This window comes from Amblyomma maculatum, chromosome 4 (assembly GCF_055883805.1).
Source record: "Amblyomma maculatum isolate TAMU_Amacu chromosome 4, ASM5588380v1, whole genome shotgun sequence".
In the NCBI taxonomy this organism is placed as follows: Eukaryota; Metazoa; Arthropoda; class Arachnida; order Ixodida; family Ixodidae; genus Amblyomma; species Amblyomma maculatum.
This window is the reverse complement of record NC_139347.1, coordinates 164,882,059-164,954,147: the sequence shown is the minus strand read 5'-3', so window position 1 is coordinate 164,954,147 and position 72,089 is coordinate 164,882,059. Positions and strand designations below refer to the sequence as shown.

The 72,089-nt window shown below is 45.5% G+C and overlaps 2 protein-coding genes and 1 long non-coding RNA gene across 3 annotated transcripts; 1 reads left to right on the top strand and 2 right to left on the bottom strand.

The window, feature by feature from the left end:
• Window positions 1–22,744: 22,744 nt before the first annotated feature.
• On the bottom strand, window positions 22,745–23,135 carry LOC146193408 (uncharacterized). The gene is made up of 3 exons (XR_014706451.1): window positions 23,086–23,135; window positions 22,972–23,013; window positions 22,745–22,874 (listed from the first exon to the last, which is right to left on the bottom strand). It is a non-coding gene; the product is annotated as an uncharacterized LOC146193408 (long non-coding RNA).
• A 4,139-nt stretch (window positions 23,136–27,274) lies between these two features.
• LOC146193407 (uncharacterized) lies at window positions 27,275–28,040 on the bottom strand. The gene is made up of 3 exons (XM_084600542.1): window positions 27,659–28,040; window positions 27,400–27,577; window positions 27,275–27,356 (listed from the first exon to the last, which is right to left on the bottom strand). Exons 1-3 carry the CDS (start codon window positions 27,948–27,950, stop codon window positions 27,275–27,277), a joined length of 552 nt encoding a protein of 183 aa, XP_084456668.1. The 5' UTR covers window positions 27,951–28,040.
• A 6,299-nt stretch (window positions 28,041–34,339) lies between these two features.
• On the top strand, window positions 34,340–71,052 carry LOC146193406 (uncharacterized). Its single transcript, XM_084600541.1, has 10 exons — window positions 34,340–34,358; window positions 39,782–39,880; window positions 44,229–44,345; window positions 48,933–49,158; window positions 49,609–49,774; window positions 54,393–54,505; window positions 55,970–56,108; window positions 57,094–57,297; window positions 59,592–59,717; window positions 70,858–71,052. Exons 1-10 carry the CDS (start codon window positions 34,340–34,342, stop codon window positions 71,050–71,052), a joined length of 1,404 nt encoding a protein of 467 aa, XP_084456667.1.
• Window positions 71,053–72,089: the final 1,037 nt, after the last annotated feature.

The window sequence follows — 72,089 nt, the reverse complement described above, 5'->3', positions numbered from 1 at the left end:
GGGCGTTGCGAAAGCTGTTTTTTCGTTGTCGCCCTCATGCATTGGTATTTGCCAATAACCTGAGCGAAGATCCAAGGTTGAGAAATATTCGGCGCCTTGGAGAGAGTCAAGGGCGTCATCTATTCGCGGCATCGGGTAGACATTTTTCGGGTAATTTTGTTGAGTGCGTGATAATCAACACAAAATCGTACCGATCCGTCCTTTTTTTAACTATCAATCAATCAATCAATCAATCTTTATTTCAGTTTGTACATGCAAACTGGGGATGGTGAGAAAAAAGCAGTGAATTATGCACCGCTTGACGGGCCTCACCACCCCTACAAGTCAGCAGTAGGCACAAGGCAAAAACAACCACTGGTAAAAAAAAAATGAATACAAGTGCATCTACAGAACAAGGTTGACAGAACATATCTCACAACTGGCAGCAATAATAGACGCAGAAGACCGTGAGGCTATAACACAGAGTGGCACAGTACGTTCAAACACAATTGACATCACTGTAGCATAGATTGTTGAATAAAGCTTTTACGAATGGAAGAAAAAGACATAATATTCACTTGGTCACTCAAAGGGGTATTTAGGAACTTTGGCACAATAAATCTCAACATACAAAACCCATAGTTAGTTCTGCACTTTGGTAATGCAAACCTACTCTGCAGTCTGATGTCGTATGATGAGTGGCGACATATAATAGGAACAATTTCAGAAAAAAATGAATCACCCTTTTTTATCGTTGATTTATAGAGACATGCAAATCTGTAGTCAAATAATTTGTTGAAAGGTATAATATTATAATGTAGGTAAATGTGTCTAGTAGGCGAATCATACGTCCCGTTGACAATTGCGCGAAGCATTTTCTTTTGTAATGTTTGCAGTTTAATGACATTAGATACCGTTGTATGGCCCCAGACAAGGAGGCAATAGCTAAGGTGCGAATAAAAAAATGCATAATATAAAGTAATTTTAGTTATGCCTGTTACGTGAAGTAATTCCGACAATTCTAGAAAGCGTTAACACAATATTATTAACATGGGCATCCCATGTCATCGTACTGCTAAACGTTACACCTAATGATTTGAATGTGTCCACGTACTCGATTTCACTGCCATTGAGGCATAACGAGGGGCGGTAAAGTACTTGTTTTCCTTTAGGAAGGAAGAGTACTGCTTTAGTTCTTTCTTCGTTTATTTTTAATGAGTTGGCTGATGACCATGTGGCAAGCGATCAGAGCGTGCGGTTCGCGGTGTCTGCTAAGCTTTGTACGTCATTGGAAGAAAAAAATAGGCTGGTGTCATCTGCATATATAATGTATTTTGCATGGTTACTGATATTAGGGATGTCATTTATATATATATTGAACAGGAGTGGCCCTAAAATGCTGCCTTGAGGGACGCCATTCGAAATTCCTAGAATCTGTGAAGAGGAATGATTAATCACCACATACTGAGACCGTGAATTCAGATAAGATTTGATTAGGCTGAGAGCATGTCCGCGTATGCCATAGTTCTCTAGTTTTGCAAAAAGAATATCGTGATTTAGGCAATCGAAGGCTTTACTGAAATCAACGAAAACACCGAGAGTTAGAAGCTGTGACTCAAAATTTTTTAAAATGTATTCCTTTTGGACGAGTAGCGCATGCTCCGTGGACCTATTTTGTGTAAAGCCATTCTGACAGTCGGTTATTACGGAATGTTTCTGCAGAAAATGTTGCAAACGGATGCGAATCAGTTGTTCTAAACCCTTAGAAAAGTACGGAAGTACAGGCACTGGCCTATAGTTTCCCAACTTGTTCGCATCACCTTTTTTATATATCACGGCTACCCTGGCTAGCTGCATGTCAGTAGGGAAATGAGCTGTAATAAGTGCGGTGTTGTATATATAGGTTAGGCATGGCGTAATTATGTCAAGAATGTACTTAACTGGTCGGCTCTGTATATTATGTGCATCAATACTGCAGGTGTCTTTTAATTTTCGGCATATTGCAAAAACTTCACTTTCGTCCGTCGGTCTTAAGAAGAGAGATGCCTCTATCTTGTCACTCAAGAAATTCGCGATTCCGGCATTGTATTGGCTATAACCTACTTCGGAAAAGAATTTATTAAGTTCATTTGCAAGGCATGAACCTGAGGTCTCTTTACCATCGCTTATTAAGCTCGTTATGTTCCTGCTGTGTGTGTTTCTATTTAAAACTAAGTTTAAGCGCCTCCATTTTTCTTTGGGATTTCTAGAAAGCTGGATATCAAACAAGTTGTTATAGTAAGCGGCCCTAGCTATCCTAATTTCTTTATTCAACTGATTGCGCAATGATTTAAATCTCGCTAGTGCGTCCTCATCTCTCGTTTTAATGAACTGTGCAAACATCTTGTGTTTCTTTTTCACGAGTCGCGTGAGGCGACGGTTCATCCACGGCTTACGAGCATTTTTGCATGGCGTTATGTCAACCACAGGGAAGCAGTCATTGTACAGTCATGGACAATATTTTGCGAGACGCCGGAGCCCCGTTTCAAAGCTGCCTCTGGGCCACTAGGCGGCGTGGTGCGCGCGTCGAGGTTGCGCGGGCCGATGACTAGGCGCATGCCCGTCCTATATGCGTCCGCTGGCCTTTCTCCTCGCTCGTTTTGTTTGAAGCGCTGCTTATTCCGCACTTGGGCGCGGCTGGCGCTGTTTACTGCTCGCGACGCTCGAGCTATGCGGCCGTCGTGCTCGGCGTGCAGCCAGTCGAAAGCGATAACAGCGCTCGTGCACGGGGCCCGCCACCTTTATACCGAATCATTTAGATCTGTTTCTTTTTTTTTCTTTCAATAATAACATAACTTCTGGCATGCGATAAAGGTCTCGTTTCTGCAAACTGCCCACTGCGATGAAAACATCTCGATAAAGACACTCGGTCCTTATGCTTCAACTGCGAGCGTTAGCGTGCATCGCAACTCATTCATAGTTATTGTGCCGACCAAAAGCGTAAAAGAGAGAAATAATCCTTAAGCAACAAGTTTATTGTCATAAAACAAAAAATAAAAATAAAACAATGCAGACATCACTGGCAAACGAAAAATTCCTAATACTTGGTGAAACCGCCATCAGCAGCGATGACGCTTGCCAACCGGCGTGGCATCGATTCGTAAAGGGAACGAACCACATCTGTGTCCGCACGAAGCCTTTCCCATTCACCTCTGATCGCTTCCCAGAGTGTGTCTGCGTTGGCATTCCCAATGTGAGACCTCATCAGGTGAGCTTTCAATAGGCCCCACACATTTTCAATGGGACTCATGCAACACCACCTCTCTAGCGGATTTTGTTTCACTTGTGCTGGCCACAGTGATCGGAGCTGCTTGCAGTCGTTTGTATCGGATGCCGCCTGTCCGTACAACAGGCATGATTGTGCGTCGTTTTTACGTCTGCAAGCTGCATATTTTCGATTTTGTGCTGTGGTTGTGCTCGTAAACAAATTGCTAGAATGCCGGGCTGCTGTTGCGCTCCCAATTGCAAGTCCAACTATGCTGGAGAGTCGCGTGTGCGCGTGCACGTGTTTCCTTGTGACCCTGTGCGGCGAGCGGCATGGACAAGAGCGGTTCCCCGGAAGGATTTTACTCCTACGAAAAACACAGTGGTAAGCTATGGCTTATGAGTCGATTCGCGGCTTTTTTATTAAAGCAATGTGCGTTTTTCCGGCTAAATGTATTCAGCAGCAGCCGAATCGGGTTGCTTGCGTTGTCGGAGCCTGAAACGTGCTCATTCTTTTTGTAGTATCGAAAGCCGAACCGAGCCGTTTATCTTTCTGGTAGTATAAAACATATTTGTACAGAATGTCTTTTTTTTTTTCATTTCAGCTTTGCGAGAAACATTTTGTGGCAAGCGATTACGTCAAAACATCTAAGTACACAGATGTGAAGACGGGAAACGTTATTGAAGTGCCGCTGAAAGTCTCCAGGCTGAAGCCGGATGCGGTACCAAGTGTGTTCCCGAATTGTCCCCAGTACCTTTCACGGCAACATGCGTGCACTCGGGAGGCTCCGGAGGATAAAAGAAAACGTGTTGAGGACGAATCACTCCGCATTGCCATGGAAAAATCTCTAGAAGAAAAACATCAAGAAGACAAGCATAACGAAGTAACAAGCTTTTCTGAATTTCTTCATGCTCTGCCAAGCTTTAACACCTCGCCGTTTTGGTCTGTGATCACAATGGAGTCCAAAGTTCTATTCCTGGATTTGACTGTTGATCAGGGCGCCTCTGTACGTTCATCAGTGGTAGTTTGTGACAACATGTGTGTAGAAGTGTATTACGGGGAAACACGCATCATGGACCTTCATGGTGTCAGTGTGCCTGCAGTGTTGCAGGACTTAAGACAACTGAGTGACATCCTTCAACATGTTGAGTCTCTGCGTAGTGCTCATTCTCCCTACAATGACCTGCGGGCTCGCCATCTGCTTGAAACTGTGGAGGAGCTGTTAGAAGAGTTAATATGCAATCATCAGCCCCACTTACATGAATGGCACCTCGAAGTCGTGAAGTTTATAAAATCCCAAGTAGACCTAATCCTCAACAACGCTGCACGCTACTCGTCGGACCTTCTCGTATTTGCAAGCCTCCTTTACACCATTTCACCGCATGCATACAAATTCCTCAGAGGTTCACTGAAGGTAAAGTTGCCTCATCCAGAGACAATAAGACGTCTCTGCTCTGCTCAGCAAGTAAGCCCGGCCATAGAACAGCAAGGCTCCTGTTTCCTGTCATATGCTAAGAAAGTTGCTACCACATTGAAAGAGCATGAAAAGACAGTAACTTTAATGATGGATGAAATCCACATTCAGTCATACTTTGATTTTAAAGCTGGGTCAGTTGCCGGTGCAGCAGTCAACACTGCAAGCCCGGCAAAAACAGCGTTTGTCTTTATGATTCAGAGTCTGCTTTCAAATAACAAAGATGTTGTGCATATATTGCCAGTGGCTACAATCGATGCAAAATGTTTGCATGATTTTCTGCGAATGCTAGTCATGAAGCTTGAAGATACAGGATTTAAAGTAATTGCCATCATCTCTGACAATAATTCCATCAACAGAAAGACAATGTCATTGTTTTCAGACCCTCCGAGACTAAAGATAGTTTATCAGCATCCAGCTGACAAATCACGACCTTTGTTTTTTGTCATAGACCCTGTCCACGTGTTGAAATGTGTCAGAAATAACTGGTTAAATCAACGCAATGCAGGAAGGTGCATGTACTTCCCAGATCCAAAAAGTACAGACCCCAAACCCAAAATCTTGGCAGCATCATTTAACACTTTATGTGAGCTGCATGAATCCGAACAAAATGAGCTTTTGAAGATTGCTCCGACATTGTCATTGAAGGCACTGAATCCTTCAAACATGGAGAGGCAAAATGTAAAGTTAGCACTGAGAATATTCAATTTATCAACTGTGGCAGCACTTAATAATAGCAACATTCAGCATGCTGACGGTACTGCTCAGTATATCAGCATGGTGCTAACGTGGTGGAATGTTGTTAACGTTAAAACTCCCCGAAAGGGCCAGCGGCTTTTAGATGACTTGCAAAAACCCATAACCTCGACATCTTGTCCCCAGTTAGAGTTTCTGGGGAAAATGATGCAGTGGCTCGACTACTGGGAAAGTTTGAGGCACGATGCAGGACATTTAACAAAAGAAACTCACTCAGCTTTATGTCACACAACTCATGCGCTCCACGAGGTCGCTATCTACTGCCTTGAAGAACTTGGTATGCAGTATGTTTTGCTAGGCAAATTTCAAACAGATTCCCTTGAGGATCGCTTTGGTCGGTACCGTCAGTTGTCTGGTGCCAACTATCATGTGTCGATTAGGCAGATTTACGAGTCTGAGACAAAGTTGCGGCTACAGAAAGTGCTCGAGTTACCAGACATTGATGTGGTGTGCGATGTTCCTGTCATTAGCTCCAACTCATTGCTGAGCCAGTTTGATGTCGCAGTTTGGGACAGCGATATTGAGAAGAAAGTGGCAAGGCTACCAGCTGTGACATATGTTGCCGGTTACTGTGCTCATGCAGCTGTAAAGAAACTGTTGTGCCAGTCATGTAAAGAAAATCTGATAATGGATGATACAGAGATAGACATTGCTAGAAATGTCCTTATTTCCAGCATGACAAGAGGTGGCCTGAAGTTCCCACGCGAACTTGTTGTGAATGCTGTCCTTACCACAGAAATAGTGCTGGACAAGCTTAGGAGTCCACGCTTTGCAAAACAGTTCTTTGCACTTCCTAAGCAGAAAGAAGTGCTAGTGGCCCTTGTGCATGGCATCATCAATGATAATGATGACCTGGATGTTTGTGTGAATGGCCATACTCCTCAACAAGTCATACATTACATTTTGAGTGCAGCAGCAAACACCCTTTTGAACAACTTGTGCAAAGCAGCAAATAACAAGTTAGCAAGCGACAAGTTGTCTGCCACAAAGGCAAAGCGAAAACTTGCAACTGTTAAAAGTTGAGGTGTCATTTGTGCAGTTTTGCTTCCACAGTATTGTTTGTAAAAAGAAAATAACTTTTTCTTTCATCAATGTCAAATAAAATGTCCTTCATCCTACCTTCATTCTCAAGAAGGCTTCTGATGTTGTAATCTCTGTCTGTTCCGTGTCACGGAAACTCGTGCACGCCTGAATTTCTTTACTTGAAGCAGTCCTGTGTGCCAAAGCAGTAAAGTGTATTTGCAGAAAATTTACTCTACCAACTTTTTTTCCTGACACTGACATGCATCGCATTTATGTGCACTTTTACGAAGAATGTGTTCTTGTACAAAGAAGAGACTGTCAAGCATTGTATTTTTATTTATTTTCGACGAATTGTATAATAAATGATCCTGTATTGCTGCTGAGCAAAACTGAGTTTGTGCATTTTATGAGTTGATTTATTCCACTTTGAACTATTGACATTTTACTTTCATGTAATGCCAATTTCTTGCCATTTTTGTAACTTGCCTGATAGGGCTTTTGAAAGTAAAAAAAAAAGCCCCGAAGTGTTAAATATATGTAATATAATCATGGCGGTAGCTTGCAACGTGAATAGCTTATTACTAGATCAAATAGAGTTTATGCACCACAGTGATGACAAAATTTTACATCAATCGCTTCCAATCAGTCAGAAAACGGTTCTTATATGTGTAAGCATGCAAACCGACTCCTTAAGGCACGAAGCTACAAACTGGGGTGAGAATTCCCGGCCAAGCTTCGTAAATAACTGTAGACGCAGTATATTAGTTCCTACTGGTAACACGAGTGAGCGAATCTAATTTATTTCACGCCAACATGCAGCTTATAGGGAGAGAGCGAGTGTGGTGAAGTCCACTTCCAGGACGATCTGACTTGCGTGACGTCACGCCGCCGTGCGGGGGCCTTCAGTCTTCTAGGTGGTGTTGACTCATGTCGGCTCCCTTCGGAGGCCATGGCAGCTGCCGCACGCCACGAGCGTCGAGAATAGCGCTCACTTTTCGAGACGTGTGTACAGGACTCCTATCTTGTTGAAAAAGGTAGAATCCATCTGGGAATGGTCCGTCAAGGACATATGGCGTTAACACACTCTCAATGATGTCGACGTAGGCGCCCGAGGTGAAGGATCCATCGACTCTCACCAGAGGCCCCAGTCCATTTCTTGACATGGCGCTCCATACAGCCACGGAACAGCGACCACTGGAGAACACATTTTGCACGTATGGCGGGTCGTATCTATATAGGAGAAGAAAATCAGCACAAAGTTATAATTTGGGTCTTATGCATCAGGTTGAGCGCGAGTGAAAACTAACTTTTCCGTGTAAAAAGGTTTGATTAGCAACTGTGAATCGTTTCTAAATAGTTAGTACTTGAACCACGCTACTAAATGACAAGAGTTGTTTCGGAAGAGCAATTACTTTAGAGTAAATTGCGGCATCGGCACTAAGAAGCGTTTGCTAATGAACTCTCTTCGGAAGGGCGCTTCTATCAACATCGTGCACCTCCGAGATATTGCATGCTGAGGAGGAGTATTCGGCATTGTTTACGACGTATATTTCATTTGGGAACACGAAGACAGCAGTTTGCCGCTATATCCTACTTTATTCGTATTCTTCATATAAAATATTCAGGATTTACTTAGACGCAAAAAAAAAGGGTATCCATACCTGCAATTCACTGGCCTCCAAACTCGGCACTTCTGGTCCCAGCGGGTGGAAAAAGAAGACTCGTCCGAGAATATAACTTCGGACCAGTCGTCCACAGTCCACCCTTTCAGAGAGTTGGCGAACTCGAGCCGTTCCTTGCGCTGTTTAGTTGTCAGATGCGGCTTCTGGGCAGCCATGCACGATCGGAGACCAATTTCTTTGAGCCGCCGCCTGATAGTTTTAGCAGATATATTCAGTGCAAGTTCCTTGCGGATTTCTTCTGCAGTCATGAAGGGGTCGGCCACCGATGCCGCTATGATCAGGAGGTCATCTTCTTCTGTTGAAGCTCTCGGTCGACCTGGGCGCTTGGAATCTGCCAGGCTGCCTCCATTGCGGAAAACGCGAATGGTTCGGGCTACTGCAGATTTGGAACGACCGGTACGGCGAGCAATTTCTCGCTGGGGAACACCTTCCACGAAGAGACATGCAATCAGTCTCCTGTCGTCGATCGGCACTCTTGGAGGCATTTTGCAACTGGCAGGATTTGCGATGAAATTATATAGGTTTTCCTGGATATCGCTAACCAATCATAAATCAAGTAACGTCGATGGCTGAGCAGAAAATATAGGCGTTATGTGGGAAGAGTGCTTGCGCTATCTCGCCTTTCTACGATCAGACGATGCAAGCATGTGCTCATCAGCCTTATCACGTCAGAGTGACTTTTAAACAACTATAGTTCGAAAATTACGGTATTACATCACATAAAATGACGTTTTACGGCCTTACGTCCCCGGCGTGATAAGGCTGATGAGCACATGCTTGCATCGTCTGATCGTAGAAAGGCGAGATAGCGCAAGAACTCTTCCCACATAACGCCTATATTTTCTGCTCAGCCATCGACGTTACTTGATTTATGATTGGTTAGCGATATCCAGGAAAACCTATATAATTTCATCGCAAATCCTGCCAGTTGCAAAATGCCTCCAAGAGTGCCGATCGACGACAGGAGACTGATTGCATGTCTCTTCGTGGAAGGTGTTCCCCAGCGAGAAATTGCTCGCCGTACCGGTCGTTCCAAATCTGCAGTAGCCCGAACCATTCGCGTTTTCCGCAATGGAGGCAGCCTGGCAGATTCCAAGCGCCCAGGTCGACCGAGAGCTTCAACAGAAGAAGATGACCTCCTGATCATAGCGGCATCGGTGGCCGACCCCTTCATGACTGCAGAAGAAATCCGCAAGGAACTTGCACTGAATATATCTGCTAAAACTATCAGGCGGCGGCTCAAAGAAATTGGTCTCCGATCGTGCATGGCTGCCCAGAAGCCGCATCTGACAACTAAACAGCGCAAGGAACGGCTCGAGTTCGCCAACTCTCTGAAAGGGTGGACTGTGGACGACTGGTCCGAAGTTATATTCTCGGACGAGTCTTCTTTTTCCACCCGCTGGGACCAGAAGTGCCGAGTTTGGAGGCCAGTGAATTGCAGGTATGGATACCCTTTTTTTTTGCGTCTAAGTAAATCCTGAATATTTTATATGAAGAATACGAATAAAGTAGGATATAGCGGCAAACTGCTGTCTTCGTGTTCCCAAATGAAATATACGTCGTAAACAATGCCGAATACTCCTCCTCAGCATGCAATATCTCGGAGGTGCACGATGTTGATAGAAGCGCCCTTCCGAAGAGAGTTCATTAGCAAACGCTTCTTAGTGCCGATGCCGCAATTTACTCTAAAGTAATTGCTCTTCCGAAACAACTCTTGTCATTTAGTAGCGTGGTTCAAGTACTAACTATTTAGAAACGATTCACAGTTGCTAATCAAACCTTTTTACACGGAAAAGTTAGTTTTCACTCGCGCTCAACCTGATGCATAAGACCCAAATTATAACTTTGTACTGATTTTCTTCTCCTATATAGATACGACCCGCCATACGTGCAAAATGTGTTCTCCAGTGGTCGCTGTTCCGTGGCTGTATGGGGCGCCATGTCAAGAAATGGACTGGGGCCTCTGGTGAGAGTCGATGGATCCTTCACCTCGAGCGCCTACGTCGACTGCATTGAGAGTGTGTTAACGCCATATGTCCTTGACGGACCATTCCCAGATGGATTCTACCTTTTTCAACAAGATAGGAGTCCTGTACACAAGTCTCGAAAAGTGAGCGCTATTCTCGACGCTCGTGGCGTGCGGCAGCTGCCATGGCCTCCGAAGGGAGCCGACATGAGTCCCATTGAAAATGTGTGGGGCCTATTGAAAGCTCACCTGATGAGGTCTGACATTGGGAATGCCAACGCAGACACACTCTGGGAAGCGATCAGAGGTGAATGGGAAAGGCTTCGTGCGGACACAGATGTGGTTCGTTCCCTTTACGAATCGATGCCACGCCGGTTGGCAAGCGTCATCGCTGCTGATGGCGGTTTCACCAAGTATTAGGAATTTTTCGTTTGCCAGTGATGTCTGCATTGTTTTATTTTTATTTTTTGTTTTATGACAATAAACTTGTTGCTTAAGGATTATTTCTCTCTTTTACGCTTTTGGTCGGCACAATAACTATGAATGAGTTGCGATGCACGCTAACGCTCGCAGTTGAAGCATAAGGACCGAGTGTCTTTATCGAGATGTTTTCATCGCAGTGGGCAGTTTGCAGAAACGAGACCTTTATCGCATGCCAGAAGTTATGTTATTATTGAAAGAAAAAAAAAGAAACAGATCTAAACGATTCGGTATAAAGGTGGCGGGCCCCGTGCACGAGCGCTGTTATCGCTTTCGACTGGCTGCACGCCGAGCACGACGGCCGCATAGCTCGAGCGGCGCGAGCAGTAAACAGCGCCAGCCGCGCCCAAGTGCGGAATAAGCAGCGCTTCAAACAAAACGAGCGAGGAGAAAGGCCAGCGGACGCATATAGGACGGGCATGCGCCTAGTCATCGGCCCGCGCAACCTCGACGCGCGCACCACGCCGCCTAGTGGCCCAGAGGCAGCTTTGAAACGGGGCTCCGGCGTCTCGCAAAATATTGTCCATGACTGTACAATAAGAGAAAAAAATTGCAGAAATTTGCGGTAAGCGCCCTCAGCTGTATTTTCTCGGTATACGGGATCCCAGTTCACTAAAGCAATGCGTCTCCTAAATTGCTCAAGCCTTTCTTGGGAAATAAGCTGCCGTCGAGCCTGTGCGTTTGCCTTCGTACGGATTTGTTTGTATAGGCGCAAGAAAACAGGTAAATGATCACTGATATCTATTGCGATCCGGCCCGAAAAGAGTGTACTGGGACTGTTTGTTACTATAAGGTCTAGCGCCGAAGAACAGGTAGCAGTGATGCGTGTGGGACTACTGATAGCGTTGTGGAATCCAGTCGCCCCGAGAAACGCAGAAAGCTTTTGCTGTGTAGGACTTACTCTGTTAATGTCTATGTTGAAGTCTCCCGCTATACAGGAAATAAAGGTTTCTGTGTTAAAAAAGAATAATTCGCGCTCAAAGCGGTCAAAAAACGTGGCTAAGTTTCCCGGGGGGGGGGGGGGGGGGGCGGTAAAGAACAGAAAACGTTTGGCGAGCGGACTTCACAGTGAGCATTTCGATATCACCATTACAGAAGCAGTGATCAGATAACAGTTCACAGGCGTACGTGTTTTTCGCTAGCAGCGCAACGCCTCCTCCACGTTTTGTAGCACGGTTAACATAAAAAGAGTTATACCCCGGTATTCGCAGAACATCGGTGTCATGACGATACCATGTTTCGGTTAAACAGATGATATCAAACGATATCCTTAAGCCTGCCAAAAATTGCGTCAATTGGTCAGCTTTGTTCATAGCAGATTGCATATTAAAATGTATTAACATGAGTTGGTTATTTTCATCTAGGCTAACATGTTTATTAAATTCTGAAGGTGTGAAAAGAGGTGCAGTGCTCGATACATTTTCCAGAGGCAAGAAAGCAAGAACAACATCAGTGTGATGAGTAATGACGTCGCCTTACGTCATCTTTAGCAAATCGTCATGACTGTTAATCCGAACGATACCAGAAGTCCCTGTTTTTCGCGCGAGTATGCTACCGTTTTTTGTCCACACAAACTTCCAGGACACTTCCCCTTTCCTTGCAATAGTGGCACCAAGAAGGCGTTTGTTGTCTGGTGTCAAATGTTCATTGCCGTAAATTCGTTGAGCAGGACCAGTGAAACCAATATCAGTGGTTGACAGGGTTGCTTTCTTTGCTGCCTCAAGAAACTGGTTCCTTTTCGTACGGGTCGTGAATCTTACAACGAGATTATTGTCTTTGTTGTTTCTGGTTTTAACGCTGTGCGCGATGTCAATGTCTGCAAGGTCGAGAGGAATGCTGGTGGTTTGTGCGATTTGCAAGGCTATTTCAGCCGCTCTGTCTTTAGCGGTGAGTGGCAAGCCCTTTATCTCCACATTATTCAACCGGATGTATTGCTCCAGTTCAACCATTCTCCCTTCCGCTTTAGTTAGCCTCTCAGTTAGGTCCTTATTTTCCTGCATTAAGGCAGCACATTCCTCCTTTGTCCTCTTGACCTCTGCAGTCAGAGTTTCAGTTCAGATAGAGCATTTTTGAAATCATCAGCAGCGTCAGAACAAAATGTTATGCTCCGATTCATTGAGCGTATTTCGACACGCATTTCGCGTTTGAAATCTTCAATGGCTTTCATGACTTCAGCAGTGGCAGTCGACATCGTTAACAAAAATCACACGGCAACCAGTCGGCAGTGGCAGGCAGTGGAAAATTTGGTCGAGTATAAGTAAACACAATGCAGGTGCACTCACCTATGAAGCACAAATAAATAGCATGGGAAGCAGTTAGTCGTCTGCACAACGTGCCACCGCCGACTGGACGGCAGATCCGAAGAGGGGATGCTTATGTAGCCTGTGCAGCACGTGACGTCACTACGGCACTCGTGGCTGGCGGCTCTCGTAGGCGTTGTAGATACGTTGCTCTTCAGCACGTGTCTTCTATCGCAATTTCCTGGTACAGTTGTAGAAGCCCTATGAAGCACAAATAAATAGCATGGGAAACAGTTAGTCGTCTGCACAACGTGCCACCGCCGACTGGACGGCAGATCCGAAGAGGGGATGCTTATGTAGCCTTTGCAGCACGTGACGTCACTACGGCACTCGTGGCTGGCGGCTCTCGTAGGCGTTGTAGATACGTTGCTCTTCCGCACGTGTCTTCTATCGCAATTTCCTGGTACAGTTGTAGAAGCCCTATGAAGCACAAATAAATAGCATGGGAAACAGTTAGTCGTCTGCACAACGTGCCACCGCCGACTGGACGGCAGATCCGAAGAAGGGATGCTTATGTAGCCTGGGCAGCACGTGACGTCACTACGGCACTCGTGGCTGGCGGCTCTCGTAGGCGTTGTAGATACGTTGCTCTTCCGCACGTGTCTTCTATCGCAATTTCCTGGTACAGTTGTAGAAGCCCTATGAAGCACAAATAAATAGCATGGGAAGCAGTTAGTCGTCTGCACAACGTGCCACCGCCGACTAATACTAATAACTAATACTACTGGGGAGGACCAGGGGCTTGTTGATGGACGAATAATATCGCGACGGAGCATGTTTCACATTTTCTTTGATTACTTTTCGTTCCGAGAGAGAAACCCGATAAGTTCGTCGGCGTACGATCGAGTTACCTTCAGTAATGATGTGGTGGTGTGCAACACTAGTCCGTCCCAGTGGTGGGGAAGTGGCATCAAAAATGGCTTGATGGGCTTGAAGCAATTCCAGCAATTCTTTGCGTTGGTGCAGCATGAGGTCCGGACTGATTGTCTTCGACAGCATGGGAAGAGAGACGTGCGATGAATCACCTTGTTGATGTAGTGGGGTGGTGAGCACCATCATGGACTTAGGGTGAACATCCACTATGCATGGCAGGGAAGTTCCTTTAGTCAGCACGAGGGATTCACGGGATGTGTTCGTGGCAGCTACTATCGCTGAGCCGCTGCGGAATCGTACAAGACTTGATGGGAAGACAATTCTACGTGCAAGATGACGATGAGATGGTGCGATGAGTACATCCCCGTCAGTGATGTGTAACAAGTTTTTCGCGCTGTGGAGGCAATACAGTATCAACTGCGGCAATGAGGGATTGACGTCCTTCAGACATGTCAGATGAAAAATCACTGTCTGTCATATGAATGACACGGTCGCCACAAGAAATTAACGCTGAAGCGGTCGACAAAAAATCCCATCCAAAAATCATCTGATGCGCACACGGTGAAAGCACAGCAAACTGCACATGGTGGCGGATGCCGTCTATAACAATTCGAACTGTACACTTCGCTGAAGGATGTAGAGGGACGTCATTTGCTCCACGAAGTTCAGGTCCATCATATGGAGTCGTTACTTTCCGCAAACGGTGACACAAATCAGCGCGAATAACAGAAATTGCAGCCCCTGTGTCAATCAAGGCTTCGACCGGTAATCCTTCAGCTAAAACGGAAATCATATTGTACAGGCGATGAGGAGGACTTTTGGTAAGTTCGCAGAGTGCAGTTTCACCTCCGGAAACTGCATCGCTTAGTTTTCCAAAGACGGACAGGAACAGTTGTTGCTGGTCGAAGTGGAGAAACAGAGCGGCGGTATGGGGAAAGGGACCGGCGTCGAGATACATGGGCACCACTTGTTTCAGACGAGGATACCGGCGGTGGAGAGGATCGACGAGGTGGGTTGGGAATAGGTCGTCGCTGATAATATGAGGGTACGTCACTTTCGAAGGCGTCGTAACCACGCCGCTCGTTCTGAATGCGTCGACGACAGAAGCGGGATATATGTCCTCGGATTCCACAGTAGTAGCACACTGGGCGAGAGGGGCACCATGGTGCGTAATAGGGTGGCGTTGGTTGAGCCGTCGTCATGGCGTTGATGTGGTTGTAGGGCGATGCCAGTTGGGGCGGGGGAACAAAATGAGGGGGTGATGCTGCGACGTGCGCGTAAATTGATTCTGGGCGGGGTGCAGGAGGGTCGGAGGCCATAGGTTGGGTGATTGTTGCCAGCTCATTTTTAATGATGTTGCGGAGACCGGCGTCATTAGAAGGTACGGAAGAATGATCGCACCCGTGTCGACAGACAGGCTTGAGGGCTTGGAGCTCCTCCCGAATGATGGCTCAAATCAGTGCCCGCAGGTCCAGGTCAGCAGAGGTCGGGCCAGTAGCAATGCCGGGCTGCAATCGGGAGGACTGCAGCTAGTCGATGCGTTGGCAGGTCGCAATAATGGCGTCAACAGTAGAATGATTCTGGGCAATCAGGGTGTTATAAGCCACAGAATTAATTCCTTTCCAGATGTGGTGTACGAGTTCAGGTTCCGGCATGGTGGGACTAATACGCCGGCAAAGTGCAAGTATGGCCTCTATGTAAGACGCGTACGACTCATCGGGACCTTGGAGGCGAGAGGCGAGCTTGTTCTTCGCGACCTCAGTCCGAACTGCTGGGTCCGCGAAATATTGGCGGAACTGCTGCTTGAATGTGGTCCAGTTAGTGGTGTGGGGTTCACGGTTAATAAACCAGGTGCTGGCGACCTCAATGAGGTAGAAAGAAACATTCAGAAATTTTAGAGCATCGTCCCACCGGTTGTAGTTACTGCAGCGTTCATAGGTGTCCAGCCAGTCATCGACGTCTTCATCGCGACGACCAGCGAACAGCGGCGGGTCGCGTTGTCGTGTGGGCACAGTCGGAGGGGGTGGTGCAGCCGAGGTAGAGGGTCCTGCCAATTCGTGGGTACTCTCGGTAGACATAACGATGGTGGCAGGCGGTAAACAGCGACCGGAACGTAGCTCCAGCGAGAGGCAGGGCACAAAACAGCAAGGGGATGAAGTCTCACCTCCACCACTTGTGGAAGAAGGCCAGGTCGAGACGCCAAGGTCGTGACGGCAAGGCAAGGTACGCCGTGTCAGCGTTTTAATCTGATGGTGAACCCAGGCGCGGGACGATGACGATGGTATGTACAAAAGAAAGAAGGTGATTATGGTATGTACAAATGAAAGAAGATCCGTGGAAGGCTAACAATATCTACATATCGCAAGTATAAACACTCTAGAGCACTAGGTGTATAAGCAAAGAGTGACAGCAACTCGAATCGCTTGACTTGGATTCGGGCCAGTTGGGGTTTATTGCCGGTTGCAGCCGGAGGAACATTATCCGCAATGCCGGCAACCGGAAATGGGCATTCGGTTCCCCAAATGTTGCCCAGAGGCGATGATTTCAGCCACGACTCACGTGTGCCGTCGAATTCCGGCAGTGCTTGACGACGTTTACGTACTGCAGGTCAGTGTCGCCACCTCTAGGCTTGTCTGAGAATTACCGCTTAGAGACGATTCAAGATCCCGCGCGTCTCAAAGAGAGCATGACTTTTATTTGGTTACAATGGTATGGGCACAAATTGGGTCCGCGGCTATTTCTGGTGTAAATGCACAAATTGTGCTCATAGCCTAAATGTGAAAAACGAAACATGCTACGCGCACAAATTTGCTTGTCTCACTATTATAGGCACCGGTCACTGTCGTTTGCTGCGAAGTACTATCTTTCTGAAATCATTTTACAAAAGTTTTGTACACTGTTGATCTTTAAGCAGCCTTGAAATGCGTTTTCATAATTTTGATCGTTTTCTTCGTTCCCCCGTGTTTCGTTCATGTAGCGCGCTATTCGTATTTAATGGTCCTTCATTTGGAGTGATGACATTTCTTCCTACTGTAAAACAGCTTCTGCATAGATATATACCCGCCTGCCCGGCTCGTGTCAAGCATTGACGAGCCTATTGTCTCAAATTTACTTCTTCATGGTTTCTTGTCTGCTGCTTCACTGTGCGTGAGGCTGTTCCACATTTTGAGACGATCCTCTCTAAAATTCGCAGCCATATCACAGGGCATAAGCGCGATCGCTGCCTTGACATTATCAAGATTTTACTGACGCATTTTGTTTTGTTGTCTAGACAAGGTAATATGAATTAAATAAACTACATCGGCAAGTTCGGTCAGCGGTGCTTGCCTACATTTAACCTAAACCCACGTCGAGATTACGTCAAACAGTTGCAGACGTTTTCATTTTAGATCGATCTGTCGCTCGTCACCGGACATTTCCAGCTGAACAGCCACTACCCAGCGTTACCAACGCTTCGACCTTCTCTGACTGCAAGAAAATTGTGGCAAAGTGCGCCGCCTATGCACCACACCACAGGCTGGCTTTAGTGCATGGTTCGTTCGACCGCTCGGCTAGTGATAGCACTCCATTCCACTACAGCGTTCATCATAGCTTATGTAACGCCACTGCGCCCGCCTGGTATTGTGTAAAGTTCAATAATGTCGTTCCGGACAACGGGCACCTTTCATTTCTCGTGCATCGAAACACGGCAGTAACGGCCGAGATCGAACCGGGCTCCTCTTGTTGATTGAGCCCCCTCGGCGGTGCCATCGGTAAGCGTAATTGCAACCAGAAAATACAAACTGATGTTCCAAGTAGTCCTGAGGCAACAGGCGCGGAAAGAGAAACGAAAATAAAAGCAGACGCGGGTAGACGGGCGCCAAATCCGAACGTGCGCCGCCCATGCCGACGCGATGCGGCGCTGTTTGCCGCTGCGTGCGCACAGCTCATCCGGTATTTTTGCGCGAACTTTGTGTCCATAGCATTCCTCTTTATTTGGTGCATTGAAAAAGCGTCATAAAGTTAACGTTGTTAAGCAAACACTTTTCTACTCTCATTACACTGTCTTAAGGCACGCTCACACTGGCGGGAAACTTCCCGCGGCGGCGCAGCGTCAACGGCGCCGCTGCGTCGCAGCTCCTCGGAATGAAGCTCACACTACGCGCGTTTTTCCGCTACGGTTGTCGTGGAATGCAGAGAGAGGAGGCGCTGAGGGAGTACCCAAACCAGTTGAGCGAGAACGTGATAGTCACGTGACACCAGAGAAGGCGGCGTCGTCTTGATCGTCTGCTAGCTTTTCTCTCGTCGCCCTTTTTGTCCGGAGGATGCCTGGTTCTAACGATGAACTTTTGGCTACGGTCAACGTACTAATACTTGTCTGTTCGTTGCTTGTGCACCGTCGCCGTGCACGGAATGCACGGAAGCGCCGATTTTGGGTGCGACCCATGTTTCGCCGTCGAGATCAAGAAGGACAGGCACGCCTATTGTTGCCACGGCTGCGAGCGGAAGACGAGGCCTACTTTCGCGAGTAAGTACTGTTTCTTGTGATGCATTCGTAAAGTCGGTGCTCGTCGTACGGGGTATAACTGACATATCACCTGTCCCTTTTTAGCTACCTTCGGATGCCTCCAAGCACCTTTGACACTTTGCTGGGCTTCGTCAAGCACAGCCTCAGCCGTCAGGTGACTTCATTTAGAGATCCCATTTCGGCCCACGATCGACTGGCAATTACAGTACGGTGAGTGTCTATGACGAATCTTATCCAATTAAAATGGTTGACAGCTTACCGCAGATGTATTTGCTGAACCTGCTCCGTATAATGTGGTGCGCTGTTAGTACCTTTCAATGCAGTGCAACTAGACACATTGTTGTTTTAATTTTTAATTAGTTCTGTCTTCTTACAAAACGTACCGATCAGTTTATTGCTGCTCAATATCTCTATTATATATGTGATTGTTTTCCAGGTTTCTTGCAAATGGGGACACGTTCCGCAGCTTGTCGTATAATTTTTTAATTGGCCGATCAACAGCTTCAGTCCTCATAAGAGAAACCACAGCTGCGATATGGACGAATCTATGGGATGAATACATTCCTTTTCCTCAGACTGAGGTAGAATGGAGAAAGGTAAGAAAATTATTTAAAAAAAAACAAAGAAAACGAATAGCAATGTGAAAACGTAATATAGAGGCCATAGATGCTGTGTTGCAACATCCAATATGAATTTTTCAGCGTTTGTCCCTTGTCTGTCTCCTCTTTTAGTCCAGTCTTTAATTTTGCGTTGAAAAAATATGCACTCTACTTATCCATATGAACCTTGCCACCTCATTCCTAACAGTGCAAAGGTGTTCAGTACTAGCTCATTGCATGGACGACTATAAATTTCACGTTACTGTTTATGCCACCTTGCAGTGACAGTTCAGATAACCCTTAATCTAAAATTAAGGAAACAAATTTGGGAAACAAACATCTCTTTTCTTCAACAAACCGCAGAACTTGTTAAAACATTGTATGCACATGTTGCCGTGACATGTAGTGCAAGTTGAATGGAATGGTCAGTGCTACACCCTGGAGTGCCTCCTTTACTTTATTCTTTTTGTGCTGTGATTACGCAGTGAAATCTCGCATCTTCAGAGGTTTTTAAGTATTTTTTATATGAATTGTTTTGTTTTGCGAGACCTACGTGTAAATGTTTGAAACTCGTGAAATTATTTATGTTTCATAAAGAAAATAGTTTCAGCCGAACAAACAGGAAGCAGAGATGAGGACATTTATGTTTGCATAAATTTAATTGGTTGATCATTATATGCACTATTCTCTCTCCCCACTTCTATGAAATTGTTTACTAAGCCAGCTACTGCTGCCAAATTTGTGTCTGTTTCAGATTGCATTGGACATGGAGAACTATTGGAATTTTCCAAATTGCATTGGAAGCCTTGACGGCAAGCATGTAAACATTGAATGCCCGAATAACTCTGGGTCAAGAAACATGAACTACAAAAAAACTTTCACTGTTCTCCTTTTGGCCTGCTGTGATGCACATTACAGGTAAAGTTATTACCTGCACTTGGTTTCAACTTATTTCTAGCCATCTACAGCTCGGTGTTTTGCTTTTTTGGTTGTAGCAACGGTAAACGTTAATGTCAAAGCTGACTGATTGCTGTAAGAAATGCAGCAGCAGACAATGAGCATCTGCAGAGAAATATTTTACGACGGAGCGCTATAAAAACACCACGTTCTGATAGCATGCATTTAATATTTTTAGCAATATCAGAGTAAAATATTCTCCTATAGTGGCATCATTTATTTTGGAGAGGTTTAACCTAGTCTTTCTCACCTGCTAGTATAGCACTCATTATTAGTTTACTGATTTCCTTCTCTTATGACATTTGTTTCAGATTCACATATGTGGATCTTTGCCACTATGGTGGTGAAGGGGACTCAGGAATATTTTTACGTTCAGATTTGCTGAAAGATCTCACCAACAACTGGTGTGGTGTTCCAGCCCCCACCACTGTCGGGTCGGCAGGTGACATTCCCTACGTTATTGTAGGTGATGAAGCCTTCCCTTTGAAGACATTCATCATGCGTCCCTATGCCCGTCGTGGTGAGCCTGTTTATGATTAGCATTATGCATTTTATAGCCAGTAATTTCCTGATGCTCACTAAAGTTGCTCTTGTTGCCCAGGAGGTAATTCTGTTATTTGTTTTCCATTTTAGAGCAAATATCTGGGTGAAGTACCCTAGTCGAATGCGACCAAAGAGCATTATGATCATTTAAACAGACAGTTTAGTTTGTGATCTTTGAAGTCCACATTAAAATCTCTATTTTTTTTTTGTCACAGTAACCAGCCACATATTTTTTCTCAAAAGCAACGGTACTTGCAGTAATCAAACTCGTTTTTTTAAGTCAAATATAGAATGCAAGTCATCCTTAGTGACATGACGCGTTTTGTAATGCGCCATCTAGAGCAGTAATCCTCAGTAATCTGCGATTTGCTGATGACATTGCATTGCTAAGCAACTCGGGGGATGAACTGCAAATAATGATTGATGACCTAGACAGGAAAACTAGAAAGGTAGGCTTGAAAATCAATATGCAGAAGACTAAGGTAATGTTCAACAGCCTCGGAAGGAACAGCAGTTTACATTAGGTCGCGAAGTACTGGAAGTAGTAGGCGAATATGTCTAGTTAGGACAGGTAGTAACCGCAGATCCGGACCATGAAAAGGAAATAACAAGAAGAATAAGATTGGGATGGAGCGCATTTGGCAAGCACTCGCAGATTATGACTAGCAGCTTACCGGTATCGCTAAAGAGGAGAGTATATAACAGTTGCATCTTACCTGTACTCACCTATGGCGTTGAGACGTGGAGGCTAACCAAGAGAGTTCTACTTAAGTTGAGGACAACCCAGAGGGCTATGGAACGAAAAATGGTAGGGGTAACATTAAGATATAGGAAACGTGCAGAGTGGGTCAGAGAACTAACTCAAGTTACCAACATTCTAGTAGAAATTAAGAAGAAGAAATGGACATGGGCAGGACATGTAGTGCGAAGAGAGGATAACCGATGGTCGCTAAGGGTAACAAACTGGATTCCAAGGGAAGGAAAGCGTAGCAGGGGGCGGCAGAAAGTTAGGTGGCGGATGAAATTAAGAAGTTCGCAGGGGTCAAGTGGATGCAGCTGGCACAGAACCGGGTTAAGTGGAGAAATATGAGAGGCATTTGCCCTGCAGTGGGTATAGTCAGGCTGCTGCTGATGATGATAATCTAGAGCAGTAAGCATTGGTCAAATACAGCCATTATCCACTTTATTTTTCATTGTTCCTTTATGCTGTAGTGCTAAAATTTAAAATTATTTAATGTGGCAAGTTGCTTTCAATTAATATGCCTCATGCTTTCATTTACAGATCTGCAGAAGCACAGATTAAGCCCATCTGGACGTGAGGAGTACCAGCAGAGAGCTACTTTTAATTATCGTTTAAGCCGGGCTCGTCGGGTCATTGAAAATTCGTTTGGAATTATGGCAGCAAGATGGCGAATATTGAGGAGGCCCTTTAGAGCATCAGAGGAAACGACGGAAAATATCTGCAAGGCATGTGTTGTGCTGCATAACTTCATGATGTCGGAGAGCGCATTGGCACGATCTGCCTACAGCCCACCTGGCTATGCCGACAGTGAGGACTGGCAGGGAAATGAGACTGCTGTCTTATGTAGGACAGACGGCAATGACCTTCCAGGACTTAGAGGACTAAGTAGACAAGGCTGCCACTCTGCAAGGTAAATAGGGAAAGCCTATGTCAATCAACATTTTTATGCAGTGTATCTTGAGCTACTCCGATGTTGTGTTGCAGGTCTGCTATGGATGTGCGTGACAGACTTGCGCAATATTTTGTCACGGATGGCAAAGTTCCATGGCAAGAAAGGATTGTCAACCGTGCAGGACGGAAGGTAAAACAAGCAGGATAATGCTGCATCTGCTCTAAAAGATATTCTTTAAAATTAATGCAGGCATGATACTCTTGAATTCAAACAATTGTTAGCTTTATTTCCCTTGAAAATTCCAGACTTTCTTGCTCGGCTTCGTACAAAATTTTTGAAATCTTAAATATAGCTTCCGATCGCTGCCTTGGTGTTAGAGCACGAAGCTTCGCAGTGACTAAGCGGCCCGCGGCGTCACTGTCGTCACATTCTTGTTCATTCTTTTTTTTTTCGTCATGCTAGCAAGACTGCCAGCACATTTGTCAAGGCTCGCCTTGACGCAGTCTTCAAAAGTGTCCTCTGTCCTTTTCTTTCTTGTGCAAAATGATGAAAACTGCATTGTTTCACACCATTTTTTAAATCTTTTATCTTAGGAAGTATGACACTTGCAAGTACATACCGTGAAGGTGGCCCACCTGAAGGTGTTCCTTTGGACAGCCTTGAGAAGAAAAAGCACAAAAAAGTTAATAAATGACTACATGACAAAGTTTGCTTGCTTGCTTGTCTACCTGGCTGGGGGTGTGTATCGCCCAAGTAGCTCAGTCTCAGCTGGTGCAGGGCTAAGAGGCGGCGGCCCCCAGTTTTGAGCCGTTGTAGGGCTGCTAGACCCTGGAACCCTAGCTTGGGCAGGTGCCGGGCTGCATGGCAAACAATGCATTTCCAAACTTTCTGATATATATCAATTACTGCAGGCAGTTCCTGCTAATTTCAGTAAAAAGGCTGGTAGATGCTTACCTGCTGTCGTCGTCATCCGAGTTGACAACTGTGTCGTCATACCTGGATTACATAAAATGTCAGTTCACTGAACTTACGGCATGATATGACTTATATATGGATGTGTCTACTTACAATGCGAGAAGTTGTGCCTCTGCAGGGCTCTGGCTGCTTGTATCAGCACTGCATGAAATAATTGTATTGAAATATGACATTCCTTGTACTCTCCATGTACCAACACTGCTTGAAAACATACTGAGAAGCACAAATGTATGGTTTATCCTTGTAAGGTACAAAAACGTCGAAATCTGTAGTGTGTAGTGTATAGCACAGTACACACTTGTTTATTGAGTGTGTACTTGCATTCCTAGAAGCTCCATGTCTGGAGAGCTCTGTCTTGTGTCAGTACTGCATGAAATAAGCCCACTGAAGATTGAAATGCCCTCTCACCTTGCCTCAACACTGCTTAAAATACAATCAGAAGCTTGACATTATTGCATACGTTTGCCAGCCAAACATGCCGACAATACTGCCTACCTTTCTGGGGTAGCAAACCTGCTGCAACTCGGTTGACTCGGCCCCTGTGATTGTCTGCATAACAGACGCCACACAAGAACATTTTGGTGCTCAGGCATACAAGCATGCATGCAGATCACAGCTGCAGGTTATAACTATACATACCCGGTTTTCTTTCGTATGTTTGTCGTGATCCTGAAGTGCAAAAAAAAAAGAAACATGTTTACAGCACTGTCAGTGAGGCAATATGCTTAATTTTTCTAACTCTCCGAGGCGTAAACGTTCAAACGACGCGAAATGAGAACATGGAATTGGCAATATTTCCCGGGAGATATGGATCACTGCCTTGTCGTGGCGGAGGGGCTTGCGAAACTCGATGAAGTCGTGAGCTCTGCTGTGTAGGGCCACCCAAGATAGACAGGTCACGGCAGAGAGTTCTGACAAAATGTGATTCACTGGAGAAGGTAATGGCAACCCACTCCAGTATTTCCTGCCAAGAAAACCCTATGGCCAGTCACAATACCATTATCGATATGGCGCCGGAAAATGAGCCCCCCAGGTTGGAAGGCGTCCCACATGTTACTGGGGATGAACAAAGGGCGATTCCTAGTAGCTCCAGGACGAATGAAGCGGCTGGGCTAAAGCCAAAAGGACGCTCAGTTGTGGATGTGTCGGGAAGCGACCGGAAAGTCCGATGTTGCAAGGAGATATATCACATAGCAACATGGAATGTAAGATCTATGACGCAAGGTAAACTGGATATCGTCAAGCGAGAAATGGACAGATTGAACATTGATATCTTGGGTATCAGCGAGCTCAAGTGGACCGGAATGGGAGAATTTAACTCCGGCGACCATTATGTCTTTTATTGTGGGCACGAATCCAAGAGAAGGAATGGGGTCGCTCTCATAGTAAACAGAAAAATGGGAAAAGCAGTGCTAGGGTACAACCCCAAAAACGACCGAATGATTTCACTTCGGATCCAAGGTCACCCTTTCAACATAACAGTTATCCAAGTCTATGCACCGACCACTGCTGCTGAAGAAGCTGACGTTGAGAGATTTTATGCGGACCTACAATGCCTTTTAGACCGCACCCCATCATCAGACGTAGTTTTTCTCATAGGAGACTGGAATGCTAAGGTCGGGAGTGAAGAAATATCCGGAATTACAGGCAAGTTCGGTCTTGGTGAGCCAAATGAAGCTGGGCAGAGGTTAGTAGAGTTCTGTCAAGAAAACAACCTGACCATAGCGAATACTCATTTTCAACAGCACAAGAGGCGCCTGTACACATGGATTTCACCGGACGGTCTGTACAGGAATCAGATCGATTATATTATTTGCCGGCAGAGATGGAGAAGCGCTATACAAGCAGTAAAAACAAGGCCTGGGGCCAATTGTGGCACCGATCATCAGCTTCTTGCTGCCAAAATTAAGCTTCGATTGAGGAAAACGCAGAAAACTAGAAGGCCTTTCAGGTATGATCTGGATCAGATTCCATTAGAATATGCTGTGGAAGTGAGCAATCGATTTCAAGAATTAGATCTAGAAGACAAAGAGCCCGAAGAGATGTGGACTGATGTTCGTGATATAATACAAGAAGTTGCTACTAAGGCCAAAGCAAAAGAAATGCAAAAAAGCAAACTGGTTATCTGAAGAGGCTTTGCAAATAGCTGAGGAAAGGAGGATGGCAAAAGGTATGGGGGAAAGAGAAAGATACAAGGTTCTCAATGCGGATTTTCAGAAAATAGCAAGGAGAGATAAGAATGCCTTCTTGAACATACAGTGTCAAGCAGTTGAGGACAACAGCCAATTAAGGAACACAAGAGCTCTGTATAAGACAATCAAAGATATCAAAGGAAGCTTCTGTGCTAAGCTGGGCGTGATAAAGGACAAACGAGGCAAGGACCTCACTGAAGCCTCAGAGATAAAGAAGAGGTGGCAGGAATACACAGAAGAACTGTACAAGAAGGACCCGGATGTGCAAACCCAACATAGGACGGTTGTGATTACTGATCTCGAGCCGGGCATCCTGAAGAGTGAAGTTGAATGGGCCTTAGCCAGTCTTGCTAAGAACAAAGCTAGCGGAATTGATGGTATTCCAGCTGAGTTGCTTCAAAACCTCAACCACGACGCTGTTAACACACTGCATACATTATGTCAAAAGATTTGGACAACCTTGCAGTGGCCACAGGATTGGAGGAGGTCAGTTTACATCCCCATTCCAAAGAAAGGCAGTGCCAAAGATTGTTCCAACTACCGCACGATCGCGCTTATTTCGCATGCTAGCAAGGTGATGTTAAAAATCCTGCAAGGTAGGCTGCAGCAGTATGTGGATCGGGAGCTTCCGGACGTGCAAGCTGGGTTTCGCAAGGGCAGAGGAACTAGAGACCAAATTGCCAACCTTCGCTGGATCATGGAAAAAGCAAGAGAGTTCCAGAAACCCATTTACTTCTGCTTTATTGATTATGCGAAAGCGTTTGACTGCGTAGATCACAGCAGATTGTGGCAAGCTCTCCAAGAGATGGGAGTTCCAATTCACCTCATCTGTCTCCTCAGGAACCTTTATGAAGGGCAAGAGGCCACAGTCAGAACTGGGCATGGTCTTACTGATTGGTTTCCGATTGAGAAAGGGGTGAGGCAAGGCTGCATACTGTCGCCCTGCCTATTTAACCTATATGCAGAGTGCATCATGAGGAAGGCAGGTCTGGACGAGTCTTCAGCTGGAGTGAAGATCGCTGGAAAACGCATCAACAACCTTAGATATGCGGATGATACCACTTTAATGGCAGAAAGTGAATTGGATCTCAAGAGACTTCTGATGCGCGTACAAGAAGAGAGTGAGAAGTTTGGGCTTAAACTGAACATTAAAAAGACGAAGATCATGGCGTCTTGCCCTATCAAGTCCTGGAGCATCAATGGACAAGAAGTGGAAGCTGTGACAGATTTTCTGTTCTTGGGCGCCAAGATTACCTCGGAAGGAGACTGCAGCCATGAAATTAGGAGGCGCCTGCTTCTGGGAAAGAGAGCAATGGTTAGCCTTGACCGCCTAGTAAAGAGCAGAGACGTTAGTCTGCCAACCAAGATCCGTATAACCCGTGCTATGGTCTTTCCAGTTGTGATGTATGGATGCGAGAGTTGGACTGTGAAAAAGGCTGATCGCCGAAGAATTGACGCGTTTGAATTGTGGTGCTGGCGAAGACTCTTAAGAGTTCCTTGGACTGCCAGAAGATCAAATCAGTCGATATTGTCGACCATAAACCCTGACTGCTCATTGGAGGGTCAAATTCTCAAGTTAAAGCTCAGCTACTTTGGTCATCTGATTAGAAGAGAGGAGTCGCTGGAGAAAGATTTGATGTTGGGAAAGGTTGAGGGTCGCCGGAGAAGGGGTAGGCAGCGAACGCGATGGTTAGATGGCATTCTCGAGGCATTGCAGATGAAGCTATGTGATGTTAAGAAGATAGTGAGAGACCGGAAAGCGTGGCGTGACATGGTCCATAGGGTCACGAAGAGTCGGACACGACTGAACGCCTGAACTGATCAAAGAATGTTTTAAATTCGCACTTCACAATAGCAAAGTGCCGCAAGCACAAATGGAGCCGGAGACTGCTAAGTATGGCCTGCCACTAACGCAGCCTGGTCGGACCCAAATCTAACTAGCTTTTCAATGATATTGGGGCTAAGCACGCGTTTCGAAAGTGCGACCGAAAAGGTGTGCATGAAAAGAAGCGGTACGGGTTGTTGAGAAAGAATTATGGCGCTGAAAAAGTTCCGAGTAGGGCAAGCAAAGAAGGAAACATACATCACTGCTACAGCTTCCCACTGCGCAAATGGTAGCGGAACCTCTTTTGGAGCACTGTGGCTATGTACCAAGTCATAAAAATATTCACACTGAAAAGGTAAAACATAGCGGCAAAGGTGTCAGTATACTAACCTGCTGGCGTAGTGCGGCGTGCTTCGCAGCATGCCGTCAATCAGGGGGAAAAGCGCCCACTTTTTCGCGCCGTTGTCGCCGTTGCCGGGTGCCCCACTCCGACATGTGGCGTCAATGCCGCTGACTATCTTCAGCCAACGGTCCCTTGCATTTCTAAATTTTGCGGACGCCTGGGAAGCTGCAGAAAATGTTTTTCTCATGCTGACAGACACTTGTATCGACAACAGATACTAGACACTCCACAACGAAATAAACTTACCTGTCAGGCCAAACTCCAGTCCGATTAATTCCCATCGGTTGCTTTTTAGATCCGTGTCCTTATAGTCGCCGTGTGTCTTGTCGTAGAGGAAGCGGTAGGGTCGAATGCATTCCAAAAAACGCTCAAATTCCTCAAGCCGCATGTTCATGCTGGAACAGCAACCGCAGCGATGCTCTGTTCGCCCGCGCAGCCGCCGCCGGGAGTCATGAACTTGGACTGACGTCACGGTCTGCGCTCCGCTCCGATTGGCTACTCCGTTCTGCGGGACGGGAAAAATAGCTCCCAACCCCATCGCTCCGCGGAACGTCAAACAAGTCAGCCTGCGGGGAAAAAACCGGCTTCTGCGGGAAGCGGCACGCGGAGAACGTCCAGCGTTGCGCGTTTTCCCGCTAGTGTGAGCGTGCCTTTATACGGAACCGGTTTACAAACCATGCTAGCAACTAGTGGCATTTGCGTAGAGCTTCAGGTGAGGACTATGTCTAATTCTTCTTCCTGAACTGAACACAGAATAGAAAGAGTGGAAAGCGTCCACTGCCACAAAATGGTATCTACGCACTCAGTTGCTATTTTCTCCAAATATATTGTTGTTGTTGCGCGGAAACAAAAAAAAATGGCTGTGGTTTGACCAATGGCCATCACGAGCAGAATTACGTTACGGAAGCAACGAATTACGAAGATTTGCTCGCCTAAGGCGACCAGCCTCTCTTCGGCTCGACTCCATGGTTGACTGCGCCGCTACCAGCGCGGTGCCACATATATGCACCTCGCGCATGCGCAGTAGCTCCGGCGTATCGGAAGAGCAATGACGTCACTGCGCATGTGCGGCGCGGCGAACGTGGCAGAAACGGCACTTCTGAGTCACCGCGCCGCGTAGGAGTCGGCGGTGGCCCCGGCGCGCCAGCTGTACATTGTATGACGTCACTCCCTCCTGGCGCATGCGGCGCTGGCGTGGCGGCACCTCTGACTCACCCGCGCAGCGGAGGAGTCGATATCGGCTCCGACGCAGCTCTCCAGCTGTGCTCCGTGTGACGTCAATTGCTCCTCGCTAATGTGCAGCCTGGCTCATCGAGGGCTCCACAAAACGGCTCTCCGACCAGCGTAGTGTTGCTTCCACAACAAAACACGGCAATAACACCCACAGAGAGAACGTGTTAACTCTTTGTTCTTTTTTTATTTTGGTCCGTGTAGCCGAGCCAGAAAAGAGGTAAGCATTTACGATTTGAATCAATTCCTTCTGTATATATATTTATGCCCTTCGCACTGGAAACACAAAGAGCACATACCGTAATGTCTAACATACATCTGTGTTTTGCCGTTTCTCAACAACTAAGAGACCATCTCGCCGCTCAGAGTTTAAGCAAAATTAACTACTTTTTTGGGTCAGGAAATTGTAAACTCACCAAAAAGTAACTGTACTTGGCAACACTGCACAATAAAAACAAAGATGGCCGTCCAATACAGGTTCGCGGGGGCGCTTCCAGTTGCTGTTGTGCTTCGACTTCTAAGTTGTGGTCTGAAAACGGCGATTTGCCGAACGCTAGCGAATTACATCAGCTAACCACTTCTGCCCCATCAGACTTAAAAACCACAATTCCGAAATCGTCGCCATATGCAGCTTTGGTCATGCGGACGTCCAGATCAGAGCGCAAGCCGCACCAGATGGCTCTAAAAATAAAATGTTTGTACAGGACATCGTGTTAGGAGGCAGGTGCACATGCATTCCAGGGTTTTCTAAAAGTTTCGAAACCTTGCTTGACGCGTAAAACCGCCAATTGGCATTGAAGTTCCGTAAACCCGCTTTGACATCTACAACTCTGAAAACTGGTTTTGACGACTCCTGTGAGGTGAAGCTGAGTCTTCATTGCACCGCATGTAATTCTATTTATCAAACAGCCTTCAAAAAGTTATTTCCTTGATTTGATTTAGAAAACCGAGTGCGATGTGCGGTGCAGAAAAAAAAAAGTACATGACTGTTCGTCGAGGAGAACATGCATATAATTCGTTTCCGATCTTACTATTTACGCGGACTAATTTGCAATCGCAGATCGATTCATTGAGTTCTATTCCGGCAGTTTAATATTGTGTGAGTGCGATGAGCATGAGAGCAGCAGACAGCACAGTAACATGAAGTGGGTAGCTTTACAACTTTCTTTCGCAGGTTCGGACAAGAGAGGATTTAAAGGGAAGTAACTGGCGGGGTTGGGGGTTTCAAGAAAATAAAGCAACGGTAAATCTTGGAAATATAACGTAGCGATGCGCAGTCTACGTCTTCCACTCTCATCAGCTCATGGTACTTTCCCTCTCTTATGTCGGCCCAGTGATGAGCACCGTCGCTTTGATATATACGACCATGCTGAGCGAGAGACTGTCAGCCGATCAAGCGCACTGAAATATTAGCCGTACGCTGGAGACACTCTTTGAGATCCAGAACAAACTCAGTAGCCAATGGCAGCGGGCCTATAAAACAAAACTGCATGACCAATAGTGTCAATCGACTATAGTGTTATTCGACCTTAAAATAGCGATTGCAAGGGGAAGTCACGCGTGCCTGGAAGGGATGAGCCGTCTCAGGGGAAATGGATCGAACAAACAACGGCACTCACGGTCACTGCTTTTCTAGGGCTGTTTATATATATATATATATATATATATATATATATATATATATATATATATATATATATATATATATATATATATATATATATATATCTGCTACTGTCGCCTACCAATGAGAATGATATTTCAGTAGATCAATCCCCCCCTCCCCCTCCTGAATATTGCAGGATTAAATATACAGGATAGGGATGCAGGATTAAATATTGCGGGATATATATATATATATATATATATATATATGCTACTGTCGCCTACCAATGAGAATGATTTTTCAGTAGATCAATCCCCCCCCTCCCCCTCCTGAATATTGCAGGATTAAATGTGACGTACTCCACCCATTATAACCTCGCGATATTTTGTTTTGTGCGCTGATAGTGACAACAATCTCTTTAGGGATATATCTTCTTTTCTTTGTACAACATATTAAGATGCATGACCTAAGCGCAACACGTGTCATTCGGTCTATATACCTTGCACCACCATTACATCACGCGTGTGAAATCTTGTTTTTGATATGTTGGTTTTTATTTGTTGACAGTGGCTGGTCACGTGTTCTTCGATTGTGCATGTATATAAAAAATGGGAACCGACAGCTTCTTTCTACATTCCTTGACAAAGGCCGGACCCCGGCCGAAACGTCGGATTAAAGTGTTGTTTTTTCCACCGTGTGTCACCTACTTCAAGTTTATATATATACACCCATAAGGAAACGGCAAAATACACTAACCCTAATTTCTAAGCACGTAAAATGGAAGCAGAGAACTCTCAACTTTTCGAATTCTTACCTTCACCTGGCAACATTATGAAAAATCAAAATAAGAGATGCCGTTTCTAAAAACACAAGTAGCAGATTACTATCTCGCACTGCTCCGCCAGCCTTTATTCGGAGGTTCTTAGCGGAGGTTAGTAGTAGACGAGGAATGATCTAGAGTTGCGAATAGCTCTCGGTTGGCGCTCTAATATTCGTTTAAAAATAAACCTCTGAAATGTGTCTCACGCGTAGATGTAATACAAAAATTACTTCTTGTTTTTAATTGCTGTTGTATCTAGTGTGTTTTTTTCGCTAAGAAGCTCATCCCGGAAATATACATATAGTCAGCAAATTATGCAATGTTTAATGGTTAGCTGTGCTAGTGCATTTAACGCAAACTAAGGTTCCTAAGGACTGGAGAACACTTGGCTGAGGTTCATTGTTTAATATTCCGCACCAAAAGTCTGTGCTTTTGCATAGTGCTCACTTTCAAGTATTAGTAAGCCTTTCTGGTTAGGGTGAGCATTTGCTCCCCTAATTTGAAAATTAACCTTTTTTTATGCTATTCAGATGTCGCAAACTCTCAGGTGAAACAAACAAACCATAGTCCGAAGGAAAAAAAAAATGTACTACAAACGCTCTTAAGGCTTTCTTGAACTAGAAGTGCTTTTTCACGTCTTGTATTTAAAATGTAACTGCAGCAAAATCCTGTGCGTCATAAAGTGTCGGTTTCTGTAGTAGTACGTCGAAGAGAGTACTAAAAATATATAGTATGGCATTTGTGGGAGAAGCGAATGTGTCCGGAATCGTTTTCAGAAACGATCGTTTTTCAAACCGAAACAGAACAAAAGACCCTCATTGTATGCAGCCGGAAATGGCGCAAGAACACGCATGGCAATAATCCCGAATGCTGTAGCTGTGATATTTTGGCTGCTGCCTGTAGAAACCTCACCGAGTGAACATGTGTCGTATTAGAGTACGTAAGTGACGCCGATGCCGACGCCAGTCGCGTGAATATAGGTATAGCAATACGAATGAGCTAACGCTGCCCACCTGAACTACTTTTGTTTTATACCAAGATTATCTTACTTTTGAAACTCCACGCACGCGTTCTTGAGCGCCATGCACACCCGTGCCCTTACTAGTAGTCGAGTCATCATGCTAATCAGATCTAAAATTATACACGTCACCACCGCAGCAAGCCTGTAGGACTGCCCAAACCACATTTCAGCCTCGGCCTTTTAACTGCTCGAAGCCCCTACTCCGATCATTCACAATGAGCCCTGCTTAAGGGCGGCCCTCGTGTGTCCGTTCTTACATCGAATCCGTTAAGTTGTCCAACTCTGCGGCAAGCCGCCAGGTGCACGCATCGTCCGCTAAATACATGAAAGGCTTTTAACTACACAACTAATTTCCTAAGAAACATGACAGTTCATTGCTCTTCACTTAACGGCACGCCAAGCACATTATGAGGCAATGCAGCCAAAAGAAAAACTTCTGCAGCTCCTCTCATGATGCCAATTTTATACCACTCTGAAATTGCAGTATGGGTGACATAAAAAACCGTTCACTTTGAAGTGATGTGGTGGCAGTTGCTACCATGCTCAGATTTTTTCTCCCTCAGATATCTTGAATTTTGGGTCTAGGCAATGCCAGTTAGTTAACATTGAGGACACCCGCATATAGCAACTTGACGTTAGACATGTGAGATGGACCTATGAGGGACCTCCGTACATCCAACTCGAAGGCTTGCGTCAGAGCCTGCGGGAGCGCTATCAGGGGCAGAATGTTCCTTCCCATTGGTCACTGTACATCGTTTCATTATTTGCATGTACCGCCCCGAAAGCTAAGGGCCATGTTCCCCAGTCAATATGGACCGCACTACATAAAGGCACTTCCACGCTTCTGTCGTCGACGGAGGCATATGAGGATCACAAATAGTCATGTGCGCGTCATCCCGAGTGATGCTGTGACCGCTTGTGAAACGGAGTACAGTGACTTAACAGGGTAAGGTTGAGTAGATATAATCCTATAATCCTATTTTCCTATAATCAATGCGGCATAGCACAACAAGAAGACAGGTGACAAGACTAGTAGTTCAGAAGAGTGAATTGCTGGGTCAGTTTGTTATGTCTACTAGGAAAAACAAACAGGGAAGAAAAGACACAGGACAAGAGGAAACACACACACACACACAGTCATCGGCATCGGCGACTATGTGTGTGTTTGTGTTTCCTCTTGTCCTGCGTCTTTTTTTCCCTGGGCTTCTTCCTGGTAGAGCGACAAGACGCGCTTAGGAGTATTTTGAGGCTGGCATCAGTGCGAGAAGTTGTACAGAGGTTTCCTTTCTCTTTTTTGGAGCAGCTCGCTAACAGATCAGAGGGCGGCTGTTGAAAGGGCGTAATCTGTAAACTCCTGTTCGAAGCGGCCTCGGCACTGCATGCTCCTTAGAACGGAGAAACTTGAGATATGGGCATCGCTATCGATTTTCACAACGCGCAGGAGCTTAAAGAACTCTCGTTTAGGCTAGTTGGTTCGTCATTCACAAACGAATACGACGCTGCGGACGAGGACAAAGGAGACACACAAACGGCAGGCGCTGCTCAAGTCGCTTGTGTGCCTCATTTGTACTCATCCGCCACGCCGCATTATTTTGTGAGAAGTGAGACTTGGGAGTTTACTCACCCAAATGTGTATCTGTGAACGTCCTGTTTCTAAAAGTTCTTCAGCAGAATATATTACACTCCAATCTAGCGCACATGCGAAGATTCACATTTTCTCTTTCTATAACCTTAAATGCATCTATTTTGCCTTTTCTCTCGCTCTTTTGCGCCGTAACTTAGATTTTAGGCAATACTCAAGATTCTCCGTCTGACGTATGGAGGTTTTCTGCGTAACGTCAGTGTGCATTAAAGAACCCGAGGCAGGTGGTTCAACCTAATTCAGAGTCTCCATTACAAAGACTCTTTACCTCTTTCTTCCTTTCTTCAATTTTTCTCTCAACCTTTCTTTCACAACGCCACTGAAATTCAATGTAAAGTGGGACATCGATTGGTGCATGTTTGATTGCCCGACAATAATTTTTCCTGGTCATATTCTTAACGCATATCGGCGATTTCGGTTAGACTGCAATCTGGACTCAGGTGTTCCAGTCTGCGATATCTTTAATAATTCTTGCCACAAGGGTGCTCGAAACAACGTCGTTAACTCTAACCACGCCTTCTGCCTCAAGCGACGGCGAGAGAAACATCTGGTTGATCTGTCTCTCGGCATCTCTGGTGCTCTTCGTCATCACCATATCCGTCGTGGGGATGGTGCTGTTCCACGTCGGTGAGTTTACTGCGCTCGTCGGACGCCCCCAACAATGGTACGAAATGACTCGTAGCCGCGCTTCGCATCTTTAAGCGTGCACAAAAAGCGTTGCGTTTTATCGTGTCACTCTCTTCGTGACACCTAATGCGCATTCCGAAAAGACATTTCCTCGCTGACATCACCGTGCCGTGGGACTAGAAGTTCGTGCTCCCGTTCAAGGTCTAATTATAGATTAATGACACAGGTTCACAGGTTCTCCTTGCAGTCTACGAAGAGAATACTTGTTAGGGACAGAGAGAATAGAAGAGGCAAGATATAGAGAATTTTTATTCAGGACAGACGATAAAAGACGCGATAGACGCATGCGCAAATTGCTTGAGCCAAACTTGGCTAACTTAACACAGGGTTGATAGACGTAAGAGCGTGGTCACTAAATCAGGTAATCGGACTGTTTTTTTTTTGTTCATTATGAATCTAATGCACAAAAAATACTCAAGTGTTGTGTAGACCCATAGCCAGAGGGCTAGTGTTGGGTCCAATACAAATTGCGATACAATATAAGCAGACGAAACAGCAACAATTAATAAGCAGCTATCGATAGCGCAAAAAAAAATTGCAATAACTGACATAGGATTTCTACTGGTCAGGGAGGAATGCCTTAAGTGTGGACACCAAATTACTTTTAACCTTTACATCATTAGAAATTCTATTCCAAATTTGGGCTGTTGACACCATGCTCATTTTTGTTTTCTTTATATAATTACAAATGCTGAAGTCAGTCTATAAACTCGTCCTTTTCTGGAATGTATTTCTACACTTTTAACCTTAGTCCCGTCGCAGTGGTAAGGACACTCGGCTGCTGTCCACAAGGATGCGGGATCAAACCCAGGTCGTTGCGGCCGCTTTTTAATGGAGGCGGAAAAGTTACGGCGCAGTGGTTACGGCGCTCGACTACTGTTCCCAAGGGCGCGGGATCGAATCCCGGCCTCGGCGGCAGCTTTTCGATGGAGGCAGAAAGCAAGGCGCCCGTGTGCTGTGCAATGTCAGTGCACTTTACTCGAAAGAAACAGTTTGGAACTGCGGTGTATAGGTAAGCAATGTATGCCATCATCGGATGATACGCCGTACGATTTAATTATGGTCCTGAGCATGCGTGCCTTGTGGAAAACGAAAATGCAATTTGAACATGCCGAGTCTGTTGTTCACCCCATGCGCGAACACTTCATTAGAAGCGTTGTCTTTCTTAGAGAGGTGTATCGAGCATTGCCAGGTCCGCCTCAATGGACGCCGGTACTTGGTGATTTGGCGTCACTGAAAAGACTTTAATGTTGGGCTAGCCGATGTGTGGCCAGTACATTTTATGAACTGTATTGACAGCCGGCAATAAAAAAAATTTGATGTATCGGTCACACTCGTCTCGCAATTAGAAGGCCAGGAGATCAAATCCCAGTATATTGGGAGTACTTTTATTTCCTTTTATTTCTTTAATTCATTGTGGATTTCCGCGTTACAGCGGTTTCTGCAACACGAGGCCCTTACGCTCCCGCGTAAAACATCATTAGCGATAACACAGGACACCCTTTCCTCAATCTTGCATCTGCCTCGACAGTTTCCGTACTTATATCTTGTACTGCAATTGGAACTCAATTATTTCGATATATTTGCTGTGGAAGACCAATTATCTCACGATTTATGCCTTTATCTTTTAGCATATTCCACAGAAGTTCCCCGTAATCGTATGTCCAGGAGGGCTAAATACACCACCCGCTATCCCAGCAGTCTATTCGTATACATGATAAACAACGCAGCCGAGTAGGCGACGACACACAGGAGAGGCGCACAATACACACATACGCAATACGCCTACTCTGCTGCGTGGTGCATCATGTCGTCTGACCAACTAGCTCGACTTTCAACGTTACTATTTGTATACATCGGGTAAGCACATATAGGCATCACCTAACCACCTAAGATTTCGAAATACATTCTGAAGTTCTTCGAGGGTCTTATTATTCTACCCGTGACTGTTTTTTTTTTTTATTTCACCACCTTTATTGCCACCCTACTAATACAGATGGCATCATAATCGGTGTGACGGATTTTATGCACATCATTTCTCCTTTCCCTTTTTAAATCAAATTCAATTTTCTAGGCCACGAGCTGTCCGTAATTTGCTTACTTTTTTTATACCAATGATTTTAATTTCCTGGCTTATTGGATAAAGTTCCTCAATCCCCTTGATTTGCAATATCGTGTATCCCTGCGGATGGGGATTTAGAAATGTTTCCACCTTTTTGCTGATTAGTTTGATCGGTTCTAGGCTGCTTTCAACACTGCTGTCCTGTTTTGCTCCCTCATTTGGGAAGATTGGAATATCATCACTTCTAAAAATAGCTATAGCGACCTAATATAGTTCACAGCATTATCTCCCGCTAAACATTTTCCTTTAGCATCCTGAATTCACTCTTCCTGTTTTTTATTCATTTTCCTAACCTGCCTATATGCATATGAGATCTGCATTGACGCCTAATAGCCCCAAAATTTTCTTGGTGCACTTTTATTTTCATCGCAGATTTCAGCCATCCATTGATCATCAGACCTTCCCCTTCTTTGCATTTTTGTGTTCTTTTCAAGCCACCCGTTGATGTTTGATCGCTTTCCTAATTTCCTTTTTCCACCAGCTTCATGCTTTCCAATCCTCCAGCAGTTTGCATTGCATTTATCTTCGTACTTATAGCAGTTCTAGCTGATTATAATACCACTAATGAGATTCTCTATTGCTTCCTCGTTGCGTGTTGCTAGCGCCTTTTGTTGTCGTTCCTTTTTTGTTTTTTCTACTTTTATTTTAAAGCGAAAAGCATCACTAGGCTAGTCAACTCCGAGTCTCGCGTGTGCTCCGTCGTTAGAGACACATGCAAGCCCCGCTTTGACCAAGATGAACATGCCTTAGTGGCCCTTAGGGGTAACGTGAATGCAAGGGTCCTGACAGGCTGAGTGATATAACCGTCCCATGTGAAACGAGAGACCCAAGTTGGCAGCTCCTGCCAGGGGGCCATGGTGATGGGCACAGACACGTATGCGGCACGCAGTGACGAGCGGGCGTAGTACTGCTTTCGCAATAAAGCCACAATTGCGCATGCGCAAACCACGTGACGTCATAGGAGAGGCGCAGGTGGTCGAAGCTGGCGCTGCCGCTGCAACCGCCGCGACTCCGCCGGTTGACCTTTAGCCGCTGCCGCGCGCTTTCACGGACTGTGTTTATGTCTGTACAGAAGTGTAATGGTGATGATGATGTGGAATCGAGATAAAGTCTAATCTTATGTGATGTACGCTGTAATCAATGTTTCACCGTGATGATAAGCCATGGAATATCTATAAGATGCAACAGTGAACAACAAGGTAAGCCACAACTACACCAAGGAACCACAAGCTAAGCCATGGCATCGCCGAAGCTTTTCGCTTCTGATATCCAGGCTTAACCAAGCTAAGCCAAAGCCAATTTATTGTTTTGATGAGGGCCTCCATCTGCACACAATTAAGTTTATTATCACTTCCCAGACTTTATTTTAAGTCTTGCGAGCTTCCTATGGATTCCCTGCGAGTTTGCTAGTTGTGCAATTGCCACATGGTTTGTACCTCACATTTGTTTTCCCTGTTAGAAAAATGGTTGTGTACGCTCAGACAAGTCTAGCATTAACTTCCCGCTAAAACCTTTTCTTCCAGTTCTTCGATATATTTATTTGAGTACCTTCAGGCAATAATATCAGCATATTCTCCAAAATGTTTGTATAGCGTCACTTAGACGCTTGGCTAGACCCTTGTCTCTTGCCTGCTCTTGTCGCCTATCCCTAAAAAGACCCCCGGCCAGGTCTTTTTCCTGGATATATTTATTCAAATTATTTTGCCGAGATTATTTTATTATTTTGCAATTTGTTCTTTGGTGCACCAGCAGCATATCCACCCCTTCCCCTTTCTTCTTAGTTGCTGTTCTGTAACAGCCTTAATAGGCCCAGCCACAAATAACATTTTGGGAGCACTGCAGAAACCTGCATTAAAGAAATGCGAAAGTATGTGCGTTGGCTGCACTTTCGTACCTCCTAGTACCATGACTAAGCACTTTTGAGATCATGACTGGACACTAGTCATGATCATGACTGATTGACTTACGCATGTCATACACTCCATATTCATGCACATTAGATCTGCGTTCTAACTCATGACAGGCGAATATGACTCGTGCCTAACTATAATGTCCCGAATGACATGACTAGGCATGACACGACCTTTACATGCAACTTCTCATTGCATGCAAATTCATGAATACCAGTTTCGTCTTAATGTGACGTATATCTCTCATTACATTTTGCTTCCATATTTGACTTCCACATTTTGCGGACACGTTTTCGCAAATACAGCCAAGTAAGGCTTTCGCCTTAATAAACGCGGAATCTTCCTGGTCCCTGAGATGTGTCTTCCAGAGAGCGTACACACCTAGCCTCTAGGGTAATTGATCCTGGTGATTATTTTTTTCCCAGTTTTGCTGAATCTTCTAGTGGCCATTTTTTCGTGCTCAGCCTGCCTTGTTACGCTTTCGTCTTCGCTTCCATCTACACCTGGAGCTGCTGTGGACCCCGTAAAAAATCTACGGCGTGGCCTGCCAGGCACCAGCGGGTCTCTGCTCTCCCACTCTTGCACTCAAATGGATGTTACCTCGTTTAAGCCATTTACTAACGCCTGCTCAATGCTCTTCGTAGTTTATCTGAGCCTTAATTTTTCAAGGCCTTTCCCCAGATTCGGCTTCCTATAGCTACCGATTAACGGTCACCACGTCTTTTCAAACCGTATCAAATACTTTTTGCCGGCGCTTCTCAAGCAAGCGGGCATGGTGTCACCTGAAAGTTGCGTCTAAAGGTAAAGCAATAGATGTTTTTTTTTTCTAGGTATGTTGTCTTTTTGGCTGCCTGTTTTTCGGTGTTGCCGTTCGGCGGTTTTCTCCCTTACGATGTGCCACCAGTTGGCCTACAACCACGGTCTGTTATGTTGTATTTTAACTATTCGGGAAATGTCTGCCTTCTTCAGTCCTTGGCTATCTTATTTCTTTTTTCTTCAAGCTTGTTTCAGTGATCATCTTGTAGTGTCTTTATAGCTAATGTCTGCCAAAGTGTACTCGCCAAAGAACGAAAGCAATAGTAGAATGACGCTGCCATTTCGCATTTCACATGGCAAGCTGGCGTTTGCGCACATCGCGAAGTGCCTTAATCGGTTGCATCATGTCGCTATTACCCTTACTGTGCTTTTCGTGTGCCCAGAACAAGTATTGTATTCGTAGCCTGCAAGGAGCTTTAAGCTTAAAACCCTGCACCTTAACGATTCCTGGTCAAGAGATCAGCCAGTTGCAGTGCCTGCCATCCAGTGATCTGTTTTCATGGTTGGTACCGCAGCTACCAGTGGGAAAGAGGCAGCTGAAGCCGACGGGGAAAATGGAGACTTCGGTGACGCCGAAAGCCATCAGTTCCGCGGCACGCGCCTCACAGCGCAAGGTGAGATCAATACGAGTTTTCTGATGGTACACGAGAAAAACAGCAGTGTGCTGGTTACCTCATGTAGGCAGTTGTTACGCACAGAGGGAAAGCGAGAAGGGGGGGGGGGGCGAGAGGGAGAGGGGGATCATGGCAAACGTTTGGCGAAATACATTGTCTAAAGCCAACGCCCCGGGGCACCAAATCAGCTTCCGCATGAGGCTACCACAGCCTCGTCGTCGTCATCGCGAGTATTCACGGTACATGCATCACCCGTAGTTGCCTGTGCAGTACGCAGCACAATATTATCTCAATATTTACCATCATTCTGTGGCAGGCTCTTTTCGTTTGTGATATCTGTGCTAATTTAGCCCTTTCTTTTCTGGCGCGCTTGCTAAGAACCGTATGTATGAAGTCATTAAATCAGGAACTGTAACCACTCATATTGTTTATCCTCAACTGGGAGCTACCAGGCGTACATGGAGTTGATTGAGGCCGCCTTATATGCACATGGTCTCTTTTGGAACATTATCCCCGAAAAGAAAAATGGAGCCGGAGGTATATTATCGTTCTCCTGCTAAACCTTTACCTTCACCATTGAGGAAGGAATCTATGAATATGGGCACCGTTGCACCCTTCATATCATATGTACCTCTGTCGTTTGTCTGACACAACCATCCTTGATAGGTCTAAACAGAGCAGTTGATTTCTCTCTTCTAGTAATGCAATTTATGGGAAAGAGAAATGGTGTCGACATCTGGTCTTATACATGGCTCATCATCGAGGGCCTTACACTTAACAGTTAATCCTCTTTTGTTGAGACATGACCGGGAGGTGGAAAAAAAAATCTTAAGGGCGCTCCACAATTGACAACCACGGCAGCTTCGCCAAAGAGGCTAAATCGTGCCATTATAGCAGGTGCGAATGTTAACGATGTGTTTAAACCACAGCTTGTGTTGCGAATACCTGTGTGCTGACGTCTTCCACTACAACTCAGTAGTTTCTTGATTTAGTTAAGACGGCAGCTGCTGTGATCCCGGTCTTATACCTCCTTTAAAATTCTTGGTGCTTTTCTTATACGCGTCAATAAAAAATGAATTCAGTCTTTCATGGTAGCGTTCGTGTAAGTTAAAATGTTTTGCTACCACCTGCAAGAGACAACTGACAGTAGATCACGTTGCATTTATGCATCCTCATTATTCTCATTATTACATCGCTTGCTGTGAAGCTCAGCAAAAGTCACACTCGACACCACTTGCAGATTTAACATAATTATAGTTTTTCGAGCCGGTTGCTTTTTTTTTCGACTTCGACTCTGGTCGTATAAGGTTCGGTGAGGGGTTTTTCCACATCTGGAAGCTTCATGTTCTACTTGACGAGAAAGATAACTGCAGTAGCGTGGTTTTTTGGGCTTGTTGGTACATGATTCCAATACACTATAGCGCAGCAAAAGACGAGGACACAAGAGAAGAGAGACGAAGCGCTCGTGGTGTTCGTCTCTCGTCTCTTGTGTCCTCGTCTTTTGCTGCGCTATAGTGTATTGGAATAACTGCAGTCTTCTTTTTTTTTTTTTAATTTGCATGTGTCGTCTCAAAAATTTAGCATGACAAATAGGATTTTTCAAAGCTACATATGCCTAAAAAAACATGGCACGATTCCTGCCTGTTCACGACAGAAACGACAGCAATCCATCGACAGTGCTGTGTGTATTAATGAAAACAACGACGGAACGGCGTGAGCAGTGTTCTCTGGATAGTAGAACAGCGTCGATCTATTTATCGCACCACGGAATAAAACTGAACAGCATGCAAACAGTACGCACGTATGCATATATGTCGAAAACAAAAAATAAGACTACAGAACCATGTAAAAAATACGACTAAATATTCAGTGCTTTGGACGTTTACGAAAGAATGTTTGTCGTAGATATCAGAATTCCATGTATTTCTGTACTACCTGCCAGTAGCACTGCAACTTTTTTTGTATTTCTGTGGTACCTGCCAGTGGTACTGCAACTTTTTCACGAGTTCCATAGTACTTTTGTGTTGTAACTACAGAAATGTCTGATGTTGCTACAAAAATTCCGGTCGTCATTCTGTCCGGACAATAGAAAAAGTTCCTCAACTTTTTTTTTCTGACTGGAGCATTATTTCTTAATTTACCACAGGTATTTGATTGCCGGCTGATGAACAAGTTGAAAACGTACATGCAAATCTTTAAAAGCCTCAGTCCTACCGCTTTCGCTACAGAAAGAAATAAGGTAGATTTTCTAGTAACTGATTGGTTCCTTTAAGCTGAGGAACCCACGGTTACTACGTGCTGCGCCCATCTCCCATTCCTTTTCTTAAGCTTCGCTGGGATGTGCTCTTCCTCTATCTCTTTTTAAATGTTGTATCTGCCATTTTTCCTTCCGCGGCTTACGGCATTCTCCTTGAATTAAGTTTGCACATTTTTCTCAGGCTCCGGTCTCAGTCTCGCCGGCGAGTAATGGCAAATATAGTGTGGGTTCTCTTCTTCAAGTGTAAGTTTCGTTCATACTGTATAGTGGTGAATATAGACGCACGATAGTTTCATTTTACCTGCATATTCTGTAACTAAAATATCATTTCGGAACTTGTGAACTTATATGGGCCCTCTGAATTGCATCCATTTCCGTTCTGTTCTAAATTACCATGTGTCGCTTCAAAGTTACATGTTCTGCGGACACATCCGTCCCTGCACATTTACATAAGCAGTAGGCTCTACGTTGGCTCTCCATGATTGTTCAAATGACCATCATGCGTGGAAGTAACTTCAGACAAATACGACCACCTTCGACTGCTTTTCAGAGTAGCGAGGTCGGCGGCTTTTCAGATTTCAAAAAGATGGGCGTATTCAAATAAGGTTTCATTTTTATTTCTTGACCGGAATGGACCAAATCGGCACAGTAAGGAGTTAAAAAAGACGTTGATTGTATCGTCCGAGGTGACGCGACTCTGTTGTCGGCACCTACCAGCATTTTTCTGGTATCACAGTCTACAATGGCACCGTGAACTGTGAATTGTAATGAGCCATGTATTGAGCTAAACACAAGGATCGCCACTCAGTAACTACCACCTATTAAAAGAGCCAAGGTTCTAGGATGATATAAGCAAATATACGCCTGGCCTGGGTAGGGGCGAATGGAAAATGGTGATTTTGTTAGATGCATCAGAGTTTTTCTTGCATGGAAACGGAACGTTTATATTCTGACATATATGCCCTGCATCGCTGGAAGTTGAAGATGAAAACGATCAGCAACAGTGACACAGAAGAAGACAAAGTGGCAGCAACGATTGATGCTAGAATAAGGTCGACGCTGCTCTGTTTCTGTGTTCTGTGTGCGGTGCCAGCCTGGACTAACCTTCGTGGACTAGCCTTGCCACGTATCAATATGAATGCTCTTTATAGGAACCTCATTATCAACCAATCAAGCTAAACTATAGAGGCGGAAATGTAGCGCCGCAGGTTTCAATCCGGCTGTAGAGTTGGTCTCCTTCATTAAATTAAAAACAATTACCAAAGAGGTTTAAAAGGTAATCATTTGAAAGATTATTACTTGCTTTATAATGCACTGCTCCATGACATATGAGGTTTAACTGGACAACGACCCGAATCACTTCTTTATGCTTGTGAGGAAATTGGTAGAAGGGGGTTGATCTTATGAAGTGACCAAGCAGGTCTTGTGAGAATATTTTAATTGAATGTTTTTGCACAGGCTTCGCGCTGCTTCCGAGGTATTAAAAAGCCACCGACTCCAAAGAAAACTGATTAACTGCTGTAATGAGGAAGAAACATAGACTAGACATTCATTACAAGCTCGTAGAATCCATTCCTCGGCTTTCTCAACCAATAATTGACAAAAAAGCGCGTTCGAACAACTGATGGCGTCATGCCACTGTAAGAGAATTCCGAAATTAGTTCCCCCCTTTATAATAAAAATGCATATATCGTATACGTTTATGAAGTGCAAAAAGAAGTTGAATTATTTGCCGTGGAAACTAATTATGACAATTATGGCGAACCTAATTATGGAGGTAGATAAATGGCTTTTTCTATTTTGTAAGACTGATACTGTTTACCTATCGAGCTTGTGAGAAAATTTTAGAGCGGTAAAAGAATTGAAGTCGGAAAACTGAAATATCTTGTCCACCGTTGTAACTGTGCCTGTCAAATGGACTGCTACACGTTCTTCTTCATTAGTTAATAGGCTTCGTATACCTCGGTTTGCTGTTCTCACGAAACTCGCCGTTTCGTTTTCATTTATCAATAATTCCTCTCAGAACTGAGTGTTCAGCTAATCAAACTATAAAGAGACTTTTTCGTTGTTTTTGCGCATTGGCAAACGCAGGAGCATCCAACAGCACGCCGGAGTCGACACGGTCGACAGAGGCGACTTCAGAAAACTCGACGGTGACAAACGTGACCCTAGCGACAACACTGTACACTGGGCCATCTACTACGACAAGTGAGTTTTGCCTTCAGCATATATCATATAGTTCAACATCGAATATCACATCTTTGAAGGAATACACCAATCTCTTGCGGTCAGTGGCAATCTGCCTCGTAATAACTGTTCACAAGCATAGGAACACAGCAGGTGAAGTATTTCCACCGTTGAAGTATTTCCAAAACATTGCAAGGGCTGTTCAAGCTAAATAAGAAAGCTGACTTGAAGCAAAATAGCAATGAGCTACCCTTTAATTCCCATCTTATTGTTGTCCTAATTGCTGAAACTCGAGAACTAGCTTGGATAAGTATTCAAGTTACTTGGGAAGATTCCAGAAAAAGCCAATTGCTTCTTGTATCTTTCATGCAAACAAGCATTGACCAATCTTATTTGTCTATTTGTTTGTTTGCTTATTTTCGGCATTCCTAGCAAGCACAGAAGGAGAGTAGGGACAATGCCTAGGAGACTCCTGATTTAACGTTGATGGCTGTCTTGGCGCAGTACACCTCAAAGGCGTCCATGCGCATGCTTTGTAGGAAGTGCTCTGTGAGAATACGCGCGTCCCGTGTGTGATGCAAAACGGATGCGAGCTTATCGGTGAAGTTATTGCCTCTTTGCCCCCCTCCCCCCCAATAAAAAGAAGGTCCTGTCGGTGTGGCAGCGCTTTCAAGGCGGATGCGCCAGAGTGTGGTATCAAGGGCCAAATGCTGGCTTTCCTTCGGTGATGGCCACCGATATCGTTACGGATGTCATTACGAGAGACGCACGCGCAAAATTTCACACTTGATCGTCTTTGAAACGCAAGGTTTGCACCTTTCGAACCCTCCGGATTTTCTGAGGGCCTTGACCGAGTAGAGTATTATATCCTGTAGACAATAAATAAGAGGAAGACGAAGAGGAAATGTCCTGTTAGGTCGGTGGCATAGGTTGGTTATACGAAATTCGAGGTCACACGAAAATTGCGGTTCTAATGCAGCTCTTGTATGCATATATGTACTCATAGTTTGACGCATTATCTCGTTACTATAGTGTACATTTTACAGTTTAAAGAGTCATAAGTCTCCTTCACTTTTTCACTGATATCTTTTTGATAACGCGCAAAACACAGCTTATGATTTCGTGTTCGGCAATTAGAATTTCTTACGAAGCAAACGAATCTGGCAAATAGGAGCACCTAACCAGTCTACTTCTGCGTGCCCTTGCCACAGCCGTCGGCGCTGCACATGCGCCTGTTGCGAAACTCGACTATGCGTTATATACGTCTAGTCTCATCAAGACGGAAATTCGATAACAAGTTCTGTTTGGTTTATAGGGTTTAACGTCCAAAGCGACTCAGGCTATGACACCGTAGTGGGGGGCTCCGGAAATTTCGATCGCCTGGATCGGGTGATCCATCTTCTCAGTCACAATCAGTCATAGAACGTCGAAAAATTCTGTAGCCCTACACTACGGCATCTGTCATAGCCTGAGTCGCTTTGGGACGTTAAACCCCCATAAAACATCTTACACATAACGATAAAACTAATTCAGATCATGACCAGGAAATCTGCAGCGTCAATGTTGGCTGGAAGCTAGCCACGCAGCACAAAAAATCGATTGGGAGGGAGCTGGCGATACACTGGTCCAATGTAGGACCAGACATTGCCAACACAGTATTAATATTGGGCCGATGGTTTTTCTGCCTAGGTATGCAATGTTATGTTTGTTTTTTAACAGAGCCTTCACGGGCGAAGCTTTCCTTTGAACATGCGTGTTTCCAAAGTTTCAAAGGCAACGTTGAGTACATTTACCAGACGGATGAAAGTAGTGTCTGTTTTACCGTCTACAGCCTTAAGCATCAACCATCTGTGTTCTGGTGATTTTGAGACAGACCCCGCAGTTATGTCGGCCACAAATTATTCTTGTCAAAATAGCAAAGCTCCACCTGAGTCCTGACCAAGTAGATTCATATGATTGCGGTAATGCTGGGGTAGTATATAAGGTGAATCGCTCTCCAGAATATCTCACAACACTTCGGAAGAGTCCATTGCTTGACTTTTTCCTCCACTCTTTATCATAACGCCAACTCTCGTCACGAAATTCATGTCTAATTCACGATGTTTTGTTACCAGCAAAGAGCCAAAAGTGCCATGCAGCTGCAGGAAATATGCATTGTATCCGGCAATGCTGGCCAAATTGTGAACAGTTTTGCAGCTGCAGAAGAAGGAAACAAATTTAAAAGAACGAAAATCAGCAAGGAAATGGCATAACCGCAAACAAATTTGTTTCAACCAGCACTTGTAAGCAAGGACATTCATCGAGACTCGAATCGTTCCGAAGACCCAGATGTCACGACAGCGTGGACGAACGGTTTACATAAATAAACTAACGCAATGCGTGCGCTACTTAGGACAGGTAGTAACCGCAGATCCGGACCACGAAAAGGAAATAACAAGAAGAATACGATTGGGATGGAGCGCATTTGGCAAGCACTCGCAGATTACGACTAGCAGCTTACCGGTATCACTCAAGAGGAAAGTATACAACAGTTGCATCTTACCTGTACTCACCTATGGGGCTGAAACGTGGAGGCTAACCAAGAGAGTTCTACTTAAGTTGAGGACAACCCAGAGGGCTATGGGTCGAAAAAGGGTAGGGGTAACATTAAGAGATAGAAAGCGTGCAGAGTGGGTTGGAGAAATAGCTCAAGTTACCGATATTCTAGTGGAAATTAAGAAGAAGAAATGGGCATGGGCAGGACATGTAGTGCGAAGAGAGGATAACCGATGGTCGCTGAGGGTAACAAACTGGATTCCAAGGGAAGGAAAGCGTAGCAGGGGGCGGCAGAAAGTTAGGTGGGCGGATGAGATTAAGAAGTTCGCAGGGGTCAAGTGGATGCAGCTAGCACAGAACCGGGTTAAGTGGAGAAATATGGGAGAGGCGTTCGCCCTGCAGTGGGTATAATCAGGCTGATGATGATGATGATGATGATGATGATGAATGCGTGCGCTAAACTCGGCTGTAGCTGTTAGCCCCGTCCGCATATGTGCGTGGAATGATGCTTGCTGCAAGTCGCAGGAGCGTCACTTACGCTGCGTAGCATCACATGCACGTACAGGCCAGAAAATGCCGGCGCCGGATTTTCGAAACAGCAGGGTCCTTGACGCTGTCACGTTGAAAGGGGAAGTTACGCTTGACATGACATCTACGGTCTGCAGCTAGATCAGAGTATAGTAGAACCCGCAGCTAAAGAAAAAGGAAACTTAACCAAGAGGATGACACATATGCAATGTGTGATAAATCGGTAGAAACAATAGAGCATGTTTTACAATAATGTCGCGGCACCCATATGAATGCTGATTCAGGTACAGTCGCTCTCTGTGAAGGTGTAAGTTTCCAAAACTAATATGAATGGATCTTCAGCAGCAGTTAGCTTGTATGATTTTGCAAATTTAAGCAGGACGATGATGCATGTTAAAAGTGAGAAATTGTCCAAACGTAAAATCACTGGAATTTAAACATTAAAAAAATCTTAATTATAAGAGATACTGTTTTGGTAGACTGGTTTGGCAGACTGGTTGTAGGTATAAATAGAAAATGAATGCCAAGCATGCGTCCTCTACCGCTCTTACATACATACATACATACATACATACATACATACATACATACATACATACATACATACATACATACATACATACATACATACATACATACATACATACATACATACATACATACATACATACATACATACATACATACATACATACATACATACATACATACATACATACATACATACATACATACATACATACATACATACATACATACATACATACATACATACATACATACATACATACATACATACATACATACATACATACATACATACATACATACATACATACATACATACATACATACATACATACATACATACATACATACATACATACATACATACATACATACATACATACATACATACATACATACATACATACATACATACATACATACATACATACATACATACATACATACATACATACATACATACATACATACAACCTCCTACCCATCCACTGACCGTATCTTGCTAGAGCTTGGCAGTACCCAGATGGCTACACAGCCGCAGTCGCTGTCTTCGACGCCACAATTGCTTAGCGAAATCATTGCCGCTCTCCAAAATCCTTGAAGGCTTTCTTCGTTGCCCCTTAATTGTTCACCGTTCGTGGATTACCAGTGCTGCCCATGTTCTAACAAAATAGAGCATCGTTGCAGGCCAATGGGTGGGACATTGTAAGGAACAAAATCGCAGAAACAACAGGACAGAGGCGAGACGATACCCCGCGAGGTGTCGCCAGATTGTAATTGGCCTCAGCAAAGTGAAGACCTACCAAACGTTACTGGTTGACAGCTCTCTTGACCGCGTAAACCATTTCGACCTTCCCTTTCTCTGTGCGGAACCTTGGTTATGAACTCAATTGGTGAGAACAGTGCTCACAAAGAGACTTTCAAAACATAAGGGGGTGCTTAGGGACAATTTATTTCTCCAGGTAGCTTGAGCAGAATCGGCGGCGACAGTAATGGTTCCATCTTGTTTGTTTGCAGGAAAGCCGCTGCCATCAGGTTGGCTGTTGTGCACCGTCGGCAAGCATATCAGCCAAAGCAGCTTCGTATTCCCGTCGGACGGACTGTGCACCATCCTCATGTTCGACTCACTCCTCACGTCCAATGACAGCTCGTTGACTCCTCCTTACGATGAGGGTTTCCAGTACTTCCTCGACACTGCGAATCAGCACAATGCCACAGAGTACGGCATTGGCTTCGACCACGAGTGAGTAAATCGATAACGGCACCTTTTTCTCATGATGAGAGTGAGCAACAAATGTCCACAACCACTCATCAAATCCTTATTTAAAATGTTACTAGAGACATGCTCCCATTGCTACGAGGAGCCGTTTAAATGGTTGTATTAAGGTAGAAACAGAGGCTGATACCATTGGCAAAAAGGTAACAGGTGAAGCGGTAAAATGATATGAGTGCTGTGTATATGAACAAATGAACCCTCTTTTTCCCTCTGCACCCTAAACAATGACGCGGACTGCGTCAAGCAGATGTTAATAAGCATCTAGAAGCTACATATAGGTACAGTATAATCACTGGTTGATGTGAGTGCTCACAGTGCGCCAAATATCGTCATTCAATGATATCGTATACGTGACTCATGGATTGCTTATTAATGACACATTTCATTCGGACTCCGTGTCGCATTCTTTTACCGCAGGCGCAGCTCCAGCGTAGCTGCGCTCGTGGGCGACAACGAGACCAAAACACAACTGGACGAGCTTTGGAAAAAGCGAATCTATCACTACGGCGTAATCAACTCGCCAATGAGATATGCCACAATTGACCCTGCTGACCTCGTAGAAGATTTGATCAAGGCAGTTAAGGTTAGTACCTTGCGTCGCATTTACTGATTAATCGAAAGGTCAGAACTGATTCCACTTTAAATATTTAAGCAGCCGTGTTCCATGGAGGCGGCACGCAACGCGCACGTGTTTTGTGGGATGTCAGAGCAGAAAAAAGAATCCCAAGCAGTCAACGTCATCTGCAGACATACAATACGTCATCCCTCATACATAGTCTGACTCTCTTTGGCATGTTAAACCTCATAAACCATGGTTAAGTAATTTTTGCAGGCCTTCACAATGGGCCCTAACGGGTGGGGCAAAAAAAAAGATTGGCACGAGCTCATGATGCAAAGCAGTCTTCATTAATATAGCGTAGGTACACTCAGCCAGTTCTTTAGCAGTACCGCGCGACCATCGACTGCCCGATGCAGTGGCGCCGAGCCGTAGCAAAGCGGAATTTTGGAGAGGTGACGAGCTAGCAGGGCGAATTATGCTGCTCGAACGAGTGTTGTCTGCTTGGCTGTCCTGCTCCGTCAGAAGTAACTCCTCGAATCAAATTTATAGACGAGTTCCGAGTGCACTTGCATCTGCGTTGTGGTTTTGGCTTTGAATGGTGCAAGTTTGCAACGTTACAAGCGATGCCCTTGTCCCCGGCTCCATTAGCGGGCACTGCCTGAAGAAGCTATCTTTTGAAGGTTATTAATGTCCCGGTATTTAATATCCTCGATTATTTATGCCAAAATTAACGACTGAAAATAGTTATTATCGCAAATGTGTGTTTTTGCAGATATTATTCGCACTACGTTCAGCGGAAAAAAGCAAGCAGTACCAGCTTCTTTCGGCACCTATGCATACCAGCCGATTAAGGCAGGGGCTGCTTCGCACTGATCAGAACAGCCTAGCAGACGAGGCTGACGCAGCAGCAGAAATTGAGCGCATGCCCTTGCCCTCGCTTGCCTTTCATCTGTTACATCTTCATTGCACAGCAGCGCCGGGCAGTCGAAGGCTGTGCGGTACTGTTGGCCAGGAGTACGTATAGTCAAGGAATGGCCCCCTTCGAACGAGTCTTAAATAAAGCGCACAATACAGGCTCAACCGACGTTATTTTAGATAGAGGGCCATCAAGAACATCAAGAATGGATTCTAGGAAATTCTCACCCCCCCCCCCCCCCCCCCTTGTCCAGGCCGCTTCTAGCAAATGACTATAGGCGACATGTTCACCAGAGAAACCTCTCACCAGGCAAAGCGACAATTTTGAGCTCAGACCTATACTTGAAGGTTTTCTTCGTTGCCCCCCTTTTTTTTTTGGGGGGGGGGGGCACATTACGACCGTATACGGGGACCTTGACGCCGTCCGATTGTGGCTTATGACACCTGGGTTTAAATGTTTAAATTCTAGATTGTCAGAAAAGCACATGTTTATTTGCCATCCGAATTCGTCCTCTCTTGTACACTGTTTCTTGCTCTGTGCCGACCGCATTAAACAAAAGTTAGTGTTCCCTCATACGCGCCTGCACATGACCCCTACAAGAACCGCTGATAGATCGAATGGAGCGTTGAACCTAACACAATTCGGCTCAAGAAGATATTCGAGCTGGCACTTATTTCTTAAAATGCTTCAATTTTAAGAAAAATTAAAACTGTACGTTAACTTTAAGCTCCTTGTTTTTAAGCTTTGCTGCGAGGCGCTAAATTCAGCCAGAGTTGTCACTGCGCTCCTGGCTGATTTTTTTTTTTTTTTTAGTCGAGAATAAAATAGGCTCCCCATACTGGTTAGGTGGAAAAGTGAATGGCCGCCAAGGGGGTGCATGCACAGAGCACAAATACCCGTCGAGTGTTTGGGTTTGCGGACTGCTGTCGCCCTAAACCTGCGATATAGCATGCACCCCCCCCCCCCCCTTGCCGAATAGGGCCAGGCAACATGACGGCTTCCGCCGCAGCGGAGCAACTTACCATAGTTCTCGCGTTTGCGGCAAATTAACGGTCAAGGAAGATTTTATTCGTCTAAATATGTCCCGACTCTAAAATTCTAGGGGTAAAATACAGCAGATTTTACTATAACATTTGGGTTCGGACAGCTGCTAGGCATAGCGAGTGCGCGTTATTCAGCTGTCTTGGATGTACAACTCAACAATCGCGGGATGTTCAATGAGGCTGGCTCGTACAACTGTGGAGTTTGCAAGCTATGGACTCAACACATTGTTTTAGAGCGCCTTTTCGTGGTTAGAGCGGTGTTCCTCTCGGCTGCATGACGGACAGAGGGGCTAACAGAGGATGAAAGAGCGAATGCGCAGTGCAACGGAGGGTGACAGTACGACAATAGCGAAGAGAGTGCGAAGAGCAAAGCGAAGGGGCTGGGTACGGACACAGCATGAAGACGAAAAAAATTACAAGGGAAGGATGAAAGCTTGAGGATAAAAGCACAGGACGATGTAAGTAGGGGTAGGTGAAGGTGACATTTAAGGTGAAGGGCACGGCATCAGTCATTCTGTCTGCGGTGCTAATGCAAAACGCACCTGATCAGTAAAGGTGTACCACCAATGCCGTGGCCAAACGCTGCTGTCATCCGTCACAGAGTGTTCCATGTGAAACAGCCCATTGTTTTCACATACCTCAGTGGCCGCGCTCAAATTTCGTGTTACGGAATAATGTAATCGTTGAACAATTGTTTTGTTTTTATTTTCTGCACTGTGGCTTGCTTGCACTGGGGTTAGTGAAAGTAAAATATAAATACATTTGGGAGATTTACGATTTAGCTTTCCACTATTCAGCTGAAAAGTCTCTGCAAACTACTAACGTAATTCGGATGCAGCCAGCCCCCTATTTTCTACTGGCCCGTCTACGCACCGCAAAGCCTTCGCACCGCAAAGCCTTCGCACGCAGAGCGAATAGGTGACCTGAAAGCTTGGATCCTCGGTTCTAAACCCTTAACGGCTGTCACGAAATCGGCGCCCATTTTCATCAAGCCGGTACGGCGCGAGGCCCGCACGGCGTCGCGTGGAAGGCATGGAGAGAAAAGCCCCCTTCCCCGCGCGGGAGAGCGCGTAGCTTTGTACGCGTTGCCGTGACCCTCTTTCCCATTGCCCGGGGAGGACGGTGGTTCATCGGACTGGAATCAGCCAGAAATTTCCAGCATGTTCTATGGGACCTGGCCAATGGCGACGCGCGGCTCGACGGGAGGAAGAGAGAGCGCTATAACCAGCGAAGCTAAGTGTGTGTGCGCGCTAGCTTTGACGCGTGCTAACGAACAGACGCGGCGCGCCCTATTTAAAGAGACCGCGCCGTTTGATGAGGCAGTCAGTCAGACAGTTCGTCAGTGGTTGCGACGTGTTCGCCTGTGCTTCGGCTGGACTCCCGGGGATCACCCGCTGCTGGCAAGCCCACGGACTTTCAAGGGAGCTGCGCTCGTCTCGTATGGCGGCCACATCGTGACTCTTGAGGCGTCGGACTGCAACAGTGCCCGGTGAACAATTTGGTGTTTGTTTATGTAACTCTCTCGTGGTTGATCTGTTGTAAAGCCTGTGTTATTGAATCATTCTGTAGTTGCATGCTTAGCGTTTGTATTCTGTGAACCTCTCGTCTGTTGTATTTCACGTGATCTTGTGTATTCATTGTATCGTCTCTTGCTCTACATAAATTGTGTTTTGTTTGTTACTTCTGACTCCGATCCTTACTCTGGTTTGAACCGGCGACCGCTGGGCACCAAACGACCACCCCCTTCTGTCACTACAAGGTAGTTGAATTCCGGCTGAGCTTGCCACGCAGGTCGAGGGCATCTCCTTCGCGACCGGAACAGCTACCCCCACTCACTCTAAGGGTGTCCGGGAGTGTGCGCACCGTTAAGGGTGCATCGAATAATACCCCCTAATTATTAACGGGTGACAACGGCTAAGAACTATGGCCTACTCGTTTGGTAGCACATATGATGCAATAGACGGACAGTAGTGGGCTTCTCTCTTGTCAAGTGAGGGTCAATGGTGCCATGATGACATGTACCTGTCATGTGACCGCATATTGATGGTCTACGTCACGAATTCTTCCCTGTATATAACAGCATGCGCTGTAAGAAACAGGAAAGAGGCAGACGACGGCGTACGACGCGACCTTTATGCCCAGTCTTCCGTAAATATATCCGTGGGCTGTCCTTTAAAACGGCTTCTTACTGAAACCATAACCGTATCATAACCTATCAAATAAAAATGCGGCTTGTTATAGCATAAAACAGCGTGTATAAATAATTTCTATTTCATAAGCCCTGTAGAGCAACATTAGCGTCACCACCAGTGGGCTCAATTGATAAGAAAGTTCTGTAGAGGACACGCTGATAAGAAGCAGGTAGTGAGAATGCATAACGAACGTCAAATGTTGCAGACTGCCACTGAGAGATCTTTCGTTGTGCTGCGCATAGTTCGCTTCTCGGATTAATTTTATTCTTGTCATGTGTAATAGCTAGGTGAATTAGAATAATGATCTTTTTAGAGTAAGCGGCGATTGCACAACAGATGTACACAAAATATTTAAGATATGCCTAATACGTCACGCACATATCGCAATCCCGCTGGTGAGGACCGATTAAAGTGACAACTTAAACGTTTGGGACCTGATTTAAACAAATTTTGCACTGACATCTGTTTGAAGACCGACCTTCTTTCTCCAGGTGATAACCGAACTCATGGAGGACAAGGCGACGGCCAAACGACCTAGCTACACGGTGCTCAAGTTCCCCCTCTACGATCCCGCGTGGGCCGCAGTAATCGGATCAAGAGTGAGGTAAGCAAATCACTGCTTGTGAGCATGTGCGGCACAGGTGGATTCTGCCGTGAGGTTTCACCGCAAACAGTCGCAGGTGCCATCGAGGGCTTAATGAGACAGGAATGTCAGTACTCGTCAAACTGAATGCTTGGCGCCACTTTATAAGCAAGCGTTCTGAAGGAAACGAAGTACGAGAGAGCAACTTCGAACCAACATCCAGAAATTGCCCAACCCTCATTTTCTCACAAACACTGCGGGCACACTTGGAAGCCATTTGTTGAACTAATAATTTTTCTACTTCTATGTGCTCTTAATGCTGTCTCGCGATTCGTTTCAATTTTTCAAACAACTCGGACTTTGTGCAATAGAGAGACCAAGTGATAACTGATGCTGACTGGGGCGCACCAATTGCTCAAATTTTGGCTGCACGAAAAAAAAAAAAGGTATTTTATTGGAATTCGAAGGTAGGCGCATATCCAACATAATCGAAAGCTGTCGATAGTTTTATTAGAAACATTCATTATTTAGGCGATAAATGGTGAACACAAATACAAAACTATGACTGCTCAAGCAATGCATCAAGCTGCATGCATGCCGGAAAGGAACCCCGAAAAGGAGTGAACGGATACCCCAAAGGTATCCCCTTCCTCATGCACTCACGAGCACCGTACCAAGCTGCGACGTCCTTGTACGTGTATATCTCCCTTCAGTGTGTTCTTATGTACTTCGAGGGTGCTCTCTGACCCCTCTTTCAAAATGCATGCGACAACTAACGAAATATGAATAGCATACCCTAGTTACGCGATATATTTGTCATTGTGAAGGACATAAAGGCAACGCTATAGTGCGAGTCTAGGGATCCGTCCGAACATCTATGGCGGAGTAACGTTTGCCGAGAACAAAGAGAAGATTCATCCAGTCTTGTGAACTTCGAGTTAGTGGGTTTCGAGCTGGTTTTGAGCTGGCGACGGACCGCAGTAGGTTGCTCGCGTACGAAATAGGAGGTTGCCGGCGGGATCATACAATTGTTTTGCCATGTCAGTCGTTTCTGACGGTTATGTGTGCGCGACGAACGATTCGCCTTTCCGCAAGCAAGGCTCCACAGGACCGGCCTCGCAAATGCTCTGACCCCCGAAGAGCCACAGGGACGGTATGCAGAAGCACAAGACGCTAGATCATGAGAAATAGGCAACTCTTGCAGCTGTGCAGCAATAATGCCTGATTATGGCTGGTCTTATGCGTATAAAATATGCAGACACATTTATTTTCACGAAAACGTTATTGCATTAAAAATAAATTTACAAATGCACTGCGGGCACAAACAGTAATGTTTTCTCATTCTAACACGCTGGCAGTATTTCTATCACTTTTTTTTTGTCGTTCTTGTTGTTCTCGAGCAAAGGCCCGCATCTGTACATCTATCCATCTGCAAAACCAAACAACTGGGAGTGTTTGCTTTCTTTTTCTTTTTTACTTTTGCAGGAAAAATCCAGTGGACATTTTTCTCCTCGCCGCATACCATGCAGAGGAAGATACCGCTAAAGCGGGGTGCCTAATGGTGCCCCCTACTCTGGTGGACAAGCCGCCTGGTGCAAGGGCCGGTGATTATCCTCTCATTATGGTAAGTCACTAACCCATCGACCGCTTGGGCGAAGAAAAAATTAGCTGTAGTTTAGCTTGTGGTTAAACCTGGAGTTACGCGAGAGCTATCTACAAGGCTGCGCTTAGGTTCGGCTTGAAAGTAAAGACATGACTTTTCCACATAGTCATTTACTGTATGGTTTCAGCTGTATTTATGCATAGGGGGCACTTTTGACTACTAAAGTGCGATGAGGCGAAAGCTTCTATCGCGAGATGGTACGAAGCCCTCCACTACGGCACCTCTTCCTCCATGTTTTCACTCCCACCTTCCAAATGACGCGATACTGTAAGCTACAAGCCAGCATAAAAGCCCCGCTTTAGCCGAGCCGTATGAACGTGCCCGCGTGGGTTTTGACAGGTTGATTGTGGTATTACCCTCCCACATGAAAGGAGAGGCCCGAGTTGGCAGCTCCTGCCAAATGTAATGTCAGGAAGCCCTTCGTGCGCGCGGAGGTGATCTCGGAGGCCATGAGAAGGCTGTTGCACAACTGTAGTGTCAATGCGTTCGCTCACAGCCAACGTACGCCTGTTGATTCCCCCAAGTCTCGTCAGTTTACTTTCATGTCAATCATGTTCATTTCACCCTTCACACGATAAGTGTCGCCCCCCATGTTAACTCTAAATGCTAACTTTGCTTTTTGCGCACTACAATATACTCTTTTCTTTTTTCGAAGAAATTAGGGCCAATGCAGTGTTCCCTTGTACAATTTCCCGCTTTTATGAGATAGCTTTTTTTTAGTCTTCCCTTCGTTATGCTGTTCAGAACAGTTGAGATTGATTTAGAGAGCAAGATGCTGACAGCATCATCGGTCCAGAAATAGGCCTTCAGAACTGGGCAATGAAATACTTTGAGAAACGCGTAGAAAGGAAAGGCTGTTATGAATACTGCAGAAAGTGGCATGCGACGGCACGTTGCCACAAAACCAGTACGCCATATGCTAACTTTTTTTTTTCGTGTCCTGTAGAGCACGGCGGTCTGGAGCTTGGCAGGAGAGATCGACAAATGGCCGGCCTCGACTGCGTTCGCCGTGGCCATCGGGATGGGCGGTCGTTGGTACGAGCCCAGGTACCCGGACACAGTGCAGGGAAAGGCAGGCAACTACTCGCTTGGGCGGCCCTGTGGACGCAAGGAGCACATGCCGTCGGGACAGATAGCTCCCATCGCCGAGGTCAGCCCATCATTTTCATCAGTGTGTGTGTGTGTGCGTGTGTGCGGGACTGCAGATCAGGACTTGCAGAGGTGTACACAAAGTCTGATGGTATTTGGTTTGGTTTAGCTTTAACATTTCTCGTCCGAAAGAAAAATTGGCTTTGAGGCAAGCCTGCGAAACCCATCAGCTGCGATTTTAATATATTTGGACCCAGTGAATGAGTATAGGCATTGGATAGGATTGACACGCAGCATATCTGTGACCTGGGCAACCAGAAGAGTACTATACACTTTGTTTAGGTGTTTCACCACTTCTTGAGGATTAGTCATTATGTGCACAAAAGTTAAGGGAAGGGCCGGCAGGCAAGGTTGTTATGGCATTTAAAATCGATTTCAGTCCGAAGGCAAGCTAAGCAAAAATTTAGACTCCTTGCTATGGTGAACTCGCGTGTTTGGTGAACTACTACTGACCGCTTATGACCTCATGACTAGCTGACAGCTTTTGTGATCACAGGTCGTAATTAATGACATGTAACTAGTTAATTGTTAAGAATTGAACTTCATGTTACATTATCAACTCGATCATATATCTTTGGATGGGTTATGTCAAGTATAAATGCACTGCACTAATTGTAAGTGTGATTAAATACTCGATTATTTGATTATTATCACACACCACACTTTAGACTACAACATCAAGCCACATTTTGTTTGATGGCTTACATGGAATAAAATTGCACTGGACTACTTTTCGGTATTGTATAACTATTTAATTCACTGTGATTAAAAATTCAAGTTTACGATGCAATGTCAATATCGAAAGCATACATCCTTAAACAGATATTGTTCCAGATGGGGTGCAGCTGGAGCTAAATCTCCAAGAGTTTTATTAAATGACAGGGAGGGACAAGAAGGTGGTAATAACATACCACGGCCGATAGCGACGCACTAGTTTGCAACATTGTGGTTTTGTAAGCCTCTGGGATACCTGGCTCTGGATTTAGGATGAGCGAGAAGTAAAAACGCTTATACCCATCGTTGTACAGTATATTTTCACAAAGGTAGGTGCGCAATATATTCATATTTTTCATCGTAGTCTCATGCCATTCCAGTGTCTTCCGATTGGGGCGGAAGAGAATAATTTCGTCCTACTTCTTTCACGTTTTTGCGCTGAGCCACCTGCTGCGCATCCACACCGACAGCAGTCCCACTTTTCTTACGCATGCTTTGTACCGGTTATCCTGTTTTGACGCGTCAGCAAGTTTATCTCGATCATATTATACTTCAGCCAGAATTGCTCCCTGGCAAGCATGTCCGTCCTGCTAGCAATTCGCACCAGAGAGGAGCAACAAGACATTATCTGATCTCTCGGTTCAAAGGGTATGAAATGATCTCACATTTATCAGACTCTTATGGCATAAACACCCTTCCAATAGTCTGCACCTTGCTTTTCCCTAATTTTGTCCGTTTGGTGAACTCAGCAATGCTTTCCGGAATATTCGGTTTTCCAAGAGCTTGGAGCTGCAGGTACCTTCTGAATCTCGTCCACATAAGTTCCAGTTATAAGTTACATTTATGTAGAGCTATTTATATTGTTTCGTATATAATTGGAATTTGTATGGAAATTAATTAGGAATGTAGAAATACGGCTTCTGGACAAACAATCATTTTCTTTTGAAGAAATACTATACAAGATTGCTGTCCAGTGAACCTAGTGCATCGAGAGCTGTGGAGACAATGATCACCTTTTTGTATCAAAAAGACTATCATTGCATGTAAAAGGTGATAGAAAATTATCACCTTTTGTATACCAATCTTTGTGTAAGTAAAGTGTATAAGAATGGAAAGTGAACATAATGTTTTACTTTCTTTCTTAGGTTTTGGCGGGATTAGCTTTAAGAAGATTCTTTGAAAACGTAGCGATAATATATAATGTACCAACCTCGGGAACTTTCACTGGTAACATTAAAACATTTATTAAGGATAGCACACGCAATGAACAATCCAAGTCCGGAACAAAAGAAATGCCTAGTCTGCGTCAACAGACGAGTAGTCATCATTTAATATATTGAATTTGTTAGACCGGCACCTGTTCTGCGTGGCACTCTGTGATGACAGCCGAATCAAACAATAGTTTTATCACCGCAACCTCTGCTCTTACGGTTTGTGAACTGAAAGCTGCGCGCTTGGCAGCAATCTTTCCGGCAACTTTTTCGCTAGATTTGACAATGTCGCACAGCGTCGAAGCACGTTGTTTCATGCAGCCGCATAACTGCTGTTTACAAAAACGCAAACTGCTCCGTTTTGTGACAGGCCTGCAAGGATGCTAAGTACAAAGGCACATTCTACTACGACGACAACTACCACGGCGCTGTCGCTTACGACAAGACTGAAAAGTGGCTCTTCACCTACGACAACGTGAAGGCACTTCGCTATAAGGTGAGCCAGATCACAGAGTGCGTGTGTGTGTGTGTGTTTGTGTGTGTTGGGTTGGTTTGGTTTGTGGGGTTTGACGTCCCAAAGCGGCTTAGGCTATGAGAGACGCCGTAGTGGAGGACAACGGAAATTTCGACCACCTGGGGTTCTTTAACGTGCACTGACATCGCACAGCACACGGACGCCTTGCTTTACGTCTCCATAGAAAAGCAGCAGCCGAGGCCGGGATTGTGTGTGTGTGTTTGTGTGTGTGTGTGTGTGTGCGTGCATGTGTGCGTGTGTGTGTGTGCGTGCGTGTGCCTGTGTGCGTGTGCGCGCGCGCGCGCGCGTGTGTGTGTGTGTGTGTGTGTGTGTGTGTGTGTGTGTGTGTGTGTGTGTGTGTGTGTGTGTGTGTGTGTGTGTGTGTGTGTGTGTGTGTGTGTGTGTGTGTGTGTGTGTGTGTGTGTGTGTGTGTGTGTGTGTGTGTGTGTGTGTGCGCGTGCGTGCGCGTGCGCGTGCGCGCGCGAGGGTTTTTAAAATAGTACAGGGTAGCGAACGAAATAAATTCAGGAAATAGCGGCAATGAATTATAACGCACTGAAAGTGTTCCCGATAAATAGCCACACATATGAACCAGCACTTCATTGCATATGAGCAAAAGTGAAGATCTTTAAGCCAAATTGTCCGGTTGGTCGGGTTGCTTTTTGGGCAAAAGAATTGTTTCAGTATCTTCCACTGCGACGAAGATGACGCAAACGAATTATGAAAAGCGAGAAGACAGCGAGACCAATGGACCTTTTTTTCCCGTTATGCTTCTGTCCTGCGGCCGTTAGGCCAAGTACGTTGACGGGTCGAGTTACCAAGGCATCCTCGCATATTTTATGGGAAAATTCATTTAGAATCGTGAGATGTAGGTAGTATAGTTAGTGGCAGGGCTGCCTTCCCCTAGAAAGAGCAGAAAGGCGTGAGCCTATCATCTGTGGGCACGCACTCTGGCTTACCTTCCACGTGGCACTCAAACATATTTATTCTGCAACGACAGGACGCTAGAGGACCTGACCACAAATTCTTGCTTGATGCCGGTCCAGGCGGGGACCATGCATACATTTGCGAGCGCCTAGAATATGTTAGCACTGCACCCAATTACATTCTAGCAACAATGTGCAGCGAACTCCTTCCTCATTTCCGCCTGGCCTTCAAAAATGACGGCCATGGGAGCTTCACTCATGTGAGGGACATTACTGGGAAAATGTCCAAAGGTCCGCACACCTTAAACCTGAAATTACGAGGGAATCTACTTTCCCGCCATTCCTCGTAATGGAATGATCCTTTGTACAAGATTATTCTCTCGCACATTTGGTGTAAACCTGCTTTCATCCATGTGTGTGGAATCAAGAAGAAAAAAAGAAAAGTCAGCAGAAAAATCTGACTTGATTTGGGATGCTCCGCCACCCAAGTTCCGAAGATAAATAAAACTTTACAAAGGTTTTCCTTAAGTTCTTTTTATAGCTAAAGGGAATCATCCCGAATATCAGATTTCTTTTTACTAACATTCGAAACGTCATAAACAAGCATACTTCCTTAACATACGTTTTATACATGTACCTGCAATGTCAACATTCTAGTGCTAACCGAAGCATGGCTACGTCCAGCGATTCAAGAATATTTTTCAATATCCGAGACATTTTTCAGTTTACCTTTGCGGGGAACAATGAGACATGGAGGGGTCATGTTCTTAGACATTTCGAAACATTTTCGATCTCAGTGTATTCACATATTTGAAATAAATCGCCACAAGATCATCACTGATGTTTGTTTTTCCCCCTCCCATTGATTCCTCGAACTTCGTAAATGAGGTACAGGGTCGTGCATTCTTAGTGCGAACAAGAATGATTGCTTCAATGTGTCATTGCGTCCGAGGCAGCCACGGATCGAAGCAAAGCAGCGTGGGCTCAAAGTGACCCCAAAGCGGGCCTCATATAATCGACGGCTTTGCTCTAATGCGCGATCGAATCAGAGGCAATGGCGTTCTGAAGAGAGCATGCTTGTTCGTACTAAGAGTGAACGTCCCTGTACAGGATGCCAAACATCGCGAAGTCCCTTCAAGTACACAGTGTCTTTATTTTTCTTGGCGCTTTTAACCATCCGAATATAATGTGAAGCACTCAACCACCATCTCTACGTCCATTTTAGTCACTAGCCGGTGATTGTTTGAACATGTGCTCGTTATTTTTCATTTTCACACGTTTTTGAGCAACGTACAAGAAGTACTGTATGCGTTGCGAACACGCTTGGCCTTATATTGTTACGGAGAAAAAGAAGTGTTCAGAAGAGACAGGCAAAGGAAGAAAGAAGAGGCGATCGAGGTGAGCTCGTTCCGTTGGACCTTGCCTGGTAGCGCCTGTGCTACTGTCCGCTGGATGTGTGAACCTGGCCTGTCAAACCTGCCAGGAGGTCTTCCTAATCCCGTTACGGGCGTGACAATATTAACATCGTGGCCTGACCTCATTTCCGACATCACGTACTTACTCGGCTTGAGTGATCACTCTTTACTTTCAGGATTAATCTCTTACGTCCAAAAAGTATGAAAAAAATAAATCAATTCAAAATTACGAAACCGTACATTGTGATGTCATTGCACTAAATTATGCATATTTCTTGACATTGTTACGGGGATGTCACCTTTCCAGCCTGTGCCTGACGGTGACTATGTTGCTTGCCCTATCACCGAGGTCTTTCTTGACCGCAACGTCGTTCTTCCTCATCTCATCGTACGCGTTACACAGAACAACACCTACCTTCCTATCCTGAACTTCAGTCTGTCACCCCAAGTTCTCGAAGGAATATCCCTTGCTACCTTATCCCCTCTCACAGACTGCACCATTTGTGCACTCACTCCTGGCCCACATTCAAGCGTCCTTCCAACACCCGTACACCCCACCATACCGACCCTATTTCCGCAATGATTCCCTCTGACCTCAGCCCCGAACACGCTCAGGACCTGCACAACCTTTTGTTATCCTTCTCCGACATTTTTGACTTTGCTGCCTGTTCTCTGGGCCAAACATCAGTTGTGACTCACCGCATTGACACCGGCGATGCAAAACCTGTACATTGAAGGCCTTATCGTGTGTCCCTTTCTGAGCGCCAAGTCATCCTGCAGGAGGTCGACAAGATGTTGGGCAACGATATCATCGAACTTTCGAACAGCCCCTGGGCATCTCCTGTCGTGCTCGTTAGAAAGAAAGACAACAGTTGGCGCTTTTGTGTCGACTATCAACATCTGAACAAGATTACAAGGAAAGATATTTACCCGCTGCCGCGAATAGACGATGCCTTGGATTTTTTACATGGAGCCCGCTACTTTTCCTCCATCCACCTTCGTAGCGGCCACTGGCAGATCTCTGTTGATGAACAAGACCGCGAGAAGACAGCTTTTGTCTTCCCGATGGACTTTAGCAATTTAAGGTTATGCCTTTTGGACTTTGCAACGCCCCTGCTACGTTTGAACGAATGATGAACTCCTTACTCCGCGGCTTCAAATGGACGACTTGTCTATGTTACTTGGATGGCGTTATTGTCTTCTCGCCCTCTTTCGAAAGCCATCTTCGTCGCCTTTCTTCCATCTTGGCACTTTTCCGCCGTGTCGTACTTCAACTGAACTCAAAGAAATGCAGTTTTGGTCGCCGCGAACATAAAGTGCTTGGCGAACATAAAGTGCTTGGCCATTTGGTGAATGCCACCGGCGTGCAACCCGATCCCGACAAAGTTCGCGCTGTCAGTGCTTTTCCATCTCCCCGTTCACCCCGTGATGCCCGCAGCTTTATAGGACTGCGCTCTTATTTTCGCCGGTTCGTCCCAAACTTTGCCGCTGTTGCTCGTCCTCTCACCAATCTGCTGATGAAAGGCGTTCCTTTCTCATGGGACCAGAGCAGGCTAACGCATTCTCCACCCTCATCGCTATTCTCACCAATCCTCCTGTGTTGGCCCATTTCAACCCGTCTGCCCCGACGGAACTTCGCACCGACGCCAATGGCCACGGGATTGGTGTCATTCTTGCACAGCGACAACGCGGCCAACACTGCGTGATTGCCTACGCCAGTCGTCTCCTGTCATCAGCGGAACAGAACTATTCTATTACGGATTGGGAGTGCCTGGCTCTCGTTTGGGCCGTTGGAAAATTCAGACCCTACTTGTTTGGCCGACCCTTCACTGTAATTACCAATCACCACGCCTTATGTTGGCTCTCTTCCCTCAAGGATCCTGCTGGCCGTCTCGGCCGCTGGGCACTGCGCTTGCAGGAGTATACCTTTTCCGTTGTTTACAAATCCGGTCGGCTCCACCAGGATGCAGACTGTCTGTCCCGTTATCCCATCGATCCCCCTTCCTCTACTGACCATGAGTCGGACCCCTGTGTCTTCTCTATATCGGACTTTTCCCACATAGCCGACGAACAGCACTTGGACCCAACCCTCAGTTCTATTATCGACCGCCTCCGCACACACAGCCGTGACTCTTCCCTCGCCCTGTTCTTCCTTCATGGGAATACGCTATACCGCCACAACATGCGACCTGGTGGCGCTGAGCACTTGCTGGTCGTTCCCCAACACCTACGCTCTGCCGTTCTCGAACAAATGCACCACGCCCTACAACTGGTCATCTTGCCCTCTCACGCACATACGACCGCGCGTGCCGGCGTTTCTTCTGGCCTGGACTCTACCGCTCTGTCCAACGTTATGTAGCCGCTTGCGACCTCTGTCAACGCCGGAAGAAACCCCCTGTGCTGCCACCTGGACACCTGCAGCCAATTGCTATCCCGACTGAGCCATTTTCTCGCTTTGGCCTTGACCTCCTAGGGCCCTTCCCCTAGTCCTTGTCAGGAAACAAATGGATCGCTGTGGCCACCGATTATGCCTCGCGGTACGTGATCACTGGCGCCATTCCAACCAGCTGCGCTACAGACGTTGCTGACTTCCTTTTGTGCGAAGTCATACTTCACCATGGCGCTCCCCGTCAACTACTTACGGGCCGTGGCCGCTGTTTCCTTTCCCGAGTTGTTGATGAAATACTTCGTTCTTGCTCCGTTCGGCACAAGTTCCCCACTGCGTATCACCCTCAGACGAACGGCCTAGTAGAATTTATGTCGTTCGTTCCTTTTCGGAAGGTTCTTTAAACCCTTCCTGTTATGTAGTTCGGCGTAGAGAAGACCAGGAGGCGTACTTGAAGGTGATGATGGTAGAGCATATATTTACAGCATGACATATCTATATATATATATATATATATATATATATATATATATATATATATATATATATATATATATATATATATATATATATATATGAGTAAAACTGGAACATGAAATTAGTTTACAAAAACAACTCTCTACGCTACTTTACTCTTCGACCTAACTGGTTAGAGCCTAAGCAGAACAGCCGCGTTACATGCCTACGCATGGAGCTCCAGCTCAGACTGGACTGAACTCTTGGATCACGTCTCGTTTTACACCTTCCCAAAATAAATAAATAGGGGCGGTCATTTTCAGAGGCCAGCCCCACACATCAACTGTCCAATAAGGAAATATGCTAGATGGGCACAAACCCGTGGGTTGGCCTTAGCCTCTAACCCAGGGCCCCACTAGCAATACAAATTACAAACAAACAAAGCACAGCGAAACTCTTTTCCCTGTGAGGGTGTCGAACCCTCTCTTCTCGGGAGACATTCTTCCCACTTGTCTCCCGCACACCGCCGCCTCATCCACGCTGCCGCTGCTGGCTGAATCCTTTCCACAGTGCACTACCCCGCGCCACCTGTGTTTACTACTACGAGCAACGACATGGAAAGGGTAAGATCAACCAGCTGCCATTCTGCAGGTGGCGCCGGATTAAAGGGGAGCTTCTGGCTTGCCCGCTCTGAGCACAATACCCGAGTCAACTCCTGAATGCTTCTTCGGGCGCTCTTTTGTCGCATCTGCAGACAAGATAAAAGTCCCTTCGCACTGCTCAAAGTCGCAGCGTAAAAAAAAAAAAAGGCCAAAGGGTCCTTTGGGTGCTCGCTACCGGCCAGTACGAAGGGTGCCATACATGCGTGCACCTGGCAGCACGTTCCGCTACGCATGCTCCCATGAATGACCTTCGGGCTAAAACGGTCCCGCAAATCCGGCGCCGACGATCCGGTCGGCTCCCCCCCACCCGCGGCACGCTTGTAGAAGGGGAACCGCTTTTACAATACCAGAAGCAGACAGTCGGGTGACGGCGCCGTGCAGAGACGCGCACCTGGGCGCGGCCCTACAGGTCTTACGGAGCGTATTAACCGCACACTCACCGGCATGCTCGCAATGTACGTATCCGACAGTCATCGCGACTGGGATATTAGTCGTGTCATTTGTCACCTTTGCATATAACTCTTCGCGTCATGACACTGCTGGGTACTCTCCATTCTATCTTCTCTTTGGAAGAGACCCCTTACTGCCCTTCGACACTTTGCTTCCCGCCGCTGGCCCCGTCACAACCTATGCCCGCGATACCATCGCCCGAGCCGACGCTGCTCGCCAGATTGCTCGTCACAATCTCACCATCTCTCAAGAAGCTCAAAAACGCCGTTACGACGCTCACCACCGCGATGTGCACTATCCTCCCGGATCTCTGGTGTTGCTCTGGCTTCCGTGCCGTCGAGTGGGGTTGTGTCAAAAACTTCCGCCCCACTACACAGGTCCTTACCGTGTACTACGCCCAGTGACCGACGTGACCTATGAGATTGCACCGCTCCACCCAAAGTCACCGACTGCTGCACCCACTTCCGAAATCGTACATGTCGCCCTCCTCAAGCCATGTTATTCCCCCTCCACATCGCACGCCTAATACGCACCGGGACGTTGCCTTTTGCCGAGGGGGGTAGTGTTACCGGGAAACGCGGGACAAAGTGATGTGCTCACTGACAAAGACGACGACCGAGGAACGCGGGCACGACGAAGCGTTGAGAAAGAGAAGGACGCTGACAGAGTGGATACTGCACGGCTACTGAAGTCTTAGCGTCGAGTTCAGTCCATCGCAGTGCCGTTAAGTACATCCCCGTAACAATATGACAAGGTTATGAAAGGCATTCACTGCCGTAGCGTTCAGTCAAACCGGAGAATATTCACTGCATAACTGCTGGACTAATAGATAAATACATCCTACTGTACATCCTGCGTGCAACCACAACGCTCCGTGATATAACACCCGTCTCAAGCACCTGCTTTATAGCAAAAAAGAAAAGCGTCAGTAACATTCCGCCAAACGTTCCTCTAAATCTCTCGCTGGACTGATATAAACTGGCATCCGATGAATATTTGCCAGTTCATTTCACTCACAGCGCGCAAAGACAGGACTACAGATTAAGAATGAAACAAAAGCAAGCGCTGACTATCAACCCAGATCTAATGAAGAACAAAGCACATAAATACTCCATGAAACAACTTATCACTAGAACGCTTATCGGCGGAAAGATATGCCATTTCCTTTTCTGATAGTGAAACGGATGGGCTTCTGATGCAATTTTTGCGACGATTATGAATGTGGAAGGCTTCCATCACCTTGCCTGTCACCTTATTACTGTGGCGAAATAAAATGCGCGTGTTTTTGTAGTCTGCGATGCAATTGCACTTTTTGCAAGTAGACTGGGCCACAGGATCGTCTTTTGCTTTCTTTTCTTTGTATTCTTTCTCGTGTTTACATTTGCAATTTTGAAGTGGATGGCTGCGTGCGATAGGGCATCCTTTTTTCTTGTGTTTTCATGTTCTATTAATTATTCGCTTATTGTCACACCTCCCTGTCTGCCCAATGTACGTGGCACCGCATAAAAAGGGAATCCGATAAGCCACCCCTACCCCGCATGGAATTGCTGGTGATACGTGACACACCTGACAGGCCTCCGTCTTGCCATCTTGCCCCTTCATGACTTGAAAAAATGAAAGGATAAAGGCTCGTATTGTTCGAAAATTTCACATTGGTTAGATGGTGCCCAGCAGAGGGATAAAGTGCTTAATTGTGCTTAATTTCCTTGGGGCAGAAAACACCACATCCATGTCATATCTCCCTGCGACCTTCTTATGCCCATTAGACATGCATTGTGCGTACGGAACAACTGCAAACCTTTTTTTCCCTTTCTGGATTTGGCCGAATCTCTTTCTTAAGCTGTCTAAAAAGCTTGTCCGCTGCTCTCAAATTGAATATAGCAGGATAGCCGTACGCGCGCAACCGCCCTGCTTGAGCTCGAAAGTTGTCCCTTTATCTTTGATGGCAAGACTTTTTTTTTTTTTTTTGTAGCGACAAGTTGTTTAACGGAGTACTCGGCGCTTGTTTGTGTTTCATTCTCCGTCTGTAGTCCTGTCTTGGCGCGCTGTGGGTGAAATGAATGTGTACCAAATCGGGCAAATTTCCACTTTACCCAATATTTACCAGCACTTAGACAACCAAGCATGGATTTCTTACCACTACTACCGACACTAAAACATTCTGGCACATCATTAACCAGATGGAGGACGACAATATAACCCGGTTCGACAGTGCTGGAAATTTTTTTCTAACAAAATATTGTGCGCCTTTAAATAGTGAATTTTTCACACGTAATATTTCTTTAACGACAGATATTCATTGAGGCACATGTCTGCGATTATTCGGCGATGTTTCCTATGATCATGTCGAATCCAGAATGTCAACTCTAAAAACTTTATCCCTCTGCTGGGCACCATCTAACCAATGTGAAATTTTCGAACAATACGAGCCTTTATCCTTTCATTTTTTCAAATACTGATTTTTCAGCAGTCGCTCGGCAAATATTCCCTGCATGTCAAATTTAATATAGGGAAGGTGATTACACTTCACAAATAAAGTGTCAAGCATTCTTCATATAACTACTGTCCTATTTACCTTACTAGCATCCCATGTAAAATTACTTACCATATACTTACCTCACAGCTTGCTAGCTTTCTCAAACAATTTTTTTTTCAGCATTGCAACATGGCTTTTTCAAAACATTTCCGCGTGAAATACAGCTAATATCATTCACGCATAAGCTAAAAATGCTCCTTGACCGCTCTTCGTTCACCGACCGCGTATTTTTAGGTATTTCCTAAGCATTCGATGAAGTATGCCTTATTTTATTAATGTTTAAATGACGTCGATTGAACGTCGATATCAAACTGCTTACATGGCTCGAGAGCTTTTGTTTTAGCCACTCACAATTTGTTTCGGTTATTGACTCAAACTCATGTCCAAGATGCATGCAGTAGAGTCCTACATGCATCATGAGTCCGTACTCATTCATCTCATTTTTCTTACGATAATAAGTTGCCCTCCTGTGTTTCCTCTGACATTTACTTATTTGCAGATGAGTGTGTATAATCATCAGGCATTATCTAATGCTGACATATCTACCCTTGAAACTTACCATAATGCTATTTTTGCTTGGTGTCAAAATTGGTCAATAAAGTTAACCGTGAAAACATGCAAATTTATGCGTGTCCAGAACATCTAACCAACTGCCTTCTTACTATATTAATGCTTCCCCTCATGATCTGTTTATATTTACAATACCTAGGTATCCATATTACTGCAAACCTCACCTGGTCCGTACACACTACATATGTAATTAACAACGCTGATCGCATGCTAGGATATTTAAAGTGTAGTTTCGCTAAGTACCTTCTTTAAAACTACCGTTATATAAATCACTAACCGTTTAAAGCTCGAACATGTAGCATGAGTTGGGATCCCACTCGCTGAAACTTAGTTCACTCATTAAAGGGGTACAGAACAGCTCCGCGCATTTTATCCTTCCTAATTACAACCGAAGTGCCAGAATTTACACCATGGACTCAAACCTTAACCTGCCGCTTTTATAATATCGCCTTAAAATTCTAAGACTCACTTTTTCACAAGATAGTTCAGAATATCTTACTTCGCGATGAGCTGATCTCTCCCCCCTAATTTATATCAAAGAGGTTACACCATAATCATTTATTATTATGGTCTAACCTCTAGGGCCTAACCTCGGTATTCGGTATTCCGTTATGCAAATTTCAGTTTTTGCTTCCACGTACATTCGTCAAGGGGAATCACCTTCCTGCTTCAATCGCTACTACTGTTGATGACCAGCGTGTCAAAGAACGCTCTACAAGTACTACCAGTTACTACTCTGTATCGCTGTAAGCCTTGTGTTATGTCTTATTAACCAACATTTCAAAAGTACAGGAGAATCCACCACTAGCTATAACACGGTCACTGCTTTCAAAGCGGCATTGCGTCGGATGCAGGCGCTTATCGAAGCAAAGCGATATATGCACAGTGGGAAGCGGAAGTGATGCTTCGAATGGCCTGCTGCCTAGCTTTATGGTATGGCCGGGTCGGACGCAATGATGCTTTGAAAGCAGTGGCCGTGTTATAGCTAAAAGTGGATGACCCTGCACATATAATGCAGTCTAACTATAGAAGTCATCTCATGTTTCGTAACACCGATTATTTTCCTTTGCATCTCTCTATAACCACTCCCCTCTTTAATGCATCTGGCACTGAGGACGTACGAAATAAATAACTGAAACCCCTCTGGAACCACATCAAGAGTGCACTAGCGTACGAAGCATGCAATCCCGCGTCTGCTTGTGGCCTCTTAGCGAATAGTTTGTCTCCCGGCACCAAAAAAGAAAAAAATCACAACGTTCCCCTAAACCTTACTTGGTATAGATAGGTCCTCCCGGCAAGCCGAGCAACAACATCGAGCTCTTGTTCTGATGTGTTGCTTTTTGGTCTCGCAAGCTGTTCGTATACACGAAAGCGAAGCGGTGCACGCTTCAGCGTTCATCAGGTTGGGTGTGTGAGATAACACACATGCGGAAAGCATGCATCCCGCCGAAAAATTCCGCTTGAAATGAGGAGGGGATGGGAGGCGGAAGGAAGGGGCCGCTCTAGTTACTAAGAAAAAACTTTAATCAGAAATAGTTCGCGAACCTCCAGCTACCTCCTCGTGTTTCTTCGAAGCGTGCGAATCGCTGTTTTCGTCGCTGCTTACCTTTTTGCAGCTTCGAACCTAGTTACGAACTAATTTTTGTCATTTTTACTTTTCTTTTGAGAACAAGGAACGGATGCCCGTTCTCACCTACTTTTTTTTTTACTGCTCCTCGCAGCTATGCGCAACCGGACGGCACGTGACGAGACCGAAGTTTAACTTTGCGGCGATAAACATACAGTTCGAAGACGGAAAAGACGACTGTGGCACCGGGCCGTTCGCCCGACTACACTTCCTCAAAGCCCTGGCTGCGTTCTTCCAGGGAAACTACACGTCCTCTTCTCAGAAGGCAGCCTGCAACCGCGTCGTCTAGGACGATGCGCGCACCCATGTGACACCCTTTTGTAACGATTCGTCTCCCTTATTGTTTTTTTTTTGCTCGTTCTCTTCATGGCATACTTCTACGCCGCTTGAATCTAGTTCGACAGGCAAATAAATAGGGTCTAGTGCCAGAAGTCTATTTCCAAACTCAATGCATTCGCCCCAGATCTTTTGCATATTTCAGACTATACTTACGAGGTGTGTTTGAAGAGTAATGAGACTACAGTATTACTATGCGTGAACCGACAACGCTGCTGTCGCTCCCTTCACGCGGCAATTAGGCTGGATTGTGCCCACGACTCAGCTTCAGTTTGAACTTGCTGCAGTTGCTACACGATTGTTGAGGGCGTCTAAAGTGAAGTTGTGCCTGTCAAGTACGCTTATTACGTATATAGACCGGCAAAAGTATGAGCAAAACTGCACTATCAAATTTTGTGTGAAACTTGGCGAAACCGCTACTGTGGCCTATCAAAAGTCGAAAAAGGGTTGTTGAGAACATTCGCTATTGACGGCATAATTGTTCACATGGCACAAGGGCTTTGCAGCAGGCCGAGAAGTGGGTGATGAAAATCGTGCGGGACGGCCTTCAACCTGAACGGATTGTAATGTGCCCAAAGTGAAGCCGTGGACTCCTCCCTGTTGAAGAGGGCAGCACAAGACATCATCCCTTGAGGAAATATCGAACACTAGAAATGCATTACAATCCACAGTGTGACTGAGAACCACACTATTTCGCCTCTAAACTCCCGGCAAAATTGTAGGTTCATACAGCTTGGTAAAACTGGGGCTCTGCATCTGCATGTGGTCGACCTTTCGACTAGCTTCCGACTGTATTCTAAAGGTTGTGTGCGAAATATTTGAGGCGTATACTATGTGGTTAGTTATTTGTGCGTAACAAAGTGCGTTGAACGAACGACTAACCCCGAGTGGAGCCTTCAGGTGGGAGTCAGCACTGTCGCATCCCAAAGGTTAATTAACGGCAGCGCTCAACTGTTTATGTGAGGGTGTCGGTCTGCTTCCGTTCAGCCC

What these genes read in the sequence shown, in the direction of transcription:
- LOC146193406 (XM_084600541.1), top strand. An exon ending in CACGCGCCTCACAGCGCAAG is followed by an intron (nt 39,881 to 44,228) that starts GTGAGATCAATA and finishes TGGCAAACGCAG; the next exon opens with GAGCATCCAACAGCACGCCG. An exon ending in GTGATTATCCTCTCATTATG is followed by an intron (nt 56,109 to 57,093) that starts GTAAGTCACTAA and finishes CGTGTCCTGTAG; the next exon opens with AGCACGGCGGTCTGGAGCTT.
- LOC146193407 (XM_084600542.1), bottom strand. Translation starts at nt 27,950, where the DNA reads ATGGGGTTGGGAGCTATTTTTCCCGTCCCGCAGAACGGAGTAGCCAAT. An exon ending in ACTGGAGTTTGGCCTGACAG is followed by an intron (nt 27,578 to 27,658) that starts GTAAGTTTATTT and finishes CATTTTCTGCAG; the next exon opens with CTTCCCAGGCGTCCGCAAAA. An exon ending in ACGCCGCACTACGCCAGCAG is followed by an intron (nt 27,357 to 27,399) that starts GTTAGTATACTG and finishes TTACCTTTTCAG; the next exon opens with TGTGAATATTTTTATGACTT.